Consider the following 72,089-nt stretch of genomic DNA (forward strand, 5'->3'; position numbering starts at 1 on the left):
ACTCTAAATAAGCTCTATTAATTTTGTCTGAATTCAGTTTCCCCCTCCCGCGCCAAGCGCGGAATTTTTGGCGTTTCATCACAATATAGAGTAAGGAAGACGATTCCTCGTACCGTTTTCGAATCTTATTAAAGGTAAAGACCAGTATTGGAAACGCCCCAATTTCAAAAAATGAAATGGAAGCTCTCATTACCAATCATGTGAAAGAATATGTTTTGACTAATACATGATGATAAAAAATTTGCCGGGAAACCGCCTACTAACTCATATATTTGGTAAATTTGTTTCTCTCATGGTCTGTGAGAGATATAGGGTAGTCCCATATACATATTTCTGTGTATAGTGCTTGTAACTTTACGAAGAATGGGTCAAATTTCTTATCATTTTGATGATTCCAGAACCTTGCAGATGCTAGATGATCAACCTTTTCTGATCGATTCCACAACGTTTCTTTCACAATGCAATCGCATGACCATAACTGGTCTTTAGCTATTCATCTGAATTCAGTTTCCCCCTCTCGCGCGAAGCGCGAATGTTTTGACGTTTCCTCAAATTATTAGAGAAAGAACACGATTCGTTGTACCGTTTTCGACCCTAAATAAGCCCTAATCATTTTTTCTGAATTCAGTTTCCCTCTCTCGCGCGAAGCGCGGAATTTTTGGCGTTTCATCACAATATAGAGAAAGAGGACGATTCGTCGTACCGTTCCTGACTCGTCTAAATGAAGTTTTCCCCTTCCGCGCGAAGCGCGAAAGTTTTGACGTTTCCTCAAATTATTAGAGAAAGAACACGATTCGTTGTACCGTTTTCGACTTTTAATAAGCCCTATTTGTCTGAATTCAGTTTCCCACTCTCGCGCGAAGCGCGGTAGCTTTGACGTTTCCTCAAATTATAAGGGAAAGAACACGATTTGTTGCACCGTTTTCGACCTTTAATAAGCCCTATTTGTCTGAATTCAGTTTCCCACTCTCGCGCGAAGCGCGGAAGCTTTGACGTTTCCTTACATTATTAGAGAAAGAAGACGATTTGTTGTACCGTTCTCGACTCGTCTATTAAAATGAAGTTTCCCCTTCCGCGCGAAGCGCGGCATTTTTGGCGTTTCATCACAATATAACGAAAGGAAGACGATTCGTCGTACCGTTGTTGACTCTTAAACCTTGTTTGAATTTAGTTTCCCCGAAAATTTTAAACCTCTTATTTCTTTAGGTGATATTATAGGAAAGTGAAACTTCGAGAAAATACAAGTATTGTAGTTGTAGTCACTCTCGAAGTCGTGACAGCGGATAAGAAGTCAGAGTTCGTAGGGGAAAAAAGCTTGTCGGCCGACCGACAATAATGCATCTCACCGACTTCAAACTTCTGCATTGATATAGTACACGAGAATCGAGCAAGAATACCAATACAGCTGACCCGACACAGCAACATATTTACCCGTGTCTTTCTTGCTCCCTCGACTAGACGACTCCATCCAACAACCCCCTTCTCTCTGTTACTCCCACTCCTCTCTCTCAGACTCTTACCTCCCCTCTCTCTCCTCTCTTTCACCGTTTCTTTTGTTTCCCTTTCACTTTTTTTCTTCTTTTTTTTTCCTTTTCTTTCTTTTCTTTCTTTTCCTTTCTTTCCTCTCCTCCCTCTTTTTCTTTTTTCTCTTTCTTTCTTCTCTTTTTTTCCTATCTTTCCTTTCTTTTTCTTTCTTTCTTTTCTTTTTCTTTTCTTTCCCTTTCCCTCTCTTTTTTCCCCCTCTTTTTTCCCCCCTCTTTTTTTCCCTCTCTTTTTTCCCCTCCCCCTTTTCTCTTTTTCCCGACGGCAGCGCAATTTTACCGACAATATCCTGACAGGTGGGGGGGGGGGGGTGTCGCACCCCCCCCCCCCCCTTTGGCGACGCCTGAAACCTCCATCAGGCATAACATATTAGTAGTGGCCAGAGAATCTCGGATTTGTCAGTGTAGTGTTCAGCTAAGACAAAAATACCTCTAACATGTGTTTTAGAAATTAAAATTGAGAGAGTAACTAAGTGTGCCTTCAAACAAAAATGTCATTTACCAGATTATTTTTTATCATGGCTTGCAAAATTCCAAGTTCTAAAAAATAACAACAGAAAAGAAGGAAAAGAAGGAGAAGACAAAAAAAGAAGAAGAAGAAGAAGAAGAAGAAGAAGAAGAAGAAGAAGAAGAAGAAGAAGAAGAAGAAGAAGAAGAAGAAGAAGAAGAAGAAGAAGAAGAAGAAGAAAAGAAGAAGAAGAAGAAGAAGAAGAAGAAGAAAAGAAGAAGAAGAAGAAGAAGAAGAAGAAGAAGAAGAAGAAAGAAAAAAAAGCGGGAGAGATTTTGATTATTATGGATACTTTATTTTTTATAAGCAACTAGAAAGTGCCGCTCTACAAATTCCAGGATTGTAATGGATTGGAGATGATGTTGATGATGTCATTTCATTTCATATATTTATTTAAACACGGTAACTCTCTCAGCTTAAACGGCTGTTTTTCAGAAAATCTGTGTGAACTTAATACAAATATACAAATTATAATTCAAACAAAAGCCTATAACAAAAAATAACAAAACCGAAACATATACGCAACATAAAAGAATCAAATCAAACAAAGGAGACCCTAATTGGCATGTAAAACTATGAAGATTAAAGAATAAGAAGAAGGAAGAAGAAAAAAAAATCAAACATGTACTTATAATGTAAACAAATACAAATTCACCAAGTTAATCAAAATTAGATAATCAACAGATATTCTTTTTTTGTAATCCGAGATTCTGATTGACTATTATCCCAAAGTTCACACTGTATGGATTTACATATTTCATACTTCATTTCATAATTCATAATTCATAAAACAAATAATACAGTTATGACTCTTTAGACGTTCTTTCACTACTGGGTTTCGAAAGCTGTTTGATGTTTTTCTCGAGTGCTTGTCGGGGGTGTGTCAGAGGCTCGTCGAAAATTCGAGCATGCCATTGGCCAATCGACCATGACTGTCCGTTGCCTACTTCAATGCTAAGTTGTAATATTTATCCAGTCATTTATCCAGTAGACAAGATAATACTGCAGACATTTTCATATATAAAATTTAATTAAAATATTTAATGAACATTCATGAACTATCAAGGTAAACAGGTTTGTGAAAAACTAATTTTGCATTTAGGTACATGGATTTAAAAAAATATACTTGGTTAAGACTACTTATGTTACATGATGTTTACGTACGTATGTAGCGTGAGTCATACTGTTCATGCCTGTTTGCTGTTACCGGTATTCATAAAATACGTGTTTTACGGAGATTTTTACGGAACGTGTACCAGCATGGATCACATCAGTTAACTATTAATTATCACCCGAATTGAACTGTTTTGTAAACTCATCTCTTTCAACCTCTCGAAGCCATAAACAATGCCTTCAAACGCGGTCGAGTTTTTCTTGGGCGGGATCGCAACGTGCGGCGCCGGTCTGTTTACCAACCCGCTGGAAGTGGTCAAAACTCGCATGCAGTTACAGGGTGAACTAAAAGCACGCGGGACATATCAACGCCACTACCGCAACGTTTTCCACGCATTTTACACCATTGCACGTGTTGATGGCCTGCTGGCTCTACAGAAAGGACTTGTTCCTGCTCTTTGGTATCAACTCTTCATGAACGGAGCAAGGTTAGGGACATACCAGTGTCTTGTGAACATGGGACTTACGAAGAACTCGAAGGGAGAACTGAGCTACCCCCGAGCCGTAGCTGCGGGGGCATTTGCTGGATGCTGTGGGGCTTGCGTCGGTAGTCCTTTCTACCTTGTAAGTAATATTTGAGTTTGAGGAGTACACAAAAAATTGCACAAAAAGTACACAAACAAAAGCGATCAATAAAATGAAGGAAGCAGGAGGAATAAAGGGAGATTGGGGCATGGAGATTGGGAAACCACACCCTCCCTTATGCGATAGCCTTGTTCTCTTGCATTTCATCCACCTAGTAGTTGACCCTAGCGTACCGAGAGAATTAGTTGTGACACATGCATACAGTATTGCTTGGAATAAAGTTGACAGTCTCACACTGTGTCACGCGTGACTGCATCAGTGCATGCGTTATCCCATAGACCTTGGTGTGACTTGGTGGTAATGTGTCTACTTTATTTCAAGCAATACTGTACGTGAGTTAGACCGAATTTTCCGTCTCTTTCGTTCGTTAGCCTCTTATTGGTGTAGGGTCGGCCGGCTCTCTCTTTAGAGACGGAAACCGTCTATACACATTCCCTTGATAACGCCACGGCCATTTCAGGTCGTAGCGTTTTGCCCCCAAAATTCCCCAAAATGTCATTTTACCTCATGCATGTTATATTGTAAATTAGGCCTAGGCTATAATAAATCATTTCCACTTACCAACTTGACTGAAATAATCAGTTTAATAGTCCCTTTTTAGGAATTTATGGGTCAAAATCGAAATCCATGTTGAAAGAGATTTTCAAAATGGATTTCGATTTTGACCCATAATTTCCTAAAAAGGGACTATTAAACTGATTATTTCAGTCAAGTTGTTAAGTGGAACCGATGTATTATAGCCTAGGCCTAATTTACATGTGGATATGCACGAGGTAAAATGACATTTTGGGGGATTTTGGGGGCAAAACGCTACGACCTGAAATGGCCGTGGCGTTATCAAGGGAATGTGTATAGACGGTTTCCGTCTCTAAAGAGAGAGCCGACCCTACCCCAATAAGAGGCTAACGAACGAAAGAGACGGAAAATTCGGTCTATACGTGAGTGTGCTCATAGGTTGAATCATGGAGCTCCAAATACAGTAGTTCCTCTCACTAACATTAATAATCTCTATGAGATGAAACCATTTCGAGCTCCATGAAATTATTTACCAGAAGCGACTTCCACTGGTGCAACTATCTCTAATCAACCAGCTATAGCTGGACCCATCGATGGCTGAGAATTGTTTTTACTTGCACCTGCACTTTGTACATAATGCACCAACTGACTGCACTGCACAAGAGCACTTTGCCAGACATTTCAACCTTGACATTATATCCTGACTGATGGATCCTGTCAAGTACCGACTTAGAAGTAGAAGTATGTTACTGAAAGTGTATAATGTGTAATGAATCGTTGTTTTCATTTCTGACAGATAAAAACCCAACTTCAAGCTCGGTCTCACCAGGCCATCGCAGTAGGTCACCAGCACACTCATCACGGCATGACCCACGGGCTCCGCCTTATATACTCCGATGGGGGATTCTTTGGGTTGTGGAGGGGCGTGTCAGCAGCCATTGCCAGGGTTACGGTAGGATCAGCAGCCCAGCTCTCTACGTTCAGTGCAACAAAAGAATTTATCAAAGATAGCAAGGTAAGATGACTTGACAAGCTGAGAGGTTGTTAAATATAAAGCTGAGTTCTGGTCATCTGATAGTCCAGAATCTGGCCTATTTAATTTTCATTTCCACCACACCAACGCTACCTCCCCCTACTTACTTGCTTCCAGCCGAAGATGGCTTGATCATTAAATTAGGAAGCCTGGCGGGGCAGTTGAGCATAATTAAAGAGTTTGTTGATAACGCCATCTTCCATGGCTTGAATCAAGTGTGTAGGGAATATAAAGAGCCGACCTGATTCTTGAATTGTGAAAGAAACTGGGGAAGCAATTGTAAACTATTCATTGAGTAACACAGAAGAAGTGTGTACTGTGATGTTGAGGATCGAAATTATCAAAATGGTAAGATATTGACCCAGTCATGCTAACAATCACATGCACTGTACACAGAAATGTGCATATGGGCCTACACAAATATGTGGATTAAAAGTTTGGTCCAAATATTTCAGCTTTACTCGTTATATTTTGAGTAAGAGAGCATTTGAAGAGCCATAATTTTTCAGGGCGCATTTTTTCTATGGATAGAAATACTCACAAAGTCACACATATTTCACCCTACCCAGAATTCCCCCTTTGTTTTAAGCCTCATTTGCATGTACATGTATGACGCAATAAACCACTTGAATTCACTAATCGCCCCTTAGTCTAGTTATATACAGGTACGTATCAGTTTGTTGTGAGATACAGAAATGTGGAGTGCACAATGCTTTTGCCCTTTTATTTTGCCCTCATGTTTTTAGATTATGCAGGTACATGTATAATGTACTGGTACATATTTTTGTGAATAATGTTTGTCTCTATCTTTTTTTCTCAGGTTTTCCGAGATGAAAGCATCCTCGTACCCATAACTGCCAGTATGATCAGTGGTGTAGCCGTCGTAGTCTTCATGACACCATTCGATGTGATAAGCACTCGTCTGTACAACCAAGGCTTAGATGGGAAAGGGCGTGGTCTTTACTACCGGGGATTCCTGGACTGTTTCTTGAAGGTTCTAATGAAGGAGGGACCACTCGGGTTCTACAAGGGTTGGTCTGCGTCATGGTTTAGACTAGCACCCCACACAGTTCTTAGTCTAGTCTTCTGGGACCAGACGAGAATCTTGTACAAGAATATCCAGGACTCGTTTACTAGCTGATGAACAAGGGGGCTTAGACTAGCACCTCACATGTTCTTAGTCTAGTATTTTGGGCCCAGGCAAGGATCTTGTACAGTGTACAAACATGTCCAGGAATCTTTTACTAGATGACGAACAAGATGGTTTAGTCTAGCCCCTCACAAGTTTTTAGTCTAATATTTTGAGACCAGGCAAGAATATTGTACAAGTATGCAAAGGACTTGTTGGCTGTTCGAGGATAATGTATCAAGAGATCGTAATTGACAAGGTTCAATAAACAATATGAGTATAAACTGTGAGTATATGTCTTGATAGATACATGTAAAGGGAATATTGGTTTGTGCTTTCATTCATTCATCATACTTGCTAGAGTAGATATTTTTGATGTTTATACGGTGCTCTGTTACTTGAATTTGACATTTAAAATTCAATATTTGAAATTGTTGTGACAGAGCTAACAATGGAAGCCTAATATGTTTTTGATATGGATGACAAGCATAGAACTGCAATCACAAATTGGCAACTCTGTGACATATTTCACATGGTCCTCTGCCATTTGATCCGTAGTAAAAAAAATGATCATATTTACTCATAGTTACACACATCCTTTATTTGTTGATTGCACATAATTATATTTGTATACAATCCCTGTATGAAACAACTTTTCTTTCATGAACTAGGAAAAAAATGGAAAATGTATGAAATGTATGCACAGAACAAATGGGAGAGAACATCTAAAGATGTGTCACAGCATTACAGTTTCTTAAATTCATTATATCGTTTTTTGGCAGATTGTAATCAAACTTTCATTGATCTCTTCTCTCATATTTCTGTTTTTCTTCAAAGCAACGACCAAAACAAGTGTGTCGACTACCCATTTAATGTACATGTCATATCTGTGATTATTTGTAATTTATAAAGACCAAAAATCTAAATATGAATTTGACATACTGGAAAGATGAAAATGTATTGTTCAGTACATGTAGTTGTTAGCTAGAAAGAAATCCTGTCCAGGGGCGGATCTAGGGAGGGGGGGGGGTGTTTTGGCGGTTTAAACCCCCCCCCCCCTTTGGGCGGCCAAGTGAAAAAAAAAGAAAAGAAGTAAAACAGTAATACGGCACCATTTTTGGAGAAAAAATAATTGGTCAACCCCCCCCCCCCCCCCCTCCTTGGCAAAAAGCTAGATGTAAGAAGACTTTGAAATTTCTTTCTTGCCAATCAGAATGCTTTTATATTTTGCATTTATATAATATCTTATCATAACTTTACTTTTATCAGGGTATTTCTAAAGATGACAAAACTCCATATGGTAATTGTTTTTAAAACCTTTAACAATACTTGATTCAGGCAGAATGATGTAAGTTTATTAATAACATGATTATGATAACAATAGTAGTATATTCCTGTGTACTGCTCCTGTCTGTCACACTGGACACTCCTGCTTGTAAAGGTACAGTAGAATTTCAAGAAATAAGTTCCTGCCGGGTACCCATTTAACTCATCGGGTCGAGTCTTGCAAATGTAGATTAAATGTTTTGCCAAACCCGAAGGATAATATTGCTGTGGCAGGGACTTTGGGATTTTAGTAATCACTTTACTACTTAATACTCAAGTTGAGGCAGATTTTCTTACATGTATATCTGTAAAATGTCAAGCGTTTATTATGAAATCAATACATTTTCCCAATGATTTCTATTCAATTGATGGAGTTGAGCACAATATCAAATTCCATGAGGAAAGCATGTGCAGATTTGCAATGCATTCTTATAAGCCTTGCAATTTCAGTATTGACTTTTTATTACGTACTGTGAATAATTTAGTATTCATGTTAAATTCCATAATGTAATCTAGTGTATTAACTTATTAGCACTAATATTTAATCAATGTATATTGATGAAAGTGTGAAGGTTTTGATGAATATTTATTATGTTAAGATCAAATTATATTTTATATGTTCTGCCATGATGTACACAGTATTGAAAAAAGCAATATAATACATGTAAATATTGGTAAACAAAATAAATAGTTTTACTGATAATATCAATGTGGTTGTCAAATATAAATTTTGGTGTATATGTATTCTGCAAAGATATGATATTTACAATGGTTTGTTGTTAAATTCCAGGAAGAGGTATTTGAGAAGGGGGTAATGAGAGAAAAGGTGAAGAGGGAAGAATGAGGGGAAGGATGTGGGCAGACGATGGGGGGGGGGGGGGTAGAGAGACAGATAGACAGAGAGAGAGACAGAAAGACACAGAGAGACACATAGAGAGACAGAGAGGCACACATAGAGACACAGAGAGAGACACACAGAGAGACACAGAGAGAGAGAACGAGAGAGGAAGGGAGAGAGTGAGAGAGAGAGAGGGGGGGGGGGGGGGGTTGGAGACAAATAGAGAGAGAAGGAGAGAGAGACAGACAGACAAACAGAGATTGATAGGTTTAGACAGAGCAAAGAAGAGGGATACATGAAGTGGTGGAAGAGATGATATGTGAGAGGGGGAACAGGGAGACCAGAGATAAGAGCGAGTTATCATATCAATGATATTAATCGATAAAATAGACATCATTTACTCGTCTTATTATTTTGTTGCTATCATTGACTTTTAGGTGTCAAGGCCAAAGTGCCCCGCCGATTTCAAAAACTTGGGTTTTTCGACTCTTTTACGCAACCTAGTATGTCTGGAAGGACGATATGCGACTCTCGATTTATTATTTAAATCGTTGGTCTCTAACAAGGATCTGTGTATGTAGACTTAAGCTGCCGAAATGTGAAGGCAAGATCAATGATAGAAGAGAAGCGAGAAATACACGAAAACACAAAATATACACGTAATATATTGTATTAGACTTTGGATGGCCATGTTAAATTATCTTTCTATCACTATAGTCGCAATTAAGCCCATAAACATGCTAAAGAGGAGTTTCATGGAGCGTATACGCTAGGCCTATACGCTCGAACTAGTGAACATAATCTTATGAGTCAGATCAGGTCTTCATAACACTCACAAACATGACAAAGGGGAGATTCGAATGATCCCAGGAGATATCATAAGCTATTATGTGGACTCTGAACTATATAAGAGTATATAGCAGTATTTGTTTGTTGATTTCCCCTATATGGTCGGAGGATTATCTTTGCCGGTATCACACTGTATCAAGGTTTGTGTAGCAAACATTTTACTGGAAATGCCATGATGTTGCTGTGCTCGGCCAATTGACTTAGGTAAGGGGGAAAAAGTCGAATTACATATTTTTTTACACTGTTATAAGTATGATAAAATTGCTATAAGCCTCATCAAACAATCGTTCGCCTAGATCTCTCGCTTGGATTGTGCTCAACTCGTATTTCGGGAATTTTACCTGCTTTGAAATTTTTTCTGACAAGTTTTTGCGTTACACAGGAAGGTATTGTATTGAGTGGAACAGGGAAATATAGCTGATATAGTTTTTACGACTCATTATCATTTTAGTTCTGTATGTTATGACAGCCTGTCATAACATACAAAACTAAAATGATAATGAGTCGTAAAACGGGAACAAAATAATGAATGCGAGTCAAGGCATACTCTTGCGTGATGATCCCTTGCTATAGCCATTTGGGATAAAAAAAATCTTTTTATTCGTTAATATTTCCTTGGCATCAAGAGTGAGCCAGACAAAATTGAGTTATAATCGATTTAAAAAGTAATTTTTTATTTGTCGTAGTTGATGTTCGTCAGTTGGGATGATCATGATAGAAATCTCCTTTGAAAAGAATTGCTCTTCAAATACCCTCTTACTCGTGGAATATGAAACAATAATTGTGTGTAGTCCCTTATACGAAATTAATGTCTGTGTGCAGTGTTTATGATTTTCCGCAAGATTGAGTAAGTTTCTTTTTATCGCATGCACGATTAACATTTCCTAATTACTTCCAGACAGTTTTATTCTTAATGTAATTGCACGACCTCTTCTGCCCGGTATACTCGGCTTTATATCTTTACAACAAACTTCTTTGTGACGTACTACGTGCCGATGTATCCTTCCGTCAACAGGTCTGCCACCTTCATTGAGGCCCTCAGAAGAATGAAGGAAACATTGAATGAAGGACCCGAAGACAGTTCAAGGAGTCGCCTGAAATGCCTATTGATGTGATAGAGTTTGGCCTTGGGGGCGCTGCAGCTGCCTGTGCAGTCCTGTTCACCAACCCACTAGAAGTCGTCAAGACTAGGTTCCAGCTGCAGGGAGAGCTGAAGGCATGGGGCACCTACCAGCGTCACTACAGGAATGTCTTCCATGCCTTCTATACCATCGGTCGCTATGATGGTCTCCTGGCCCTGCAGGCTGGGCTGCCTCCAGCCATCATCTACCAGATACTGCAGAATGGGACACGTCTTGGAACCTACCAGAGTCTAATCGACATGGGACTAACGAAGAACAAAGCTGGGCAGACTAGTTTACCCAAGACGATGCTGGCCGCAGGAATTGCAGGCTACGCTGGAGCTTTCGTCAGCAGCCCCATGTACCTTGTAAGTTTAGACACTCTTAGATCTCCAGCTACCATAAAAATAAGTTGTTATCCTTTCTTGATTATAATTATAGCAGCAATTGTTTTGTGATGAAGTGTATTCAGTTTATTTTCGCCAACGCAGAATCACAACTCCATGAAAAGGGAGGGTTTTACATGTTCATTAGACAACATTGGCCAGAGGAAAAGCTTTAAACAAAATTAGTGAAGTTAAGAAGCAGCCACAAATTTTGTTGCTGACCGTCACGGCAATAAACACCAAGCTCTCTTTTTTTTTATATATTAATGTATACGAGATCCTCAGAGTTTTCTCATCGAACTGCTCCATATTTGTCTCATTATGACCCCTTCTGTCCTCTTTGACAGATCGGAAGGGAATAGAAGGCTCTGTGTTGCCTCTCCCATGTGGAACTATACCTACCTTCCTTTCTTCTGGAAATTGGGTTAATCTTAAAACATTTTAGATCATGCCCGAATCAATGTATAAATGTATACTACAGGCACTTTCGAGTTTACTATAAAAGAAATGTGGCGACATAATATTAAAGTTCATCATCATCAAAACCACCTCCACCGCAAAATAATGTTCTGATCTATGATGATTGCGTTTTCGAAGCACGGCTTCGTGCCAATATTTTTCTTTTACACATATTATGTTATGCTTTTCCGTCCATGAATACAGATAAAGACGCAAATGCAATCCCAGTCCCGTGAAGTCATAGCCGTGGGACATCAACATACGCACTCAGGTTGGCTGCAAGGTTTGAAGAGGATCTACGTAGAGGGCGGGGTGAAAGGTTTATGGCGAGGTGTCAACGCACAAACGATGAGGAACGGGATCGGCTCGGTAGCACAACTTACTGCTTTCTCTCAGACTAAGGATTTCGTCACAAAAACAGAGGTAGGCTAACAAGCCATGACAGCTAGTCAATGTGAGAATAAATCAAGTGTTCGTGATGTACGCATATCGAAAGAAACCTTCGAAATAAACGACGCAAGATGGGTTCCATCATTAAAGGATCCTGTTAGGTGGATTCTTACTTGAAACGTCAATAAAACACACTGTCGCTGTGATTCGTGCAACAAGAGCCCTGCACATAACTTTCCAATTGCTATGTCGATGGATTCTACAGTCGTCTAGCTAATGCATACACCTTTTATATAATTACGTATGTGATGGTTGAGGGTTTCAACGGCTTGACAAAAAGGGGGTGTATTAAAAACCCATAACTAACTTAGGTGAAGGGATTATTTAGGTGTAGTTGTCCGAGAAGTTATTAAAAAAGAATGAGCATATGATCCAGAGGCAAAGATCTGGTTAGTAACCATCAAGGGTTGGCAAACCATTGGTGATTTAAAGGGTAGGGTGTCTTCGAATCCACCGTAACTATGAGCCCAGAGCATAATGCAAGACCATAATCTTATCGAATCAACAATTGTAGGCAGTACTGTTTTCATGAAGCAAACATGATTTTGGGTATCTTATTTAGGAATCGTTCTGTAATGTGCTTAATATCATTCGTGTCTTCGAACATCTTAATATTTTGTTGGTTTTCCCATCACAGGTTTTTCGTCCCGGAAGCCTTTTTATTCCGATCATCGCCAGCATGGTGGCTGGTGCCGCTAACGTCGTCGTCATGACACCCTTAGACGTCATCAGTACCCGGATGTACAACCAAGGCGTAGACGAACGCGGAAAAGGACTTTACTACCGAGGTGTGTGGGACTGTGCTACAAAGATCTGGAGGAAAGAAGGTCTAGTGGGCTTCTACAAGGGCTGGTCCGCCTCGTGGTTTCGCCTGGCACCACAAACTGTCCTCAGTCTTTCGTTCTGGGACCTAGGGCGAAAACTTTACTACCGAAACTTCGACAAAAATCAATCAACATAGAAAATGACTTTACCTATGATCATGACCAGGGGCGTACGCAGGGGGTGTTTTGGGGGTTCAAACCCCCCCCCCCTTTGGTATTTTAATGTATGTAAACCCCCCTAAAAAAAAACTAAACCCCCCCCCCCCCCCCCCCCCCCCCCCCCCCCCCCCCCCCCCCCCCCCCTTTGGCTTTTTTTTTTTTTTTTTTTTTTATTTAAAAAAAAAAAAAAAAAAAAAAAAAAAATTATACCCACGGCTAACCTAAATAAGGTGACCTTACCCCCCCCCCATACGTAAAAAAATGTCAAATTTTGAAATTTTGAGATTTTAAAACCCCCCCCTTGAAAAAATCCTGCGTACGCCCCTGACTATGAAACAAAAGTTTTGTCTAAGTCATAGGAAGAATCTACTTGCAAAAAACTAATTTGTTCGACATGAAGGTGTCTCTTTCTAGACCTCTATTGTTGGAATGCTATGACTGTGAACACGATTTGATGCCCATAAGACAACATAATTTATAAGTATAACATGTACGTGTGTGAGAAGATGATTGGCTGATATAAAACTCTTTCATCAAACCTCCTTGGTATCGTTGTGGTATCTAGTATAATGATGTTTTGATCAAGGAGGGCAGGCGGCACTGGTCTCAGCGGAAGCAACAAAATGAAACAGAAGCCACATTGTCTTCATAAATTAATATGTTATGTTATCTTCGTATAATTATGTTTCCTCTCTCTCTCTCTCTCTCTCAGTGCTATGTCGATACTGTAGAGTGAGTTTAAGAAAGTATCTTCGTTTTGAAGACAAAAAAGTTTGCTGTATTGACTGTAGGCCTATATTGAATATGTATCTTTGGAATTCTAAAACTTCTTCAATCTGGAAGATTGCCGCCATGAGAAGCCACATTGTCTTCATTATTAATATGTTATGTTATCTTCGTATAATTATGTTTCCTCTCTCTCTCTCTCTCTCTCTCTCTCTCTCTCTTTCACTCTCTCTCTAACCCCCCCCCCCTCTCTCTCTTTCTCTCTCGCTCCCTCTCTGTCTCTCTCTCTCTCTCTCTCTATCTCTCAGTGCTATGTCGATACTGTAGAGTGAGTTTAAGAAAATATCTTCGTTTTGGAGACAAAAGAGTTTTCTGTATTGACTGTAGGCCTATATTGAATGTGTATCTTTGGAATACTAAAACTTCTTCAATCTGAAAGATTGCCGCCATGAAATTATGATAAACGTGACAATATCTCAGTTAAAAGGTGAAACGTGTTTTTTCTTTATAACCATCGTAGGCGCGAGCTTCTAATCGAACAATGTGAAAATTATGAAATGCAAAAACGAATTAAAGAAATAAAAGATGCCATAATCGGTTGCACTTGTGCATAAAAGCATGTTTGATCATGATTTAATCGATAATTTATAATGATTGCGAAAAGCAGCAAATGAAAGTTGTTTTATATGAAGATAAAAGAAACATTATCATGACAATCATGTGTGTAATTGCTCAAAAGGAGTATTTCTGTGACACTGGACACATTAATAGATACCACTAACTGTTGTATACAACTTTTAGGTTAGTGAGAGTAGATTTTAAGGAATCTTAACACTGCAGAACAAACTTGAAGGGATAGTTGAGTTCTGTTTTCAGACCGCAAATGCCTTTAAAGTCCATGGTTATTGCTCTTATTCTTATCTTTGACATTTCTAGTGCCCTTTTAGAACCTAAAATTGCTATGAAGGTAATTTTAGACCCCAAAATGTGTGAAATTTAGCCAATACGATCATACCAATTCAGCTCCACTTTTAAAAATACGGTGACTGTTAATTATTTTTTAAATTAAAAATAATAATGTTGATATTACTACATGTACTACTACTACGAACAATAATAAATCATAATACATATTTAAAAAATGATACTAATAACAATAATAAACATTATACAAATAATAATAAAATTAAATTTAGAATTAAACTCTGTACTGTTCATTATGATACATTTCAATGGGCCTCTACCAAGAAATATACATAGCCTATATGGATATATATGAAAATCCATTTCTTTTACCATAAGAGGTTGAATATTGAGAAATAGTTAACAGTACACCTAGGTAACTAAGCATATATTTACAAGAAAAACATTTCTACTTAATTTATTCCTCAATACTAAAAACTAATTTAAAAGACCATAACTTTATACTAACATATATATTTAATAATGAATAAATTTATTCATATGTCATTTTAACAGAAATCCCATCCATTGGTTTAAGAATTACAAAGTCGTGACACAACAGAATGATACATAACAAACATTTACTGTACAAAAATACATTATGTGATTTTAAAAATGTGCGTCCCTGGCATTGAGTAAACTATTATTGATCTCACAGGGTACACATACAATATTTGATTATACATAGAGGATGAGGAAAGATACAAAAGGGAGGTGTATAAATATAAACATCTTTATATATTACAAGAGTGCAACATCTAAAAACATGATGACAATGAAAACATACAGTGTAGTTCAATGTTACCGTTCCTTCTCGATGCAGCCGATGCAGTATATCACTCACTCATATACACACTACCTCTCCTCTCAGAACCAGAAGCAAAGAGCGATCTCACCATATACAGAATAGTAGCAACCAACCACCACCACATCATAGACCTTGTTCAATCAAGCCTCCTTCTACTACCAACCGCATAAAAACAACAATATAGGAACACTGAATGTATATACGCGGAATATACAGTCCAATCTGAGATATGCCCATCAAATTGCCAGCAAGACGGACCAGAGTCCTCTTTATTCAAGAAAACTGGCTTAATACCAAACAGACTACAGACGCTGAATGACATTAGCAGCCAACACTTCGTAACAGCTAAAGCAGCAGATTGCATCAGCTATACCAATGCCATACGAGCAGGACGAGGAAAAGGAGGGGTAGCAACACTACTTCGTAAAACGCTGGTTGCCAGCTACAGTAAAACCGCTGCCACCCTACCAGGATCAACATAGTTAGAATACACCTTTATCAGTCAAAACAGTGCATCCTGGCCCTAAACTGCAACCTACCATCGGGCGTCGACCAAACTGATCTTGTAGAATACCAGGAGAGCCTTGCCATCGTATCCAACATCCTGTCCACCCACATCGACGACGCCATTATCATTTCAGGTGACTTCAATGCTGACACAGTCAACCCTAATAACAAAAGATCCCTTCGAACCTTTCTGGTAGATGCCGACCTAATCAGCATAACAGAGGAACTTGGAAGCCAAGGAAATTTCACCTATATGATCTGGCGATGGTGAAAGACATCGTTTATAGATGGATTTCTATCGCTTAGATCATCAGTCCACCAGTTTGATGATCTTACCATTGGCCCGGACACACCTCTGAACACTTCGGATCACCTGCTGGTAAGAATTGAATGGTCTATATAGTGATACCATGTAACTCACATACAACTCAACAAAAGCATGCAACAACCACAGCACGCCCAGAAACTGCAAAGACTGAAAATGAAATGGACAGAAGCATCCAAAGAACAGGTAGCGGCTCGATATACTGATCCCTTGAAATTGCAGCAAGGCAGATGTTCACTACAATCCACATGAGAGTGCTGGACAACACATCTGTGGATGACTTGCTTTACAAGCTTACCACGGCCATGATTGAGACCTCGATCACTCAACCTCCCACACAGCTATCTTTCCATAGGTAAACATGGAAAACCAGAATGGAGCCCGAAGGTCGATACTCGTACAATGCCGCACTTGAAGTCTGGAAGAGATGGAAAACAGCCGATAAGCCACGCAGTGGTACACTCTTCACAGACTACCTACTATGCAAAAAGGACTTTCGAAGTCATCTCTGGCAATCGTGAGCTCACAACAACAGAAAACTCCTGAACTGTATCGAGAACGCCTGTGAAACGAACCAACCACTTTCCACAAACTTGTCAAGAACCAACGCTCCAAAGATTGCTCGGCGAATGGTACAGAGTCACTAGAGTACGATGGTAGAACATAATATGCCTCAGTGACTTCACGAAAGTCATTGAGGACTGGGAGCTATATTTAACAGACCTTTCCCTACCAGATCATAAAAGAGATGCCTCTAGCAGCATGTTCTCAACACCCATGTATGCCCTCACCATTAACATCTCATGACATCAAAGAAGCTACTACTAAACTGAAAAAGGGCAAAGCCAGTGCTCCAGACAACATCAGCCCAGAGCACCTCAGATACATAGTAAAAACCACCATACACCTGATCTTGCTCATCTACAACTACTACCTCGCAACTGCTCATACTTAGCAGAAGATTAAAAAATGGTTTGAATCTCTCCTTCCACAAAAGAAAAGGAAATTAGGATCCCCGCGATCCTAGGAACTATCGAGGGATGACCCTGACCTTCTCCAAGCTCCTCGAGCTTATCCTTAAACCAAGGCAATGGTATACTAGATGAGTTACGATTCAGGTTCCAGAGAAACCACTCCTGCATGCTGACTTCGTGAACCTTGGAACTCATAATAGAGATCAAGCGGCCTACCTATGTTGCTCTCCTCGATGTAGAGAAGACATACGACAAAGTCTGGCATGATAGCCTGTTCTACAAAGTGGATCAAACCAACATTGACCCTGCATACACAGCCCTCCTCAGATCTCTGTATGAAAACATGGAAAGCCGAATACTGTGGACTGACAAGTGGAACCATACCTATACTCCAGGGTGTTAGACAGGACAGGGTACCCCCCCCCCCGCTGTACCGTGACTTTTTTCTTTCTAGATGGCCTTATCAAGGAGCTGAGAGACAAGAGGCTAGGCGGCCTGTTGCTTAGCCAGCATGCTGATGTGATCAACATTTTTTCTCACATTTCTCTCTTTGGTATAGGTATTAACTTAACAATTAACAAATGAAAAATAATCGCGCAAACATCATGACGAAACGTGTAAAGGGACATTTTTATAATATGCCAACACATTATAATTATAGTGAGAGGATCGACGATATTAACACAAGAAAGTGTGTAATTTTTGTATTCTTCAGAAAATATTTTTTTCAGGATTTCTCATAATTTCACAGGACAGACCGTTATCATGATTATGGGGAACAAGTCGCTATGATGAAATGAATTTGTGGTTTAGTTGCCCATTTTAGTACAGTAGGTCAAAAATTGTTTTATTTTGCCATCAAATTCTAGATGGCCATATACTTGATATTGCCTGTAACATATCCCCTTTTACCTTTGCGCCAAATCTGGTGCTTTTATCCAAAAATGCATTGGGGGGGGGGGGGGGGGGGGGGGGGCACAACATTTTGCCGCCTGACCGCTTCTTCGACCACTAAAAATAAAGACCCAGTGGGCGTGGTCAACCCACCCATAACTTGGTACGAACATTAAAGGTAAAGACCAGTTATGGTCATGCGATTGCATTGTGAAAGAAACGTTGTGGAACCGATCAGAAAAGGTTGATCATCTAGCATCTAGCATCTGCAAGGTTCTGCAATCATCAAAATGATAAGAAATTTGGCCCATTCTTCGTAAAGTTAAAAGCACTATACACAGAAAGATGTATATGGGACTACCCTATATCTCTCACAGACCATGAGAGAAACAAATTTACCAATATATGAATTAGTTGGCGGTTTCCCGGCAAATTTTTTATCATCATGTATTAGTCAAAACATATTCTTTCACATGATTGGTAATGAGAGCTTCCATTTCATTTTTTGAAATTGGGGCGTTTCCAATACTGGTCTTTACCTTTAATTGTTTACCCTATCGTTTTCAGTGGCTTTTTGCATTTTGAGCGGGCTGTAGCACCTCTAAATAGAGCAGCCCAGACGCTGAAGCAGGTGTCTTTAGTACATCGTGCTCCTCAGCTGAATGTACCACTCGACCGTCACACTTCAGCCGCCTGTGTGTAGACATCCCATTGGCAGGTACCAGATTCTCAGTCTCGCTGCCGTTACCTATTGTCTATAGCCACATAGCTTTTTAGAAATCGAGGAATACATGGTGCTTATGCCTTATTGCAGATGAAGAAGAATTGTCTGGCCGTCGCTATCATGACTGTATAAGTGCTGATCATCGCACGACTGAAAGGGGAAATCACTGACCAAACGGAATGGCGTGGCACAGCCGTAATGGTGATGAAGGGGTTTGGGTTCCTTCTCAAGCTAGAGTAGATGTTTAAAAGCCTAGCTGTTACCTAGATGCATGGTCAAAGGGTGTCTTGACACCCATGGTTCAAAGAGAATCAGAAAGAAAACAAGCAGATATAGGTACAGGCATGGACTTAAGTCTTAAAGGGGAAGTCCACCCTGAAATTAAGTTAGTTTTAATAGGAGTAGAAAATGAGAGAAACAAGTCAGTGAAAGTTTGAGCAAATTCCGATTAAAAATAAGGAAGTTAGGATTTTTGAAGTTGTGATCAATCAAACACAAATTGGCAACTCTATGACGTATCATGCGAGCTCAACTTCCATTTGCTCAGTACTAAAAAAATCTAAAATTTTCATTTTCCCTCAAGAAAAATTTCAACCATACATGCACCCTAAATATAATAATTGCAAATATGTTTCTATACTCCCCCTGCAAGGAACAAATATATATTCCGTCATCAATAACGAAGAAAACATGATTTTATGGAATATTATGCACAAAGCAAATGAAGGAGAGCTCGTATAATAAGTCACAGAGTTGCCAATTTGTATTTGATTGATCACAACTTCAATAATTCATAACTTTCTTATTTTCATTCAGAATTTGCTCAAACTTTCACTCACCTGATCTTCTTATTATTCTGCCTCTATCGAAACAAACTTATTTTGGGGGTGGACTTTCCCTTTAATACGTAGTAGGTCCATTATACAAGGAAGTCAGAATCCACCTGCATGCTCCCGTACCGAAGTGTGGGTTTACGACGTTCCCTGTAACACATGGCTCGAGACCCACCTTTCCCAGGGGCGGGGGCCTCTAAACCAACCATACAATGACAAACCTAAGTATGCAGTGGATTCTTCGAAAGTAGACAGGGGAAAAGTTAAAAGAGTTAAATTAGAAAAGAGAATGGCAGCTAGGGAGGCAAAGGAAGCTTATACCCTCACTCTGGTAGAGAACCAGCCCATTTCCAAAATGATAGATGAATTACAATTATTTACATCCTGGCCAACTTGTTCATACATTCCTACGTACGTCAGGTCTGGAGACTGTGTTGAGCAATATATCTGGTTTATATTTCCCCTAGATATTTACACCACAATTTTCTGAAATCGTGCGTGAAACCTAGTAAGATAACTGACAAAAAATAAATTTGAAAGAATTTGAATAATAATCCGTAGTAACCAGAAGATTTCCAATTTTATGGGTATTTAATCTTATTGATACAATTGTATATAACTTTTTTAGATTTTCAAAAATCTATTGTATCTGTATAATTATACTGATGATTGTAACTAGACAACATTTTTATCAGTTGTATTCAATGCCATGTAATTTTAATTTCATTTTTTTTTCTGTAAATACATGTGCTATTCAGCTTATTGCTGCAAACCATGTAGTTTAATAAACCATTTGTTAAATGAATTAGATTGAATGAAGTTAATTTCCAATTCTGTTTCTTCCAGAAAACACTTAAAATATTCTATTTCCTTCGAGAAAAAAAAAATCATCTTTACGATTACCATAACAACATATAATTGCTATTAGATTTTGGGATTAAACTTGCAAATATAGGCGAAGTTCATTGTGCATTTGACGTCATTCCATAGTTCCCTGCCATTCTTTAGTCGTGTCATTCCGCAATCCTCAAGACCCCAATCGTCATTCGGTTCGCCTGGGTACCATGCTGTGTAGCTAACATCCGTTCCATCAGACCAAACAAACGGACCTTCAGGGTCAGGTTGGTATAGTCCTATCCATCGTAGGTTGGTGTTAATACTCTACAAAAGAAGAAGAATACACAATACCTTGTGGATTATTCGATATACGAGCAAATTGATTTGTAGTACGCCTCACCAACATAAAATAGAAATAGAAATTCAAAAATAAATAAACTTTTTCACTCTCAATTTCTTGCCTCTTTAGCAAAGGTTGCATGAATGTAAATATTAAAGCGTATCTAAAGGGGAAAAGGGGAGTTTGCCCACAAAAGAAGAAGAAGAAAAAAGTTGCTTTTCTGTGAAGACTGGGTTTTGTTGCGGGTTAGATTATCATCATTTTTTTTTTTAACTTCTTAAATAATAGACAATTTCCTCAAATATTTCATCTCGGCTACAATTTGACCTCACACATCGATAATGTATAGTACATTTGTAAACTATACTTCGAAAAATTGAGAAAATGGAACTGAGGACATATCGTTTAATGAAGATCCGAAACAGAATAGAACTGAACACGATTCTTTCAATTCAATAAAACATACAAGCGTAGATTATGCAATTATCAAAGAATTAAAAACGAAGCCATGCCTCCTTTTATCTATCACTCGTTTCGCTCGCTCGCAATTACCTAAATTCATCGCATACTATTGCCTACTGCCAATTCGTTATAGCGCAAATTTTTATGTCGGAAAAGAATTAATATACTGTCGACCACACTTTCCCTACAGCACACCAATTAAAGAGCCCGTGACATCGAAATACAAGTGTTTTTCTGTTGGTGTGCAGTCCTGCATACATCTTATTTTTGATATGTAAACTTCTGAATTTGTTTCATAGATTTTTAAATATTTGTTGAAATATTTGTTTTTCAAACTTGCTAAGCTCCACCCCAAAAACCTCCAGATCTCATTCCCCTTGTGACATCATCTGTCAGTCATCAATGAGCTAACTTGAGAAAGTGGTATGTATCTTTGCCGAAGTCGACCACCTGTTACAATACGTGATACAATAACAACATACAAGTTGCTATGTCAGACATGCTGTAGCATCACCAGGAAGACAAAGGCAATGATGATAATGGAATCATGCGATTCTATTATGAACGCGTGCTAAGCTGGGGGAAAATACATACTATTACATTACTATTCTAGAATATTAGTTTAGTCTGACATGTATGACATAGCAACTTATATGTTGCTATTGTTTGTGGTATTGTAACAAGTGGTCAACTTTGGCAAAATTACATGCCACATTTCTCAAGTTAGCTCATTGATGACTGACAGATGATGTCACAAGGGGAATGAGATCTGGAGGTTTTTGGGGTGGAGCTTAGCAAGTTTGAAAAACAAATATTTTAAAATCTATGAAACAAATTCAGAAGTGTACATATCAAAATATGAGATGTATGCAGGACTGCACGCCGACAGGAATACACTTGTATTTCGATGTCATGGGCCCTTTAAGGCTATAATTTTGTTTCCTGCATGTATAAGAATTGTAGGCTTTTTTCTGAAGGACTTTTTCTTCTTCTCGGGGCCTTAATCTCAACAAAGACGGAAATAAAACCTGGATTCCCGGAGCCGAGGTTGAACCATTCAGGTCAATGACGATCCAATTGTGGTAGATGAATCATCATTGCACTGAATCAAAGGTGTAGATACGCCACTTTGTAATGAGTTAAGGAAGAACAAAATCAGGTTTGTACGATTATGAGGCTGCTTCATTAAGATGATTATTATACGTACTTGTACTCTACTGGTACTGACAATGAAGTCCATCTCCTTCTGGCTATGTATGGACACTAAGTCCGATTGACCTGTCACGTTATCGATGTTCCGACAATTCGTCATGGCTTGAGTAAAAGTGACTCTCTTCTCAGAAAAGTAACAATAAAGGCTTCCTTCAAACCATCCCGAAAGTTCTTGACAGCTCGATCCAACTGAGGTGAACAATGTGAAGCAATCGTCCAGAAAAATTAAGTCAACTGTTTACAGAATAATTATTGGTTCCATTTGCAATGTCATGTTTTAGTATTAATTCCTGGAGGCGTACGGACGCACAATGTTACCAAGGTGTGCGTGTGCCCGCGTTTTCTTTGTGTGTGTGTGTGCAGCGTATAACTTCCTTAGCCTGAAATCATAATTTTCCAGTAGGTCTATTTGAATTTTGCAAGTGAGTGAACTGAGCAAGTAAACACTTCAACGTCAAAATAAACCTAATGTTTATAATGAATTGTGTATTCTCGTCTTCACAATATTACCCAAATAAAATAAAGATCCTCTCGTTCCCCGATTATTGTTGTTGATAACAGTAATAAAAATAATAACAATTAAAATAATAAAAATAATAATAATAATAATAATAATAATAATAATAACAATTAGAATAATAATGATAACAATAATAATACTAACAATAATATTAATAATAACAATAATAATAATGATCATAATAATAACAATAATAATAATAATAATAATAATAATGAGAAGAAGTAGAAGAAGAAGAAGAAGAGGAGGAGGAAACAAAAAGAAAGACAGCACTAAAACTTAAATGTTCTTTATTCATACGAAATCATTATTATGGATAACTCATTTGTTAAAAAGGTAGACTACAACTACATAGCAACTTATCATGTCTTCGTGCATCCGAGATAAAAGATTTTCCGAGACCGATGGTCTACGCGCCACCTAAAATCAGTAATATACCACAACTGTGTTTGTTTCGACGACGGTCTCGCGAACCACAAAATAGTATTTAGCTTTAAAAAGGCAAACTAGACCAATTTAGGCCCTTTTTGGGGGGGGGGGAGCCTCTTAGCTTGTGAAGCTTATGTCTCGAGGAAATTTGTTTCTTGGGAGCCTTCAGTCAACAATAATGTATCATCTTTGTTATTCCCCACAAATCTCACCGGTAGTTGAAGTGGCTTGGGATGTCATCGTGATCATCGGGTCGGTCGTGGACTCGGTGGTTGAAGTGGCTTGGGATGTTATCATGATCATCGGGTCTGTCGTGGACTTGGTGGTTGAAGTGGCTTGGGATGTTATCATGATCATCGGGTCTGTCGTGGACTTGGTCATTTTGTCAGCTGTCGGAGCTGGTCCTGCACCTAAAGGAAATGAACAATAATCATATACATTGAGGGAGGAAGATGAAGGTAGATGCCTTAAATTGTCTAAGCTGCAGATGTAATGGATTTGTCTAAAAGGTTATTCACAACTCTAAAACATGTTATTTATATATTACTAATTTGGTCCATTTAATACATATACTGTTTACAACTAAATTAATTATAAAATAACCACGTTTTGTTATTTTTAAAAGTATGTAAACAAAAAAAAAATTGTGCGAAGTTTTGCTTTATGACACACATTGAAGCATCTATTAAAGGTATCCCACAAAGGCCTTAATTCAACCGATCAACCTTTTGTTCTTGTGTATAGAAAGTTACGAAAAAACAAGGGGTTTGAATAATCGTTCTGAACTGTTTATGTATAGTCATGTATTTTTTGATGGATGTGATGGTTATTTTACCTGACTGCTAAGAAAGCATAAATGCTTGTAAGTAAGCAACCAGACGGCCGACGGCTTTAGGTCCTCTCCGAGGGACCTGGTAGTGAGGATTAATGCCTTGCCAAAGGGCACTCGCCGGATTATGAGACCGCTGCTCTACCGACTGAGCTATCGCGCCTGTATACGTAACCAGGGAGGTATCACCTTCCTGACATAACTATATATAAACAGCTCAGTATATGTGTGTTTGCGTGTGTTGTTAAAACACCTGGATGGAGAGTGGCAAATGTAGATTAATAGCATGTCAAATGACTGTGCCACGGTGGTCCTCGGACCGCGAACCATGTGATCCAGAGACCGATGACGTAAACACTGGACCACGACACCTATAATTCATTACCAGTAAAACTGTTTCAAAGTAATTCTGAAATATTTGTCACCGACAGTTAGGACCAGCAAGACATAAACAAGGAACTAGACAAGCACTAAAATTAATACTGAAGAGATTCTTTTTTTTTCCATTGGCCTCACGTTCATCGCAATGGCGCCCTCGAAATCCAGTGAGGCAGTGACACTTGTAGCTTTTCATTGTCTCTTCACACCAGCCGTTTTCGCAGACATCTTTGCAATCTAAAAGAAGAAAACAAAAATTATAAAAATGAATTGTTCGAATTATATTCGCTTTACACGATACTGTTTTCAGAGCATGTGTTTATGTTCATCGCTGGAAGATGTCAAAAAGGGATAGCTGAGTTCTGTTGCAGAGGGCGCTACACAAATTTGTTTGTGTGAGATAATGAAAAACTGACTGTCAAATTTGAAAGAATATACAATTTAAATGACAAAATCATCTTTGTTTGATCAAAATCTGTTCGGTGACGGCTGAAATATCCTTAAAAATATCGATTTCTAATACTTTTGTACCACCACAAATATTAGATAATTTGAACCAGCCGTTGAAAGCCGTTGAAAAAACTAAATAGCGCCTTTTACGTTGTATTTCAGCCAATGTCGATGTTGGCTTTTTTGTCGGCTTTTTCTTGTTGGTTATATTACGCACACTCAGTCGGCCCCATGTATTGTTATTATTAATTAATTAATTAATTAACGGTCACCTAATTTCTTTGAAGGTGGAGCTGAATTAGTATGATAGTATTGGCTAAATTTCACACATTTTGGGGTCTAAAATTACCTTCTTAGCAATTTTAGGTCCTAAAAAGGCATTAGAAATGTCATAGATAAGAATAAGAGCAATAACCATACACTTTGAAGGCATTTGCGATCTGAAAACAACTATCCCTTTAAATACATCTGTCGAACGAGCAAGAAATTATATATGTTTTTGAAATGTTTCCATAAATATAAAAGTTTCCGTAGGAATCGCTATTATACTATCAGTCGATACCGTATGAAATGCATTCATATAAAATGAATTTTCCAGGCTTACATGAAGTCTGTATATCACTTTTGTTCCTGAGGCATTCAAAATTTAATGAATCATTAACAAAAATGAAATTTCACAACTTCTCATTCTGATTGCCTCATTACTATTTATACTCTCAGTGGATGTATGAAGGAAAAGGAAATAGAACGTGGTGAAGTGTGATGTCATTAAAAGTCTATTTTTAGAATTTCTCAATTTTTTCTTCCTTTTCCGAAAGAGCATCAAAAATAATGTCCAAATATCGAAAACCAATTGAATATATTAAGTATTGGCTGAGATATGACCATCTGAATGAATATATTTCCTATAGGAACTCAGTGTTATATGCTCTGGCTCCTAATGGGTAGGAAAATTTCGGAAAATGAAAAAAAAAAATTGAGAAATTCTAAAAATAGATTTTTATGACGTCACAGCTTCGGTACTCTAAAGAAAGTGAGATAACACGAGGTGATATTTTGCTCGAAAATGCTCTACGAAGATTATAATATCGTGTGAATCAGTAACGTTGGGAAAACATGATAAGTTTTAATTAAAATCTGTTGTAAGAGGTGCATTAATGATAAAAACCGGAACATGCATCATCAATCAGCAGTTAAGATTTGTATTGAAGAAAAAAGGACTGGGAAGGGCAAACAAAGCATATTAGATGTAAGAATTTAAAAGAGAAACTCGAAGTTTGCGTTTAAAGCAATTTAACGATGGTGAAAAATATCAACCATGTGTGACTTATTATCAATTGCCTTGGCTACTTTATCAATCAATAATAAAATAGCTTCTATGGTTAAGTGCTTTTATCGAAAACCAAAATGGTGATCTGTCAAAATATTGCATCCAGTAAGGAACTTAATGGTACGAGTATATACATCAGGCACGTACGCAGGAGGGGAGGGGGGGGGGGGGGGTGGGGTTAAACCCTCCCCCTTGAGTTTTTTATGTGTATGTTTTAGGGAACCCCCCCCCCCCCCTTTTTTTTTTTAATTAAAAAAAATAAAAAAATAAAAAATTATGCCGATGGCTGACCTACGGAACAAAATGTCAAATTTTCAAATTTCGAGACCCCCCCCCCAAAAAAAAAATTGTCCTGTTACCCCCCCTCCCCCCCCCCCCCCCCCCCGCCGCTTATTCAGCGGCTGGCTGAGTCGTTGGGAAATTTTTTAGCCCGATTTAAAAAAAAAAAAACCATTGAAAAAATCCTGCGTTCGCCACTGATATACATCATCACGTTTCCTACATGCATTACCATGGCTACTACGCAATCAATTTTATTTTTTTTATCTAAAACAATATTACGTTAAAAATTAGAGATAATCTGAAGTCTCGGCACGAAAGCAATCAATTTTGATTTCATGGTGTATACCAGTGTAAATTTAAAGGCCTCAAATATAAAAATAGAATTAGGTTAATAGGTTAACAGAGTCAAGTGCAATTTTCGAACAAGTATGCCTGATAATTTACGACAAAACTCCGAACAGTTTCTCTTTAATGAAAGTATTGTTTAGGGGTGTTTGCCTAGCGTTTCAAAGGTTGCGTCGCCTGAATGTAGTGCTCGTTTCCTTTTAAACTATAGTCCTTTCCTTCAGAGATCAAAGATTGTATTAATGATAGTAAACAGCAAATGCATTTTTTTTTGTAGACAAAGTAAACGTTGACATTGACATTTTAAGATTACGTAATAGCGGAGTGGCGGAGTGGTTTGAATAACTTAGGCAGGTGAATGTTATTGTACTGAGAGGGAGAGGAATGCTCAGAAAGGCAAAATAGGAGAGGGAAATGGGTAGGGTAGCCATCTTAGCTTAATTTGTCAGACACTAGATCCACTACATAAATTTCAATTGAACATTTTAATAAAGAACAATAGTTTGGTGTTTATTTTTAATGGTATAGAGATTCAAATAGATTATTTCTGTTGGGACGATTTGTCATTAGGTTTTTCCAGAGCATTTGCCTTATAGTTTATCTCTGTTTTTATTTTCAACTTAGGGAATCGGTCCGGGCGCGTCATTTATTTCTGCGGCACAGATTGGGGCTTTTTTTTAAAAGAGGTCTTGATTTAACCCTAACCCTAATCCTAAACTTTCCCATAGGCTAAACACGCACCTAACCCCAATCTGTGCCGCATACAAAAAAAACGCGGCCCGGGCGTGGGACAAAAAGGCAAAGCCCCATGCAGGTTACGGATTAAAGCAGATCAAATTATTATTTTGCAATGCTCTATACACCGTCAGTATATACTTAGGTGTGAATGTTCCCGATTGATAATGAAATTATTCAATGTTAAGAACATTTACATTATTATATGAAATTATTGGGCGGTAAATGTACTCAAATTCAAACCCGAATCTCGCTTTTTTTAAGCTTATGTTAACAATCTGGTGTGAGAACGGAAGTTAGTCTCATGCTTAAGTTTTCTCGCCATTAAAGGTGATCTTAGACGCAGCTGGTTTAACTGAATTGGTCGAATACGGATCATCGATTTTACCTGGAAATCTGCAGACTCTATGACCAGCGGGGATTCCTCTGGTACCAGTCCTTGTAGGAAATCGACCACCTGCAGTTGAAATAGGGATGAGCTTTGGGATAGTCTGTACCATACTGCCACTAGGGTGTAGTTTCTTCTTACACTCATGAAACATGGGTAAGCTGTAATTCAGGCTGAATCCATCCGTACAACATGTCTTTGTTCCATTGCTAGCATCTGATGACACGAGCAAAGCTGAAAGTAAGATTTACATGGAAACAGAAACATGTCATTTAACATGTTTGAATAGAAGCAAAAAAGAGAACTTCCAAATTTCTCGAAGTCCTAAAAAGCAAAAGCACACAAGATAAGTCTTTTGCAAAGTAAGTGTGGGTTCGGTCTCATTTTCTTCTTTGGTGACATTCTGGACCTCTCTTGTAGGTAACATCGGCCATATTTACGCCTACCCATAACCCATATAAGATTATGTACTCTACTGTGTTTGATACATTGAATTACTCAGACTAGTATCTCATTAAATACGAGGCGTTTGTAAGTTCTCCTACATGTATGTTATGCTTGAACGAAAAGATATATTTTTTCATTATTGAAACAATTTAAATTATATTTATCATGTTTACTCTTCTTAAATAAGAGAAGAATTAGAATAATTAATACTCCTAGAATAATTCGTTTATCCTGAATATACCGTAGTACCACCCGAATATAAGGAATCCCAAATTCTACTTAGATGCCTCTCATTAAGATGTTGTACTCAATGTATCATGGTCTTGAGTTCTAATCAAGAAATACATACCGAATGACAAACAGGCTGTCAGGCTAAGCATGAATGTCAAACAAAGCCTCTGATCAAAAGTCTATAAATAAAATAGGAAAAAGAGAGTAAAGTATCATGACCATCACCATCCTAACTATCATCTCCATCATCATCATTAACGTCATCACCTTATCCATAATCAGTATCATTACTATCATCATCATCATTATTATCACCAGTATTATCATCATGATTATCATGATTATCTTCACCATCATCAATCTGTTTATAATCATCATCACCATCATCATCATTATTACAATCCATCCATCGCCATATGCCTTGCATCATTACCATCATCGTCATAACCATCATTATCATCTTATTCATAATTACCATCACCATCGTCATTAGCATCATCATCATCATTCTCATTAGTATTATAAGCATTATCATCATCACCGTCGTCATAACCATCATCGTCATCTTTACAATAATTACCATTATCGTCATTTTCATCAGTATTCGTTTTGAAAGGTAACGATTCCTGAAAGACGATTGAAATGCGCAATCTATGTTTATACATTGAAATGCTGCACATTGTCTGCTGCTCAACTAGATGCAAGGAGAAAAGAGAAACGCAATATCCACAATCTCCACTACAATTATAATCGGATTGTCAAAAAAGTACTTGCCATTTTTGTAAATCATGAAGCTGATGTCAATTGACTGTGTATAGATGTCGGCGAAATTTACAATTTCTTGCTTCAATGAAACTGCTTTATCATAAAAGGCAGATGTTTGCAAATATTGCGCTCCGTACTTATCACCTCTTTCAATTTTGTTGTGAATAAAGAGTTAAGCTTATTAATCCATGCTAAATATTTTGCTAAACAGGGGTGCCACGCGCGCAAAATGTTGACTGTTGTATGGTTGTACGACACACGCCCCTGGTTACAGTTGCTCTGACAACAAGTCAGCGCTGTGCTTTATATTATTGTGCAACATGTGGAGAAGAACCTTACGAATGGAAAATTATTTCTTTAAACTCCTTAACAACAGTAAATATCTCCATTGATTGTTGTGCCTATGTGCGATTGAATCACACTCAAAGGTGCTCAAACAATTTATCAAGGGCATAGTATCAGCAGTAAGGATTTTCTTAAATAATTGGATAATGGCAATTAAAACACGTTTAAGGATTTGTCCTTCTTGCCAGTGTATCACAATCTATTAAATGTTAGCAAAGTTTACAGTAACAATTAAAGGAACCTTTAAAATACGTAGTTTTGCATGTTTTCCTAGTTACCCGAGGCGCTCTCACCCTCATCCTTCTCCCCTTCTCTCTCTCTCTCTCTCTCCCTACCAGTCTCGCATTCTAGCTCTCTCTTACTCTTCTCTCCCTCTCGATTTCTCTCTCGCTCTCTCTCTCGCTCTCTCATTTCTCTTCCATTTCACCCCGTTTTACCATGTGCTATTATTTTTTTTTGTATTATGAAAAACCTTTTTTATTTTCACCTCAGGGATGATTTTCGTGTTCAAATGAAGAAAGCTCTGGATACTTATTACATGTCATTTTTTTTAATAATCATCAGAATAATTACATGTTTGTTTGTATTTGTGTATGTTTAAGGGCCTAGTTATTCAAAACTTTGTTCCTTGTTCATTATGTATTACATAACATCTGTCTTTCCGACATTGCGTTTCTGTCTCCAATTTTCAGTTCTTTTCTATTCTTATTGCTATTGAAGCTATAATTCGTGCAAGCTATCATAATGATACAGTGACGATACAAATCTGTAACTGACTGTATGCATGGGGTCTTCATTTGAGACTATTTTCGAAAAGGGTCGGGCATACGAAGGAGCATTTCCCTATTTTTGCTCAATTTTTTTTTTTTTTTTTTTTTTTTTTTTTTTGGGGGGGGGGGGGGGGGGGGGGGGGGGGGGGGGGCGGTTCTCAAGAATTACATTAATGGCTTGCCAGACACAATACATTATGTACCCCCAGACAATGAAGGTATGACTCAGAGTTGGTTGTATATCAAGACTCTATAGGAAGCTGCTTGTGTTTAATTTCACTGTTATTGATATTGTCTGGAATAGATTATGAAGAAGAATCTGATTTTGTTTTAACTGTCCATGAATAAGATTTGCATACAAACTAATTAATAATTTTAAGTGCAATAAATTTTGTTGAATTTGTTTGAATTGTGTTCGTCTTATTTATATTGAGTAATATTACCGAAGGAGGATAGAAAATAACGAATGATAGGCTATGTAGAGAGAATAAAAAAGTGCAAGAGAGAAAGAGAAAGAGAGAGAAAGACAAAGAAAGAGAGAGCGGGGGAGGGGAGGGGCGAGAGATGAGAGAGGGCAGACAGAAAGAGAAAAGGCGAGAGAGAGAAGCATTGTGTGTGTGTGCGGTATATATAATTAGGGTGAGGTGAACAGTGAGAGAGAGAGAGAGAGAGAGAGAGAGAGAGGGGGGAGAGAGAGAGAGAACGGAGATCCAAGTAATACCGATATATATTTGTATGTTCTTGAGTCAACTTCACATATTTATTATTTTACGCAAAATGAAAATTACGTAGAGCAACGCGTATTATGTTCTTTATTATATAGCTCTGTCACAGCTCCAAACCGAGCACTGTGGTATTTTCCTTGGTTTGTTATCGCTCTTGGTGGGACTGAGGTATCTCTCGTTAGCAGGGCTGTTTTCACGAAGTGACGGTAGTAAAAAAAAATTGCATTCATTTTGCGTGACGATTTTCCTCACTACCGTCACTTCGTGAAAACAAGGACGTTATGTCATATAGGCTTGGTATACAGTTAGCGTTGAACTGGAAGGTGTCCAAAATAAACATTTGGACAGGCCTTTTTTCTCTCTCTGTACCTCCATGATTTTCTGCATGATAGCATTATGCAAAACAAGGTATAAATGGTTGCTGTATTGTAGGTCAATCTCCGTTATTTTTTTCATGAGATTATAAACCTTACGGATTCGAGTCCAAAGTCACGAGATTGTGAACCTGTCCTGCATTATAAAATCTTAGAGACAATACCGTTCCTGAGTGATTATGACACTGGGAAGTACAAAGTCTACGGATGTACCTATTATGTATATTTCGCAGGAACTTTCTGACCTTCTTATAAATAATGCTTTTTAATTGCCACGAAGTTTGCAATCATTAATGCTATAAACACTTCAATTGTATTTGACGTATTTTAAACATTTTGTGTATAATGCCTGTTGCTGTGGTGGAGTTTTGCCTTGGTGGCGCTGCAGCTGCCTGTGCAGTCCTGTTCACTAACCCACTAGAAGTCGTCAAGACTAGGTTCCAGCTGCAGGGAGAGCTGAAGGCATGGGGCACCTACCAGCGTCACTACAGGAATGTCTTCCATGCCTTCTACACCATAGGTCGCTATGACGGTCTCCTGGCCCTGCAGGCTGGGCTGCCTCCAGCACTTGTCTATACGGCGATTCAGAACGGTACGAGACTTGGGACCTACCAGGTTTTAGTAGACATGGGACTAACGAAGAATCTTGCTGGTGAGAACAGTCTTCCTAGGACGATCTGTGCTGCAGGAGCTGGAGGTTATGTAGGAGCTCTGATCAGCAGTCCTCTCTTCCTTGTAAGTATAATCAGCAGTGATAAGCCTAACGGCTAAGATGGCCACTGTTGTGGTGTTTGGTCTAGTGGATGTCCGGACTGTGAACCACAAAAACAAATTCAAATGAAATGAACTTTTATTTTCTTCCATTCAATTAAACAACATATTTGACATTAATTCTGTTCAAACAATGCAATTTATACGTACGAACATCTATTTAAGAACTAGTATTACAAGTAAGAAGGCGCGAATCCCGGTTAGCAAAGCATTTTAAATGGGTACGCCCGAACCGAATACACAAATACATAATAAATAGAAGAAAGGAAGAGAGGGAAGAAAGGGATGGGCAAGGAGGAGAAGATGATAGAGAGCTTGGAGAAAGAGAAAAGAAGAGGACTGCAACATAGTAGCAATGTAGTGTATGGCATGCATAAACAACATAATGACAAGATATAGGGGAAGGGTATAATGTGGAAATAATTTATTTGACTGCATTTTTATAGGATAATACTTGATTTATCACCCCTACTTCTGTATGGGTATAACAGTGGAGTAATGTTATATAGTGTTAGAGGATAAAGATATATATATATATATATATATATATATATATATATATATCTTTTTTTAATATGTTTACGGGGTTCGATGTCCCTGAGATGTTGTGGTCTAAGATATAAGTCTCTGGGCTTTGAACCACAAGGTAAGTTGGATTTGAATTCCTGCACCAGAGCTAGTGTCCTTTGGCAAGAAATTCATCTAAATTTGCCACACTCGACCCAGGTGGAGTAAGTGGGCACGTGGTACGATTATTCTTTGAATGCTCTGAGCGCTATATACGATTACATTATTATGACTATTTACATACCCTTTTCGATATATACGTATACCTAATAATCTCACGATACATGACCATACGAGGGCTGAAATTTAAATGGCATAATTCCATGGCTGTATCATAGAATACTAAATAGACCAAATGAGAGCCCCGCCCCCTATTAATCTATATCCTATGTTTTCCCTTTCTTGTCTTTCTCTTCTCTTTTTACAACTCGATTTGGGAGAAGGGGCACTTCTTTGCGGCCCCATGTCTTCTTCAATAATTATCTATGTCATCAATAGGCATGATAATTATGAGCCGGATACCCCAGACCTCCTCCAACCGGTTGTTGGGACTGCTCCTGCCACTTGTAAACATCCATATGTAATCAGAAACTACTTAAAAATTGAAATATACTAGTGACAATACATGCACCTTCTTCGAACACTGGAATAGACAACGATACGTGTAACCGGAAAAATATAAAAATTTGTAATATGCAGACCTATGGAATATACAACCAATCTCAACACGTAATTAGGCAAAAATCACCATAACCATAAATGACCCCAAATAAAATCAGGACGGGTGCCCAGCCCTAAAACAGTAAAAGTTTGATAATTAAAATTATTAACTCTCCAATTTGATGTAAACGACTAATTACCGTGATAATTAACCGTCAATATTACGGTCCCTTCAATAAAAATACGAAATATCCGACTGTACATAGAATATCTCAAAATTTGTAGATAATCAAGACAACGCAAAACTGATTTTGGTAAATCAAAAGGGTTAGAATGTCTACCCTAAGTTTATCTTTGCGACCTTCTTGGGATGGCACCATCCTGATTCCCTGGAACATTAACATTATCATCTCCGGCTCGCCCTGCTACATCCTCCCCTACTGGATCTATACCTACTTTATCAAAATTAGGAACCAACATATACTCTCCCCTACTGGATCTATACCTACTTTATCAAAATTAGGAACCAACATATACAACATATACTAAAAGGCCCTAGATCTTATTAATTCATAAGTCTTATTTCTACCTTGATGTCCCCATTCATCATGACATCCTACCAACACATTCTTACGTAAACATTGAGGAATTTAAAACTTGGAATATCTCTCCAAATACAGGGTCTAGCACTCTTCTTACTAACAAACCATCTTTCAATGAAAGGCGAGACCAATGAGTCAACCATGATTTAACATTATCAGGTTCTGAAGGATGTTTGAAGTATTCATCACCGGGTGCCCAATTTTGGGACCACCGCTCCCATACAAACTTCAGTTCGGGGTCTTCTTTCTGCATTTGGATTAACTGATCTTTTGTGTAAGATGGAAATATGCCAGAAGAGCTAGGCTCTGCAAACGACTGTTGGTCAGGATTGTCACTATGCACACGTACCAAAGTGGTTCTGCAAAATAATAACTATTTGATTTGTATCTAGTGTTTCAAATAACATCGTAACTCTTTACGTGCCGGCCCCTCCAAATGAGCCTTGATCACACTGACCTTTTGGGTCTCTGAAATTTGTGACTGTTCACAATATAGGTCAACCTCTTCTAACCAATCTTCTAATAACATACCACCCTGCCCTGAAAATCTATCCAACCTAGCGGTTGTCCTACCAGTAGGTGTAATCCGGATACCCTGTAGGGCTTCGGTAAAACCCGTTACCAATCTTTAACTAACTCTTCAGCCATAATTATTATTATATATTGTAAATATTATTAATTAGTCTAATATGAACATTAAGGCAAGGATGCAACCTCGGTTACCATACATAGCATAAAACCACTAAATACTGCTTACCTTAATTTTTGGAAGAGATGTATACTAGGCGAGCCAGAGTGAAACCAGAACCATATTCTTAGTTACCATATGTATATATGAAAAAAACACACCTTCACTACTGTTCTCGTTTACAAGGATTATATAAATTTACCAGTCAATTAATGAATTATGCCGTCAGATAATACACTAAACGTTCTGAGTAATGGTATACATCAAAAGACGTATCTAATTGTATATAATGCCATACGTAACAAGGCATAGAATAATTATCATATATAGATAAAGTGTTCTAAGTTCAAGACATACCAGAGATGTCAATCCGCTGCCTGCATCCGTCACCCTCAGAAATACTCCCTCCTAGTGATGTCTGAACACGCCTTAGATCGCCGTAAATACACAGTCTTGCAGACCCTCTCGATGGCTATGATGTTGTGTCGCGTCGATGTAGTTGACTGCAAGACTTCACGTCTACGGAGATCACAGGACGAACCGTTAGGCTACGCAGAAAACCCGTAGACCAGCTACGAGACCAGCTGAACGTACCTAGTTTCCCGGCACCGCGGCCTTCTAATTCACCGGAACGATGCAAGCATGCAACACTGAAGGCATGTGCCGCCGACCATGAATGAAGTGACGATATCACCTCCCCGCTGACACAAGCAGCGAGCCCCTTCAAGATGACACCCACGCAGCCCTAAAGTACTACCGTTTTCCCAGCATAAAAGAATCACCAGCTACGCTTCCACCGTCGCTTCGTCGCGCTGTAGCTCTGCGGAAATAAGCTCCTGGGCCCCCTCGTCAGGAAACCACCAGCAGAAGAAAATTTCACTCCTCTCAATACTCTTCGATGCTGAGCGGCCGACAAAAAAAAAAGTTAGTTCGAAGCCCAGGGGTTCTTGGACTCCGTCCTCGTGACAACCCCAACAGATCCACATATAACTAGTTGACGGATGTGAGCTAACAAAAATCTCTGCAGCTCTCCGCTGACGTCGCTAATATATCTTGAAGTTCAATGGTAATGGTTGAAGCAGGGAGGTGTTTTGGTTGAAGTGATAAACAAGTGTCTTACCCCATCCGTACTACCAATTGAAGCGATCCACGGCGAGACGGCCCGGTGGCCAAAACCGCCCCGCCTAGTACCGACTCAGAAAATGTTAAAGTATAGCTTTAGTTCTTGAAGTGTAGAAAACGAAGATAAATCAAAGTCACTGAAACAAATTCTTGATTGGAGTTGAAGATTTATTAAAATAAACGAAGAATTGATAAATCACGAAGTTCATGTTTTGGGGCTGGGCAACCCAATCGAAACAAATTAGCAACTCATGTCGATCGTAACGGAAAAGAGGTCCCGCTCTAGAGACGCAACTCGGTTTTTATACCCCCGAACTGACACGCCTCGCGCACCCAAAAATTGAGGCGTGTCACACAGACGCATTGCGTAATATCAATCCACCCATAATTAGTTTCCGTATTAAAAGGTCCTATATTTCTTGGCGAATTTACCCCCAGGATATAAGGCGCTCCGGATGATCCGCATCTCTATTCCTCACATACTTCTTTCACGCACCCACCTGTGTCTCTTACATTCTAATCTTTCAAACAAGAGATGCAAATCACCCGGAGACCCAACAACCCTGGAAATTAATTCAATGAGGGATAAATGTTGCTATGTCCGTCCACACTAGCGAGCCCAAATGCTTCTGGCTATTACACACCTGTAATCTTCACTTCCTCTCTCATACTATTTCGATAGTGTGAACAGACCCGGCAACAAGGAAAAACCCTTCCAATTGTAATACAAATCTATTTCCCAAATTTGCATAATTAAATTTAAGTCAACTGTGGCGACACGCCCAGCGACACCTAATCCAATCGGCCAAGCCGAAAAAGTAGAGCCAAAATTAAGAGCGCAACGTCTCGGAACAGGTGTTAAAAATAGCATACAAGGAATTCACCATGTATGTTTGTAAACATAGTTCTAGCGAAATCTACCAGGAATTTGCCTTGTACATGTACGTCAATGAACCTTTGAGGAAAACGTAAACACGAGAATATCCATATCATTACAGATGAAAGCCTCGATATACAAGTCATCCTTTAGACTGTAACATGCCCATTTTCATTATTACATCAAATCGTTTTCGCCAAAACAGTTCCTTGTGAATAATAGTTTCTCTCGCCTGGATCACAAATTTGTTTCTGTTATAAAATGCATGACTATCGGATTAAATGTCATGTTAATTTCTTTTCAGCCGAATAATTTAAATTTATTTCCACCTTGGTAGATTAAGACTCAACTACAATCCCAGTCGCATGAAGTCATAGCCGTGGGACACCAACATACCCACTCAGGCTGGTTGCAAGGTTTGAAGAGAATCTACGTAGAGGGCGGTATTAAGGGTTTATGGAGAGGGGTTCACGCTCAGACTGTACGCAATGTGATCGGATCAGCTTCCCAACTGACGGCGTTTGTTCTCACAAGAGATTTTCTCACCGAAAAAGAGGTAAGACAGGCAGGCGCGGATCCACGGGGGGGGGGGGGGGGGCGACGGGCCCGCCCCCCCCGAAAAAAAGGAAAGGAAAGGAAAGGAAAGGAAAAGGGAAGAAAGAAGGGCTAAAACACGAGTTAGGAGTGGACCCAGGGCAGTGGCGGATCCAGGGGGGGGGGGGGGGGGCCCGGGGGGCCCGGCCCCCCCCTTGAGAAAAAAATTATGTAAAATCACGTCATTTTTACCTTTTTTGGGGGTTGGGCCCCCTGGCGCTCAAGGGGGGGGGGGGGGTGCAAATTGAAATTTTTTTGAGGATCAAAAAAAAAAAAATGTGCTCACTAACCCCCCCCCCCCCCCCCCCCCCCCCCCCCCCCCCCCCCCCCACTGAGCGAATTTTTGGCCGGCGCGTTTTTCAAATTTTCGGGAGCAAAAAAAAAAAAAAAAAAAAAAAAAAACAATTGTGCTCTGTACCCCCCCCCCCCCCCCCCCCCCACTGAGCAACTTTTCGGCCGGCGCGATTTTCAAATTTTCGGGAGCAAAAAAAAAAAAAAGTTGGGCCCCCTCCCCTAAGAAATCCTGGATCCGCGCCTGACCCAGGGCCCTCACCTATCCGTATATAGGCCAAGCTCCCGCGGTTCAGCTGGACATGCGCCAAGCTTTGGGTTGTTTTCAGGTCAAAACTAGCCCTAATTCGTGTTTTAGGCCTATATATTATGATAGAAACAAAATGCCGATGATCTCTCTACACTAGGGCGTACAAGTTACAACGTTCAAAAGTATTTCAAGACTCGGTTAAAGGTATTACAAAGTTTTGGGAAATTTTGAAAAATGGGTGGATAGTGATTCTTTACAATTTTGATATATTTGGATGCCTCTGGGGATGAATTAAAAGGACTAGAAATTTTAGCCCCTAAAACACTTCTGCTTTCGAGAAAAATTAAATATAAAGATTTACCGGTGCTCCCGGTAAATTTTGAAAATTTTCAAATAGCTCCTACGGCCGTACAATGGTAGTTGCGACCATGAAAATCTCAGAATATGTAGTTGTGGTATATAATTTCCGAACGGGAATAGCTAATCGGTCGATTTTAGTCAAGAAACATTGTTTTACAGCTTAATGAATATTTGACCTTGAGAGGGAGCTATACAACATAAAGTGTTTATTATTTACAATTTCATAACTTAAGAGTCGATTTCGACCGCGACAACGATCAGTGAATATTGTAGGATCGCATATGCTTCCAATATGTTCATTTGAACCAAATTCACGACCCCATACCAAAACTTTGTATTACCTTTAACTTCAGGTCCATCTGTCAAATCATCATACTGTTACACAGTGTACAGGGTCCGCGGTATGGCGGGGCTCGAGCCCCCCCCCCTCTTATTTGAAAAAGTATTTTAAAGAGAAATAGAAAGAAACCAACCAAGGGCAAGGCCCCGGAAAAAAAGCACGAAAAAATAGCAAATGCGAAAAGTAAAAACACGGAGGCATCGTGAAGCATGTCGGCAAAGCTTTCAAATTCGGCAGTTCGCGGATTCATAAAATTAGTTTCGTAAAAGTGGTCGTAAAAGCCTGATTTATTCAGAAAATTACCCATATTTATCGCCAGAATCTGGGTAAAAACACTGCATTCAGTTGAACAGGTGCACAGAAGACGACCTGTCAGTCTAAATTTTTCTTTTTCAATCTGCCCATAATATTTATTATATGTAAATTATACCGAATAAAATAAGTCTCATGCACATCGTTTATTAGTGTCACAGATGGGTTGTTACTGTTACACTATATGGACAGATTGGATAGATGCGTAAATCATTAAAAATTAAAATCAGTATACGATGCGAAAAGGATTCTTCTCCAGCTTCCGGAAACCAACCTGGGATTTGTGTTGTGTCCTGCAGGACGTAATTACTCACCTCTTTTGCATAATGTGTGCGTGAGATTTGGTTCTTTCTTATACGTGCCCCTTTTCATCTCCGATGAGTGCATGCCCTTATTCAAATTTGAGAGGTGCCCCCTTTAACTCTGTAATAAGTGCCCCTTTTCATTTAAGATTAGTGACATTTTTCTTCTGAAAATTGCACTTTTTCCGTTGTCATAAGTGCCTATTTTTATTTCTGGTGAGTGCCCCTTATTAAGTGCGAGGAGTGCCCCATTTTCACCTCTGGTAATTCCCCTTTTTACTTTGACATGTGCTCTTTTTCATTTCAAATAAGTGTCATTTTCCCCTTTGGATATGTGCCCCATTTTCCTTTCCCCATAAAAAGTGCTCCTAATTTAAAGGGATTAAGAGGAAGTTTTCTTTAATTTCACCCAAGTGTAGCTCGCTACGCTCGCTCGTATTTAAAGTTGATATAATTATGGTTCATATTAAAGATCTTTTCAGTCTCTCATGATTAGATTGTGCTTAAAACCCCATCAGGATTTATTTTCTTCTTCTTTATAAGATGTAATTTTTTTCACTGCGATCTCACAAGTCCAAATTTTTTGCTCGCTCACTTCGCTCGCTCGCAAAAATTATTCTTACCATCACAAACCAACTACAAAGTAAATGTGTGATGCTTGAACAGTATGGACCATGTTAAGAGAGGAACAGACATTGAAATCATCCCTGTAATCACATTGTAGGGGTATATACCAATGTCTAAAAAAAACTGTAAATTTTCGCTTTGAGGTTTCCCTGAATAGGTACCCCTTTCTCCCGGAAAGTGCCCTTTATTGTTGATGCCCCCCCCACACCCTTTGAATGACCTCTTTTCCCCCTGGCCTGCTCAAACCTCCGAGCTTCCAGGGGTGCCGCCCCAGGACCCTACGTCAATTTACGCTACGCTCTACCTGTTCATAAATACTTTAGCCCCCCACCTACTTTGAAAAAAACGTTCACCGGGGCCTGATGTGAGGTGTTTAAAGCTGCAGCCCGAATTAAGTTATTGCTGTCTGCCCATCACAACTGCTGCACTAGTCTTGTACTGACTGATTTTGACAATCAGGTGATACCCGAGGTATTAGGAATCTGTACCGTGTCAATTGTGGTTGTCAACATTGTTGCAATTGAAGATCTTGTTTAGAAATGAAATAAAAAGGCCGCTGAATAAGCGGGGGGGGGGGGGGGGGGGGGGGGGGTGGTAAGAGGATATTTTAAAAACAAATTTCCGAAGGGGGGAGTTTTTTTTTCTTCTAAAATACACACATAAAAACAACTAAAGGGGGACCGGTCCCCCTGGATCCGCCTTTGATGGAGGTCACCCCCGGGCCCCGCCCCAACCCGTTCTTTAATGTTCATATAGAAGAGCCAAAATTTTCTTATGATTGGATTATATCCTATTGATATCCCTTATTTTGCAATTTGCTTAACACTTTTCAATATCTGTGTCGTTAGATTTTTGTGCCCAGCAGCCTCTACATCCCAATCACCTCCAGCATGGTGGCGAGCGCCGCCATCGTCGTGTTTGTGACACCTGTGGACGTCATCAGTATCCGAATATACAATCAAGGAGTGGATGCTCGCACAGGGAGAGGGTTGTACTACCGGGGTTTGTGGGATTGTGCTCTCAAGATATGGCGGAGGGAGGGACCAGTGGGCTTCTACAAAGGTTGGTCGGCCTCTTGGTTTCGATTCGCACCGCAGACCATTCTTATTCTGTCATTCTGGAATATAATGCAAAATGGTTACTATCGTCATTTCGGCAAGAAACAGACGTCGTACGTCAGCAATCAAACAAAACCACCCTGAAACTGAAGTTCACGATTCTTTATTACTACAATAGTTTATTGGTTCTCCCATTTCCCAGCACCCCATTTTTTTTAATTTTTTTTTGGGGGGGGGGGGGGGGAGGGGGCGGGGGGGGGGGGTTCTCATGAATTACATTATTTTTTTTCCCCTTTTTTTCTTCTCATGTTTATTCGCCTGTACTTGTACTTGGAACTGGTGGGGGAAAAAAACTAACAAAGTATAACCACCAGCTCCATATTAAACTCTTAAGTTGACCTCATACAATCTTATTACAATGTAGGCAATTTTTTTAAAAATGAATTACATTAATGGCTTGCCAGACATATTAGACATTATGTACCCCCAGACAATGAAGGTAGGCTCAGAGTTGGTTGTATATCAAGACTCTATAGGAAGCTGCTTGTGTTTAATTTCACTGTTATTGAACTTTTATTGAATAGATTATGAAGAAGAATCTGATTTTTTTTTAACTGTCCATGAATAAGATTTGCATACAAACTAATTAATAATTTTAAGTGCAATAAATTTTGTTGAATTTGTTTGAATTTTGTTCGTCTCATTTATATTGAGTAATATTACCGAAGGAGGATAGAAAATAACGAATGATAGGCTATGTAGAGAGAATAAAAAAAAGTGCAAAAGAGAGAGAGAGAGAAAGAGAGAGAGAGAGAGAAAGAGAGAGAGAGAGAGAGAGAGGGGAGGGGCGAGAGATGAGAGAGGGCAGACAGAAAGAGAAAAGGCGCGAGAGAGAGAAGCATTGTGTGTGTGTGCGTGTGTGTGTGGGTGCGTTTAAGCATGAAGATATATTTCATTTCATTTTATTTCATTCGTCATATAAAAAACAGACATGATTATAACATTGATTATAACATTGATATTTACAGATAGGTAAAGAACATACAAATAACATAACGAAAGATAAACATAAAATACAAATATATATACGAATGAGGAACCAGCAAGAAAGAACAATTAAGTCTTGTGTGGGGCTGGTCCCTAGTGACAATTTTAACCTATAACACTTAACACCTTACACCTAACACCTAACAACTAACACCTAACATCTAACACCTGATTGCATATATAAAAACTAATAAAATACTATTCACAAAAACGTAATTGTTTGTATCTTCTTTTAAATGTATTCAGAGTTGGGCTTGATTTAACATTAGGAGGTAACTCATTCCATAAAATTGGTCCTTTAAAGAAAATTGAATTTTTAGAGACAGAAGTTTTGATAAGTGGTATATGAAAATGAGATGATTGTCTAGTTATATATGAATGTATTTCAGAATTTGAAATAAATTTGTTTGATAGACTAGGAGGAATAATACCTTTATGACATAAAAACATAAATATAACAATATTATAGTCATTCAATTCAAATACATTAAAACATTTAAAACGGACAAAAATAGGTTTTGTATGGGCAAGATAATGGGATCCTGAGATAATACGTATTGCCTTCTTTTGTAATTTATATAATCTATTCAAACAATAATCATTTGAATTTTCCCAAACAATATTGCAATAATTTAATTGTGATAAAAACAATGCATTGTATATCATTAATAAGATCTTATAAGGGAATAGTTTTAATTTGTATAAAATACCAACTACCTTCGAGAGTTTATTACAAATTGCATCAATATGAACGTGCCATGACATTTTATAATCAATTTGAATTCCTAAAAATGTCAATGAATTACAACGCTGTACAACATTTCCATTAATCTTTACTTTAATATTATCAGTTCTAATGTTTTTGTTTGTAAAAATTATATAATTAGTTTTCTTTACATTTAAGATTAATTTATTATTATTCAACCATTGAGAAATGTTTTGCAGCTCATCATTAAATCGTTTCACTAATCTATCTACATCGTTATCAGACAAAAATAAACTTGAATCATCGGCATACAATATACATTGTAATATTTGTGAAGCCTGAGTAATATCATTCATGTATATAAGAAATAATAAGGGTCCCAATATCGAGCCTTGAGGCACTCCACATCCTATGGTTTTAAAATCAGATTCAATTGTATTAAAAAGAACATTATTGTTTTCGGTTTGTTAAATAGCTTTCAAACCATTTTAACAAAACACCTCGTATTCCATAATTGAACAATTTATCTAAGAGAATTTTATGATCCAACGTATCAAATGCCTTACTAAGATCGAGAAATATTCCTAACATAATTTGTTTATTATCTAAGGCATTTATAACTTTAAAAACAAAATCAATTAGTGCAGAGGATGTGGAGTGACCAGCTCTAAAATCATATTGACTAACCGATAATAAATTACATTGGTTAAAAAAATATATATCAATCTATTATAAAAACATTTTTCTAAGATTTTTGAAAATACTGGCAAGACTGATATTGGTCGATAATTACTCATTGTATCGAATGATCCATTTTTATATACAGGAATAACTTCTGCTATTTTTAACTTTTCCGGAAAAATACCTTGATTCATAGATTCATTAAAAATACGACACAGCGGATAACATATAATGTGAACAACCCTTTTAACGATGACAATATCAATTTCATCATAACCAGTGCTTGATTTGCTTTTCAGGTCACAAACAATATCTATAATTTCTTTAGTTGTAATAGGCTTAAAAAAGGCAGTTACGTTATTGTTTTCTAGATATTGCATATGATTATTATTTCCAATCAAAGCATTTTGAACATTATATCTCAAAGAAGCACCTAAATTAACGAAATAATTATTAAACTCTTGAGCAATGCATAAATCATCTGTAATACGTTCATTGTTAACTTGAATGTGTTCAATATTTGTATCACGAGTCTTAAATGAATTTCCTATAGCTTTATTTATTAACTTCCATGTGTCTTTCATGTCACATTGCACATTTTGAAACTTGTTTTTAAAATATTCATATTTCACATGTTTAATTTCATGGTTTAACTTATTTCTGTTCATCTTATACACACTTTTTCTATAGTCAGTTGGATTTTGTAAGGATATTTGATACAACTTGTATTTTTTATTGCACATTTTACGTAATTTATTTGTAAACCATGATTTATCTCTTCTTTTCTTTTTAAATTCAATGGAGCGTATAGGAAAACATTTATTATATAGTTGCATAAATTGATACAAAAAATTATTATAACTCACATTTGGATCTTCATTATCTACTCTCTAATTAACATCATTCAAAAGATTAATACATTTTCTAATGTTTATCTCATTAAGATCACGTTTCATAATTGTCTGTGATTTCCTAAGTGTTATCTGAGAGTTCGATATACAAAATACAGGAAAATGATCACTAATATCCGCAAGTATAATTCCTGATAAAACATCATCAATGTTATTTGTAAAGATATTATCAATCAGTGATATTGAATGATCAGTGATGCGAGTTGGGTAATGAATTACTGGATACATCGATTTTGTCATAAATACATCTAAAAATTCATTTGTTTCAGAGCAAGAGTCGACGGTCAATAAATTAATATTATAATCCCCAATAAGATATCCTTTATTTACAATATTTAAAACTGAATTTAATGATTCAAAAAATTCATTTTCATATTCATCCGGAGGTCTATAAATAACACCAATAATAATATTTTTAATTGAATTTTGAATTTCAATAAAAATAGACTCCATACAATTTACATTAATGTCTAAATCTACTCTTTGTTTATAAACTAAATCACCTCTAACATATATACCAACTCCTCCTCGACGTTCTACTCTATTATTACCCATATATTTGAATCCATCTAAATTATATTTAGGATCGCTGTTGCGTAACCATGTTACAGTTATTCCTATTGCACAGAAGGGATTATCAATAACATGCAAACAAGATTCTAAACAAGAGAAGTTTTTTTTTTATACTTCTGCAATTTACATGAAGACATAAAAATTGTTTTTCTAAATATTTATCTACAGTGTGCACATTTAACATTTGGGTGAAATCTTCAGAAGTATAAAATGATTGTTGAAACCTATATGATTCTTGATCATTTATTATAGGAGATAATTTCTCAATGATAGCATTAATATCAATATTGTTTAAAAATTGTTGATAGTTTATAATAAAATACACAAACAAAAGAAAATACAAGTATAATTCAACGACGTAACTACAAATACGTAACAGGGTTTAAAAAAGTGGGAGTGTAAAAATCCACCGAAAACAGTGTATAGATATATTAATTGCAAAATAGATAATTATGAATATTGCTAAAAATGTATATAAAATATAATACCTGGATTCTGAATTCTCTCATTCGGGCAGGAAAGTGAAAAAAAGCTTCTTTACAGAGTGCTAAGGTCCGACAAAGAGGGGATGAGCTTCTTCATGTCTTTTCCGCCAGAGGTTTTTTTACTATGGCAAAGACTCTACCGTCTGTCGTCCAAGAAGCTGTCACATTTTGCTGGTTTAAGCTTAAATTTTGAAGGCAGAATGAGCGATTTGTAACGCTCATCGTAAACGATCATCGTAATCGCAGTTCCACGGTTGTACTGTTTATGCTCACTTCTCTGGCTCCTCCAGGCAATTCTCCCTGGGTGGCCTTAATTGGCCTTGCAGCTAGATTCGCAACCTTGAAATGCGCATGCTTTGTAGACCATGGTCCATGCGTAGACCCACTAGAGGTCAATGCGTTGACCCCATTCAAACGCGTTTACAAATTGTAAACGCATCTTTTTGTGAGTTTACGATCGGTGATCGTGATCGCCGTTTTTCGGTGATTCTACAAAAGTGAGAAAGGACGCAACCGTGTTTTAAACTAAACGCGTAGCAGATGTCTGATTCTGGTCAGAAAAAGTTAAGCATAAACACGCCCTGTCGTATATATATAATTAGGGTGAGGTGAACAGTGAGAGAGAGAGAGAGAGAGAGGAGAGAGAGAGAGAGAGAGAGAACGGAGATACCAGTAATACCGATACATAATTTGTATGTTCTTGAGTCAACCTCACATTTTATTATTTTACGCAAAATCAAAATTACGTAGAGCAACGCTTATGAATGTTCTTTATTATATAGCTCTGTCACACGTCCAAACCGAGCACTGTGGTACTTTCTTTGGTTTGTTATCGTTCTTGGTGGGAATGAGGTATCTCTCGTTAGCAGGGCTAGAGTAATTAGACTTATGTCATAGAGGCTTGATATACAGTTAGCGTTGAACTGGAAGGTGTCCAAAATAAACATTTGGACAGCCCTTTTTTTCTCTCTTTGTACCTCCATGATTTCCTACATAATAGCATTATGAAAAACAAAGTATAAATGGTTGCTGTATTGTAGGTCAATCTCCGTTAATTTTTTCATGAGATCATAAACCTTACGCATTCGAGTCCAAAGTCACGAGATTGTAAACCTGACCTGCATTGTAAAATCTTAGAGATAATACCTTTCCTGAATGGTTATGACACCCAGAGGTGCAAAGTCTACGGATGTACCTACTGTACTATTTATATTTCGCAGGAACTTTCTGACCTTTTTAAGTACGTATAAATAAGTACTTTTTAATTGCCACGAAGTTTGCAATCATTAGATGCTATAAACACTTCAATTGTATTTGACGTATTTTAAACATTTTGTGTATAATGCCTGTAGATGTGATAGAGTTCGGCCTTGGGGGCGCTGCAGCTGCCTGTGCAGTCCTGTTCACTAACCCACTAGAAGTCGTCAAGACTCGGTTCCAGCTGCAGGGAGAGCTGAAGGCATTGGGCACCTACCAGCGTCACTACAGAAATGTCTTCCATGCCTTCTATACCATAGGTCGCTATGACGGTCTCCTAGCCCTGCAGGCTGGGCTGCCTCCAGCCATCATCTACCAGATACTGCAGAATGGGACCCGTCTTGGAACCTACCAGAGTTTAATAGACATGGGACTAACGAAGAACAAAGCTGGGCAGACTAGCTTACCCAAGACGATGTTAGCCGCAGGAGTTGCAGGTTACGCTGGAGCTTTCGTCAGCAGCCCATGTACCTTGTAAGTTCAGAAACTCTTAGATCTTCAGCTACCATACAAATAAGTTTTTATCTTTTATTGATTATAATTATAGCAGCAATTGTTTTGTAATGAAGTGTATTCAGTCTGCATGTTCACTATAGACAATCCTGGCCACGGAGGAAAAGCTTCAACATAAAAAAAAATGAGTGAAGTTAGAATGAAGCAATCTCAAATCTTGCTGCTGACCATCAAGGCAATAATGATCAAGCTCTCTTTCATGTATTAATTTATATGAGATCCTTGGATAAGTTTCCTCATCGAGCTTCGAGTCATGCATCTCTGTCCCCATAATTATGAACCCGTCTGTTCTATGACATATCGGAAGGGAAAGTCTTGCTCTGTGTTGCCCCTCTCATGTGGGACTACCTACCTTCCTTTCTTCTTGAAATTGATAGACTTAAAACATTTTAGATCATTCCCGAATCAATTAGAAATGTATACCTTATTGTAGTAGTCTACAGGCATCTTTCGATTTTACTATAAAAAGAAATGTGGCGAAATAATAAGTTCATCATCATCAACACCACCTCCACCGTAAATGTTCTCATGTATGATGATTGCGTTTCCGAAGCACGGTATCGTGCCAATATTTTTCTTTTACACATATATTGAAGAATATGTTATGCTTTTTCCGTCCATGAATACAGATAAAGACGCAAATGCAACCCCAGTCGCGTGAAGTCATAGCCGTGGGACACCAACATACGCACTCAGGTTGGCGGCAAGGTTTGAAGAGGATATACGTAGAGGGCGGGGCGAAGGGTTTCTGGCGAGGTGTCAACGCACAAACGATGAGGAACGGAATCGGCTCGGTTGCACAACTTACTTCTTTCTCTCGGACTAAGGATTTCGTCACAAAAACAGAGGTAGGCCAACAAACCATGACAGCTAGGCAATGTGAGAATATATCAAGTGTTCTTGAAATATGCATATCGAAAGAAACCTTCGAAATAAACGACGCAAGATCGGTTCCATCATTGAAGGATATCATGTGGGGTCGAATCCTATTTGAAACGTCACTAAAACAGATTGTCGCTGTGTCTCGTGTACAAGAGCCCTACCAAAAATGTTGGGTATGTCAGTTGCATTCTACAGTCGTATAATACAGACTCCGTATACGTATGTGATGGTTGGGGGCTTTGCTCGAGAGAAAAAAAAAAGGGGGGGGGGGGTATTAACCCATAACTAAGGTGACGGGATTATTGCCTATATAGGTGTACGTGCCCGAGAAGCAATTATTCGAAAAGAGGCAAAGATCTGGCTGGTAATCATCAAGGCAAACACTTGCTGATTTAAAGGATAGAATGGCTTTGAATCCTACAATGGGCTCAAAGCATTATGTAAGACCATAACATTGTCGAATCAACCAACTGTATGCAGTACTGTTTTACGAAAAAGCAAACATGATTTTAGTTCATCTTATTTGTGATTCATTCTGTATTGTTCTTAATATCTGTGTCTTCAAACATCTCAAAATCTTGGTTCCCCCATCACAGCTTTTTCGTCCCGGAAGCATTTTTATCCCGATCATCGCCAGCATGGTGGCTGGTGCCGCTAACGTCGTCGTCATGACACCCTTAGACGTCATCAGCACCCGGATGTACAACCAAGGCATAGACGAACGAGGGAAAGGACTCTACTACCGAGGGGTGTGGGACTGTGCTACAAAGATCTGGAGGAAAGAAGGTCTAGTGGGCTTCTATAAGGGTTGGTCCGCCTCTTGGTTTCGCCTGGCACCACAAACTGTTCTCAGTCTGTCGTTCTGGGACCTTGGACGAAAACTTTACTACCGAAACTTCGACAAAAATCAATCAACATAGAAAATGACTTTACCTATGATTATGACTATGAAACAAAAGTTTTTTTCTAAGTCATAGGAAGAATCTACTTGCAAAGAACTAATTAGTTCGACATGAAGGTGTCTCTTTCTGGACCTCTATTGTTGAAATGCTATGTCTGTGAACACAAGTTGATGCCCATAAGACAACATGATTTATAAGTATAACATGTACGTGTGTGAGAAGATGATTGGCTGATATGAAACTCGGGGGTTCCCCCTACTGACCTCATTGGTATCATCATTGTGGTATCTAATGTTTCGATCAAGGAGGCGGCACTGGTCTCAGCGGAATTAACAGAATGAAACAGAAGCCTCATTGTCTTCATAAATTAATATGTTATGTTATCTTCGTATAATCATGTTTCCTCTCTCTCTCTCTCCTCTCTCTTTCTCTCTCTCACTACCTCACTCTCTCTATCTCTCTCTCTCTCTCTCTCTCTCCAAGTGCTATGTCGATACTGTAGAGTGAGTTTAAGAAAGTATCTTCGTTTTGGAGAAAACATTTTCTGTATTGACTGCAGGCCTATATTGAATATGTATCTTTGGAATTCTAAAAATTCTTCAATCTGGAAGATTTCCGCCATGAAATTATGATAAACGTGACAATATCTCAGTTAAAAGGTGGAACGTGTTTTTCTTTATAACCATCGTAGCTGCTAGCTTCTAATCGAACAATGTGAAAACTATGAAATGCAAAAAACGAATTAAAGAAATAAAAGATGCCATAATCGGTTGCACTTGTGCATAAAAGCATGTTTGATCATGATTTAATCGATAATTTATAATGATTGCGAAAAGCAGCAAATGGAAGTTGTTTTATATGAAGATAAAAGAAACATTATCATGACAATCATGTGTGTAATTGCTAAAAAGGAGTATTTCTGTGACACTGGACACATTAATATAAATACCACTAACTGTTGTATCCAACTTAAGAAGATTTTAGGTAAGTGAGAGTAGATTTAAGGAATCTTTACACTGCAGAACAAACTTAAAGGGATAGTTGAGTTCTGTTATCAGACCGCAATTGCCTTCAAAGTCCATGGTTATTGCTCTTATTCTTATCTATGACATTTCTAGTGCCCTTTTACAACCTAAAATTGCTATGAAGGTAATTTTAGACCCCAAAATGTGTGAAATTTAGCCAATACGGCCATACCAATTCAGCTCCACTTTTAAAAATACGGTGACTGTTAATTAATTTTTTAATTAAAAATAACAATACATGGGCCGGCTGATTGTGCGTAATATAACCAACACGCAAATGCCATCAAAAGCCAACATCGGCATTGGCTAAAATACGACGTAAAAGGCGCTATTTCGTTTATAACGGCTTTTTAAAATTATCTAATATTTGTGGTGGTATACAAGTATTAGAAATTGTTATATTTATGGATATTTCAGCCGTCTCTGAACCGATTTTGATCACCCAAAGATGATTTTGTCATTTAAATTGTATGTTCTTTCAAATTTGACACTCATTTTTTCATTATCTCACACACAAAAACAAAAATATGTAGCGCCCTCTGCAACAGAACTCAACTATCCCTTTAAAGATATAGATATTAAAAGGCATCGTGTGCACATTTTTTCTTCTCTAGATACAATATTAAAAAATACCCACAATTAGGGTAGACACACAATATTAATAATGATAATAATGTTGATATTACTACATCTACTACTACTACGAACAATAATAAATCATAATAAATATTTAAAAAATGATACTAATAACAATAATAGACATTATACAAATAATAATACAATCAAATTTAGAATTCAACTCTGTACTGTTCATTATGATACATTTCAATGGGCCTCTACCAAGAAATATACATAGCCTACAATGTATATATATGAAAATCCATTTCTTTTACCATAAGAGGTTGAATATTGAGAACTAGTCGTACACCTAGGGAACTAAGCATATATTTACAAGAAAAATATTTCTATTTATGTTTTTCCTCAATACTAAAAACTAATTTAAAAGACCATAACTTTATACTAACATATATATTTAATAATGAATAAATTTATTCATATGTCATTTTAACAGAAGTCCCATCCAATGGTTTAAGAATGACAAAGTCGTGACACAACAGAATGATACATAACAAACAAGTGTACAAAAATACATTATGTGATTTTAAAAAATTGCGTCCCTGGCATTGAGTAAACTATTATTGATCTCACAGGGTACACATACAATATTTGATTATACATAGAGGATGAGGAAAGATACAAAAGGGAGGTGTATAAATATAAACATCTTTATATATTACAAGAGTGCAACATCTAAAAACATGATGACAATGAAAACATACAGTGTAGATCAACGCTACGGTACCTTCTCGATGCAGCATATCACTCACTCATAAACACACTACATCTTCTCTCAGAACCAGAAGCAAAGAGCAATCTCACCATAAACAGAGCGGTAGCAACCAACCACCACCACATCATAGACCTTGTTCAATCAAGCCTCCTTCTACTACCAACCGCATACAAACAACAAATATTTCATTAGGAACACTGAATGTACGCGGAATACAGTCCAACCTGAGATATACCCATCAAGTTGCCAGCAAGACAGACCAGAATCCTCTTTATTCAAGAACACTGGCTTAGTACCAAACATACTACAGACGCTGAATGACATTAGCAGCCAACACTTCGTAACAGCTAAAGCAGCAGATTGCATCAGCTATACCAATGCCATACGAGCAGGACGAGGAAAAGGAGGGGGTAGCAACACTACTTCGTAAAACGCTGGTTGCCAGCTACAGTAAAACCCCTGCCACTCTACCAGGATCAACATAGTTCGAATACACCTTTATCAGTCAAAACAGTGCGTCCTGGCCATAAACTGCTACCTACCATCGGGCGTCGATCAAACTGATCTTGTAGAATACCAGGAGAGCCTTGCCATCGTATCCAACATCCTATATCCACCCAAACCGACGACGCCTTTATTATTTCAGGCGACTTCAATGCTGACACAGTCAACCCTAATAACAACATATCCCTAGGATCCCTTCGAACCTTTCTGGTAGATGCCGACCTAATCAGCATAACAAAGGAACTTGGAAGCCAAGGAAATTTCACCTATAGATCTGACGATAGTGAAAGACATCGTTTATAGATGGATTCCTATCGCTTAGATCATCAGTCCACCAGTTTGATGATCTTACCATTGGCCCGGACACATCTCTGAACACTTCGGATCACCTGCTGGCAAGAATTGAATGGTCTATATAGTGATACCATGTAACTCACATACAACTCAACAAAAGCATGCAACAACCACAGCACGCCCAGAAACTGCAAAGACTGAAAATGAAATGGACAGAAGCATCCAAAGAAGAGGTAGCGGCTCGATATACTGATCCCTTGAAATTGCAGCAAGGCAGATGTTCACTACAATCCACAAGAGAGTGCTGGACAACACATCTGTGGATGATTTGCTTTACAAGCTTACCACGGCCATGATTGAGACTTCACTCAGCCTCCCACACAGCTATCTTTCCATAGGTAAACATGGAAAACCAGGATGGAGCCCGAAGGTCGATACTCGTACAATGCCGCCCTTGAAATCTGGAAGAGATGGAAAACAGCCGATAAGCCACGCAGTGGTACACTCTTCACAGACTACCTACTATGCAAAAAGGACTTCCGAAGTCAGCTCCGGCAATATTGAGCTCACAACAACAGAAAACTCCTGAACTGTCTCGAGAACGCCTGTGAAACGAACAAATCACTTTCCACAAACTTGTCAAGAACCATCGCTCCAAAGATTGCTCGGCGTATGGTACAAAGTCACTAGTCAGAGTACGATGGTAGAACATAATATGCCTCAATGACTTCACGATCCCCTTGATAATAATCAAGGGGATCGTGAAGTCATTGAGGGCTGGGAGCTATATTTAACAGACCTTTCCCTACCAGATCATAAAAAAGATGCCTCTAGCAGCCTGTTCTCAACACCCATGCATGCCCTCACCATTAACATCTCATGACATCAAAGAAGCTACTACTAAACTGAAGGGAAAAGCCAGTGCTCCAGACAACATCAGCCCAGAGCACCTCAGATACATAGGAAAATCCACCATACACCTGATCTTGCTCATCTACAACTACTACCTCGCAACTGCTCATACTTAGCAGAAGATAAAAAATGGTTTGATTCTCCCCTTCCACAAAGGAAAAGGAAATTAGGATCCCCGCGATCCTAAGAACTATCGAGGGATTACCCTGAGTTCAACCTTGTCCAAGCTCTCTTTGAGCTTATCCTCAAACCAAGGCTAGAGAAGACCCTTCAAGGCAATGGTATAGAAAAAACACTCCTGCATGCTGACTTCGTGAACCCTGGAACTCATCATAGAGATCAAGCGGCCTACCTATGTTGCTCTCCTCGATACAGAGAAGGCATTCGACAAAGTCTGGCATGATGGCCTGTTCTACAAAGTGGACCAAACCAACATTGACCCTGCATACACAGCCCTCCTCAGATCTCTGTATGAAAACATGGAAAGCCGAATACTGTGGACTGACAAGACAAGTAGAGCCATACCTATACTCCAGGGTGTCAGACAGGACAGGGTACTCCCCCCCCCCCCCCCGCTGTACACTTTTTTTTCTAGATGGCCTTATCAAGAGGCTGAGAGAGGCTAGGCGGCCAGTTGCTGAGCCAGCATGCTGGTGTGATCGGCCGATGACGTAGCGCTTGTCAGCTCATCTCCAACAAAGCTTCAAGACATGCTGAATGTCATATTAGTCATGTAAATATGCAGACACTTGGAGATATCGCATCAATCCGAAGAAAAGAAAGATTGTCACCTTCAATAACACAACTCGCAAGACAACGGTTCAACCCACATGCATCCTTGGACAGATGCCAGTCGATTCCGCTACCCAACACTCACATCTGGAAATAATAAAATGCTCCTCCAAATATGATCCAACAGATATTATGATTTCCAGAGGCACAAAAATATTCTACGCCCTCACTGGAGCAGGTGCATACACAGGAGGACTTCCAACACACCACTGTGCACAACTCTGGTAAGTATCATGGCCATCATGAAGCTCATCCAGACAAGGCTTAATAAACTGGAATGATCCCAATGCTAGCTCTTCAAGAAGATCCTTGGGCTCCCCAACAGTGCTGACGATGATGCTGTCTATCTTCTCACAGGCCTCATTCCCCTGAGTATGCGAGTGGACCAAGAAAGTCTCCTCATCATAGGTCAACTCATTAGTCTGCCACACTCAAGATATGAGGTACGCACATTACATCATGCTATCACCAACTTCACCTCCTTGGCGAGGACCTGGGAAAGAACTTTGAGAAGCTATGAGCTCCCCGACCTTCACTTCCCCCTCCCCAAGCCCATCCCCTACATTACCTGGAAATCAATCACTAGGTCTGCAATTGACTCGGCTATGCAGAAGAAAGTTCACGAGGCCATCAAAGCAAAACCATATCTCTCCTTCTTTGAGAATAGCACTAGCTCCCCCATGACCTTTACCCGAGGTCCATATTCTCAAATTGTCTACGTCAAGCCATCATTGTACCCTCACCACGTATTTTTCAGACAAACCTAACCCAATCCCGGCTGTGTAAAATCAAGAAGAGTACGATCCGATTCTGCCAAGTGTGCAAAGAGGAAGCCGAGGATATCACACACTTCATAGCCAAGTGTCCACCACTAGGGAATCATCGCCAGAAGCTGGTCGACAATCTTCACCACAGGAGCGTACAGCAATCGACACTCGCTCTATTCAGACCAGATGACCCCGAGACCTTCACACGGGCAGTCCTACTTCCCAATGCTCTGTGTGCCCTAACCAAAAGAACCTTCTTCTTAATGCATCACTGTCATTTCTATATGATATCCACTCTGCTCGTGCTAATGCAATCTCCATTGCCTGCTATGACATTGAGCCTACTTGCACTATAATATGATTGTGTATTACACGGGAAACAGATCTTAATATGACAAGAATATCAATACAAAAAATGGTTAAAACAAGTAATGTAAGTACATGGATTATGTATGTTTCATTTTTATATACATAATTATGTAGCTTACTAATATGACAATATCATCGAATTCTCTTCCCCCTTACTGATTTTTTTCATGGTTACTATTTTTTTTAAATAGATATTTATTTTTCATTGATGAAATGTATCCTGCCTGGTGACCAAATCTTGTCCGTTGTAAAAAGAAAAGGATTAAAAGAGGCACCGCCCTGACAAACCAGCTCGATTTATACGAAGGTTTATCGGGACAAACATGTCTCTCTTTGGTATAGGTATTAACTTAACAATTAACAAATGGAAGTAATCGCGCAAACATCATGACGAAACGTGTAAAGGGACATTTTTTATAATATGCCAACACATTACAATTATAGTGAGAGGATCGACGATATCAACAGAAAGAAAGTGTGTAATTTGTGTATTCTTCAGAAAATATTTTTTCAGGATTTCTCATAATTTCACAGGACAGACCGTTATCGTGATTATGGGGAACAAGTCGCTATGATGAAATAAATTTGTGGTTTAGTTGCCCATTCTAGTACAGTAGGTCAATTAGATGAATTCTTATTATTAAAATGTAGGCTATTGAGCTAACAAATTATATTGCACGACTGATGCCCATTATAACAAAAATAAGACACACAAATAACAATTGTTTTATTTTGCCATCAAAATTCTAGATGGCCATATACTTGATACTGCCTGCACCATATCCCATTTTACCTGTGCGCCAAATCTGGTGCTTTTATCCAAAAATACATTGGAGGGGGGGGGGGGGGGAGGGGGGGGGCACAACATTTTGCCGCCTAACCGCTTTTTCGACCACTAAAAATGGAGACCCAGTGGGCGTGGTCAACCCACCCATAACTTGGTACGAACATTAATTGTTTACCCTATCGTTTTCAGTGGCTTTTGGCATTTTGAGCGGGCTGTAGCACCTCTAAATAGAGCAGCCCAGACGCTGAAGCAGGTGTCTTTAGTACATCGTGCTCCTCAGCTGAATGTACCACTCGACCGTCACACTTCAGCCGCCTGTGTGTAGACATCCCATTGGCAGCTTCCAGATTCCCAGTCTCGCTGCCGTTACATTTTGTCTATCGCCACGTAGCTTTCAGAAATCGAGGAATATATGGTGCTAATTGCAGATGAAGAAGAATTGTCTCGCCGTCGCTATCATGACTGTATAAGTGCTGATCAGCACGCGACTGAATGGGGAAAATCACTGATCCATTGGAATGCCGGGGCACATCAGTAATGGTGATGAAGGGGTTTGGGTTCCTTCTCAAGCTAGAGTAGATGTTTAAAAACCTAGCTGTTACCTTGATGCATGGTCACAGTTTGACCATGACTTGGTACTTGGTTGAGTAATCCCTTTGGCAGCTCACTCAAGAAGCTATACTGGGATGGTAGGTGAGGCGAGTGACTACAAGGAGTGTCATGAATTGCTGGAATGGTGTGTGGACAAAGCACTTGTCAATTTACAGTAAAATATGCTAAGTCCAGTACAAGTAAAAATCAAGCTAGTAAGCTTATACGATGTGAGAACCAACAGGAGGCTGCATCATTCTGATGGAGGGTAGAGCAGCCTCCTTGAAGTTGGTTATTCCTGTTGCATTGACTGCTGAGCCTGGCAGATGGTTCCAGATCCTTATTGCTCTTGGGTAGTATGAGAACTTGAAGGAGTCGATAGTTGCAACAGGAATTACATACTTCAGGTTGTGGTCGTGTCTTCCGAAGTATGTAGCAGGGATAACAATAGTTGGTGCAGGTATGGAGACAAGTCGGTGATGGATCTTGTAGAGAAGGGTACATTGGTCGAGGATTCGACGTGTGTGAAGCGTGTCCCACCCTAGAGCTGCCACAAGAGCTGATGGTGATGTGGTGTATCTGTAGTCACGGTACACAAAGCGAGCCGCTGTTCTTTGTACTTGCTCTAGCATTTTTGTGACCGTGACGCTGTGTGGGTTCCAAGCCTCCGAGGCATACTCCAATTGGGGGCGCACTAAGGCTGTGTAGGCCCTGGACTTTACATTCCTGGTACAGGGTGAGAGAGTCCTGCGAAGAAGGCCTAGAGTACGGCTTGCTTTATGCCGGATGGATTGGCAGTGCTTGTTCCAACGGAGATCAGCAGCAACCGTTACTCCAAGGTACTTGTACTCTTTCACTCTCGGAATCAGTCCATTTGACAGGTGGTATTCTCGGATGCTGGGAGTACGCTTCCGTGTGATGGTGAGGATAGCGCACTTTTTCACGTTGAAGTCCATCATCCAGTTTGAAGACCACCTGGACAGCTGTTGGAGATCGTCCTTCAGGATTTGATGGTCCTCAGGGCATCGAATCTCACGATAGAGGGTGCTGTCATCTGCGAAGAGACGCATTGTGGACTGGATGTTGTCTTGGATATCGTCGATATACAACAGGAAGAGGGTAGGGCCGATGACGGATCCCTGGGGGACTCCAGATGTTACATCCCTCCATGTTGATTTGGATCCATCAACTACGACTGCCTGTTGTCTATCAGTGAGGAGAGACATTATCCACTGGAGTGAGTCACCACTTATTCCATAGTACTGAAGTTTGGTTGACAGGAGAAGATGTGGTACTCGATCAAATGTCTTCTCGAAGTCCAAGAAGATTATATCAGCTTGGCTACGCTGCTGTAGGATGGAGGACCAGTCGTGGACGGCTGTTGTCAATTGAGTTGTTGTTGACGATCTTTGTCGAAAGCCATGCTGTGCATCAGTGAGGATATTATTCCATGCAACATGCTTCGACACATGGCTCAGGATGATGTGTTCCATGACTTTGCAGCAAACGCAGGTAAGTGAAATCGGTCTGTAGTTGGAGGGGTCACACTTTTCTCCCGACTTGTGTATAGGGGTAACCAGTGATTGTTTCCATTGGGCTGGAACGATGCCACTGTTGTAGCTTTGTTGACTTGACGGGTGTCTTGATACCCATGGTTCAAAGAGAATCAGAAAGAAAACAAGCAAATATAGATACAGACATGGACATAATACGTAGTAGGTCCATTATACAAGGAAGTCAGAATCCACCTGCATGCTCCCGTACCGAAGTGTGGGTTTACGACGTTTCCTGTAACACATGGCTCGAGACCCACCTTTCCCAGGGGCGGGGGCATCTAAATCAACCGTACAGTGACAAAGTATGAAGTGGATTCTTCGAAAGTAGACATGGGAAAAGTTACAAGAGTTAAATTAGAAAAGAGAATGACAGCTAGGGAGGCAAAGGAAGCTTATTCCCTCACTCTGGAGAGAACCAGCCCATTACCTTTAAATAAAATGATAGGTGAACATTAATTTACATCCTGGCCAACTTGTTCATACATTCCTACGTACGTCAGGTCTGGAGACTGTGTTGAGCAATATATCTGGTTTATATTTCCCTCTAGATATTTACACAACAATTTTTTGAAATCGTGCGTGAAACCTAGTAAGATAACTGACAACAAATTAATTTTAATTTTTTTTGAATAATAAGATTTCCAATTTTATGGATATTCAATCTTAATGATAAAATTGTATATAACTTTTTTAGATTTTCAAAAATATATTTTATCTGTATAATTATACTGATGATTGTAACTAGACAACATTTTTATCAGTTGTATTCAATGCCATGTAATTTTTTTCTTCTGTAAATACATGTGCTATTCAGCTTATTGCTGCAAACCATGTAGTTTAATAAACCATTTGTTAATTGAATCAGATTGAATGAAGTTAATTTCCAATTCTGTTTATTCCAGAAAACACCTAAAATATTCTATTTCCTTCGAGAAAAAAAAAATCATCTTTAAGATTACCATAACAACATATAATTGCTATTAGATTTTGGGATTAAACTTGCAAATATAGGTAAAGTGCAATGTGCATTCCCCGTCATTCCATAATTCCCTGCCATTCTTTAGTCGTGTGATTACGCAATCCTCAACACCCCTACTGTCATTCGGTTCGCCTGGGTGCCATGCTGTGTAGATAACATCCGTTCCATCAGACCATACAAATGGACCGTCAGGGTCAGGTTGGTATAGTCCTATCCACCGACTCTCCCCGTAGCAAGGCTGCAAAAGAGAGGCATTTCAGCATCAAACATGGAACTGAAACTGATTTTGGTAGTACGGATTTTATTTAGTAGCAAAATATAGTGCTTACAATAATTTTGCCATGATGATTTCATGTAGGTTAGTACATGTTATAAGGAACAAGGACGCTGTAATAAAGACGGCAGAGAGAGAGAGAGGGAGAGTAAGAGAAAGGTTGTTGGGAATGAGCGAGTAGAAGATAATTGCATCGATTGGTCGTTATCATGTTATCAAAGCAACCGATAAAGAAATAGAGTGAGAGAAAGAGAGAGAGAGAGATAGAGAGAGAGAGAGAGAGAGAGCAAGAGGGAAAGAGAGGAAGGGGGAAAAGTGAACAGATGGTAGACCCTCTCGACCCTTTTTGTTTAACTCTGAAATATTTCTAATTCTATGATATAACAATGGGAGTAAATAATAAGGCCATACTTACCAAGTCCTTACAGATACTCAAAACGAAGTCCATCTCCTTCTGGCTATGGATGGACACTAAGTCCGATTGACCTGTCACGTTATCGATGTTCCGACAATTCGTCATGGCTTGAGTAAAGGTGACTTTCTTCTCAGTAAAGTAACAATAAAGGCTTCCTTCAAACCATCCCGAAAGTTCTTGACAGCTCGAATCAACTGAGGTGAACAATGTGAAACAATCGTCGAGAAAAATTAAGTGAACTGTTCACAGAATAATTATTGTTCCATTTGCAATGTCATGTTTTAGTATTAATTCCTGGAGGCGTACGGACGCACAATGTTACCAAGGTGTGCGTGTGCCCGCGTTTTCTATGTGTGTGTGTGTGTATGTGTGTGTGTGTGCAGCGTATAACTTACCTAGCCTGAAATCATAATTTTCCAGTAGGCCTATTTGATTTTTGCAAGTGAGTGAACTGAGCAAGTAAACACTTCAACGTCAAAATAAACCTAATGTTTATAATGAACTGTGTATTCTCGTCTTCAAAATATTACCCAAATAAAATAAAGATCCTCTCGTTTCCCGATTATTGTTGTTGATAACAGTAATAAAAATAATAACAATTAAAATAATATTAATACTAACAATAATAATAATGATAACAACAATAATGATATTAATAATAATAATAATGAGAAGAAGTAGAAGAAGAAGAAGAAGAAGAGGAGGAGGAGGAAACAAAAAGAAAGACAGCACTAAAACTTAAATGTTCTTTATTCATACGAAATCATTATCATATTGCTCCGATTGTCTCATTTTCGCTCGCTCGATCACTGCAGCCTAAACATAGCTCGTTCGACGTCACTGCCAAACTAGCCAATCAGCTGTCAATGACGTCATATTGAATGCGGCGGCAAATATATTTTGTGAAATTATCGAGAAATTGACTATATCTAATTGCAAACTAGTTTTCTTTTGGATGGAAAAGCAGCCATTGTTATCTTGACATTCATTGAAGTCATCAAAATAGGGTAAGTTACTTCTCAGATGATTCAAGAGGTCCATTTTGTAGATAATTTTTCAATTTCTTAGAATGTTCCACTGTGTTGCAGGGTACCGGGTGTATGCCATTGGGTGTGATGTGTTCGCGCGCTATAAGTACAGGCCACCGCGCCGTCGGGTGTATTCTCGTACTGATGTAGGTGCAAAGCTAGAATGGCTACCACGCCCACTTCATACATGCCAACTGTTCAGATTAAAGAGGAACATTCCTCTTTTTGGGAGAAGATAATTATCATTTTAATGCAGGTGTTCCTCTTCCTGTACAAATTTGTCTGTAGTATTGAATAGGAGAGTTAGGATTGTTCCTCTTTTTTTTTTAAATAGCATAATTTGTACAGATTTCTAATTTTAAATGTTGGCATGTATGCCACTTCCCTCGCTATGCCTTTCTGAAAATTCCTTTCCTTCTCAATACAATAAATTTCACCTGCCTAAGTTATTCAAACCATACCGCCTCGCCACTTCCATTACGTAATCATTAAAAGGATCCGCATATACAACATTTTCCTGCTATACGATGTACTGCAGGAAAATACAAATCTCCCTGGTATACCTTACAGTCCAAACGATAAATATGTGCCTTTAACGAAGCAGGCGACAATCGGCGTAGCAGACGACAATTGATAGTAATTTTGTATGTGAGATTGCTTTGCTAAATATAAATTACTTTGTTAATAAATATCAACTAAAATTTCTTTTACATTTCTTTAAACCATCATTGATATTTAATAATTCATGAGTAAGTAAAAGAAACATACCAAACTATATAATTATATGAAATACTTGGTGGCAATTAGGGGAGTTTGACGTGATGACCGATTGCACCCCTCTGTTAATAACCGAATAGTCCATGGTGTGTCATGAATATTCAGGTTTTTGCTTACCTCGGCTAAATGTTTGCTTTTACTAAATTGAAAAATTACGGTGGGGGGTTGGATGAAATGGACATAATGAAATAGGCAGAAGTGATCTATGATAATTCATGCTTTTTATGTTTCGTGTGCTCGACCTATAATCTTCAAATCGCTTGGCAAACTGAGTCCAAAGTTAGACTTGTTTCACATGTGTATTATAGGCAATGACGAGCTTGCAACCTATTTTGAAAAATTACGGTGGGTGAACTTTCAAAAGTCAATGAGACATGAGGGCTCCAATGAAAGAGCTAGTGATAACATTCGTTGGGGTGGATGTGCTTTTCGTTTAAACAAAAACAAAAAAGAATTTTTAACGATTTAAAAAAAAAACGTCCATAGGCTAACATGTTAGGCTGCTGACTCTGACCATGCTCTGACGATAGGGGGCGTTGTGAAATGAGACTAAAAGGAGCAATATGTATGGATAACTCATTTGTTAAAAAGGTAGACTACAACTTCATAGCAACTTATCATGTCTTCGTGCATCCGCGATAAAAGATTTTCCGAGACCGATGGTTTACGACCTAAAATCAGTAATATACCACAACTTGGTTTGTTTCGACGACGGTCTCGCGAACCTCAAAATAGTATTTAGCTTTCAAAATGCAAACTAGACCGATTTAGGCCCTTTTTTTTGGGGGGGGGGGGGGGGCCTTTTAGCTTGTGAAGCTTCGGTCTCGAGGAAATCTGTTTCTTGGGAGCCTTCAGTCAACAATAATGTATCATCTTTGTTATTCCCCACAAATCTCACCGGTGGTTGAAGTGGCTTGGGATGTCATCGCGATCATCACGTCTGTAATGGATTTGTCTAAAAGGTTATTCACAACTCTAAAACATGTTATTTATATATTACTAATTTGGTCCATTTAATACATATACTGTTAACAACAAAATTAATTATACAATTACCACGTTTTGTTATTTTTTAAAGTATGTGAAAAATTGATTTGTGCTAAGTTTTGTTTTATGACACACATTGAAGCATCTATTAAAGGTATCCCACAAAGGCCTTAATTCAACCGATCAACTTTTTTGTTCTTGAATATAGAAAGTTCTGAACTTTTTATATATAGTTATGTATTTTTTGATGGATGTGATGGTTATGTTACCTGACTGCTAAGAAAGCATAAATGCTTGTAAGTAAGCAACCAGACGGCCGACGGCTTTAGGTCCTCTCCGAGGGACCTGGTAGTGAGGATTAATGCCTTGCCAAAGGGTACTCGCCGGATTATGAGACCACTGCTCTACCGACTGAGCTATCGCGCCTGTATACGTAACCAGGGAGGTATCACCTTCCTGACATAACTATATATAAACAGCTCAGTATATGTGTGTTTGCGTGTGTTGTTAAAACACCTGGATGGAGAGTGGCAAATGTAGAGTAATAGCATGTCAAATGACTGTGCCACGGTGGTCCTCGGACCGCGAACCATGTGATCCAGAGACCGATGACGTAAACACTGGACCACGGCACCTAGAATTCCATTACCAGTAAAACTGTTTCAAAGTAATTCTGAAATATTTGTCACCGACAGTTAGGACCAGCAAGACATAAACAAGGAACTAGACAAGCACTAAAATTAATACTGAAGAGATTTTTTTTTTCATTGGCCTCACGTTCATCGCAATGGCGCCCTCGAAATCCAGTGAGGCAGTGACACTTGTAGCTTTTCATTGTCTCTTCACACCAGCCGTTTTCGCAGACATCTTTGCAATCTAAAAGAAGAAAACAAAAATTATAAAAATGACTTGTTGGAATTATATTCGTTTTACACGATAATGATTTCAGAGCATGTGTTTATGTTCATCGCTCGAAGATGTCAAAAAGGGATAGCTGAGTTCTGTTGCTGTGAGATAATGAAAAACTGACTGTCAAATTTGAAAGAATATACAATTAAAATGACAAATCATCTTTGTTTGATCAAAATCGGTTCAGAGACGGCTGAAATATCCTTAAATATAACGATTTCTAATACTTGTGTACCACCACAAATCAGTAAGGCTTCTCCTTCTCAATGATATGCGTTTTGCATCAATTCAAAGCACTTTTGATTCTTCGTGTGTCTACTTTAAATGTGTGACTTATTATCAATTGCCTTGGCTACTTTATCAATCAATAATAAAATAGCTTGTATGGTTTTGTCGAAAACCAAAATGGTGATCTGTCAAAATATTGCATCCAGTAAAGCAGGGCTCCCACTTAGCCGAGTTGGAGCCTCGAGTTGTGGCGAGCTGGCGCGAACTTATGGCAAGCCGTTTTATCATTAAAACATATTTCTTGATATCAAGAAATCAATTCTTGATATTAAGAAATAAGTTTGCGTTGTAAAGCAAAAGTAATTCTTGATATCAAGAATTGAATTCGTGATAACAAGAATTCGATGTTGTGATATCAAGAAGTGTGTATTATGCTTGCCATAAGATCGCGCCAGCTCGCCACAACTCGAGGCTCCAACTCTGCTAAGTGGGAGCCCTGCTTACATGGCCCTGGGAAGCGGGGGTGCTGGGGTGCTGCAGCACCCCCTGCAAAAAAAAATTGTCTGATATATTTAATGTATATCATTATGCTTCGTGTACGAAATTGTCACACAGCCGACAGCCACAAATTACGCTTTTTTTTCTTTCTTTAAAAAAAATCTTTCTGTCGCAAAATCAGATCAGATGTATCCATCGAAGAGAATCGTTTATTGACTTTTTGTCTTCATCGTATAAATCTTCATGAAGGTTTCACACATTCAATTAAACAGTATTGTTACCAAACAAAAAGGTTAATTGTGAGGAATATAATGAAATAACCGAAGCATGTTTTAGTATTTGTTTGTACAGGTCAGGTGCTACTACCGGTAAGTCATAAATATTACGTTAACTGATACTTCCTCACAAATAGCATTAAATTTTCAGTACATAGTTTTCACTGTTGAAACCTTCAGGACGATTTCTTCGATGAATGCAAAGAGTGGCATAAACAGAATTTCGCCTCGTCACACAAAACTAGACAGAACTCTTCATTTACAAAATCAAATTAATATGATTTAAATTCAAGGAGCAACATCAATAATAATCATTCACGTTTACCAAGATGCCAAATACACATACTTGCTTTATGAGCAAAGCCTTGAGAAAGGCATGTATATATATATTTGTTCTGCTTGTACCATGTTTTAAATTAATACACAGACTGTATTACGTCTTTGATTTTCTCTTGTAAGATCCAACTGAAGGGCATGAAGAGATGTACAGGGGAAAATTATTCCTAGCAGTGGGACCAAAAGTTGATATAATGAACTTACTTACATCTAGATGAATATTTATTCTCTTCTGAGTTTGAATAATCAAAATATTGTGCATCAATCTATGACGTAACATCTTGAACATTTTGTTGAATTATGAATAAATTATGCAGTGTTGTTTGAATGGAAAGATAAACACATACATACTGAAACGTCGCTGAAGTAAAATGTATCTTTCTGAACATTTGAGAATTGAGAACTTGCTGTAATAAAGCTGAAGCTTTGTTAAATCTAGTACTATTTCATAAAGTTCAGATAAGTTTTATTCATTATGTTCCTGTCTTTTAGTGATTGTGAAGTGGTGATCACATTAGGCTAATAGATGTAGAAGAATGAAATTGCTTAAATTGCCCAGGAAACCATGGATAAATGTGATAAGTTTGATATATGCAAATTATGGTTAGACGATATTGGGCGGGAAGGTAAGCTTGCTACAACTTCTGTAAAATATTTAATCTTCACAAAGATCAATCACTCAGACGAACATATTAGCACCAGACGGGAAAATGCACCTTGGCATAATGACTTAAAAAAGGTGAGACGTAGCTGTACTTTACAAGTTTATTACGAGCTCGTAATAAACTTGTAAAGTACAGCTACGTCTCACGTTCCTCGACCTTTTTCTTCACGCCTACATATTCTGGAACACCCGTTGTAATTAATGTCAGAGTTGAGAATTCTCGCACTTTTATATATGTATATATATATATATATATATATATATATATATATATATATATATATATATATATATCAAAGGTGGGTCTACGAGGGGGTTTAGGGGGTTTAACCCCCCCCCCCCTTGGGCTGCCAGGTGAAAATGTGATGTGCAAATAGAAAAACGCAACCAAAAAAAAAAATCGCCTCGCCGCTACGCGGCTCGTGGACGATGCTACGCATGATAGTAGATAACAGGAAAACATCATTTACGGGGGTTCAAAATAGCAAAAAGAATCGCCTCGCCGCATCGCGGTTCGTGGACGATGCTCCGCATGTTCAGTGGCGTAGACAGGTTCGTACAGTACACCTGGGGAGGATGACTCAGGGGCGGATCTAGCTTTTTGCTAAGGGGGAGGGTTGACCAAAATAATGACGATGCGGAGCATCGTCCACGAGCCGCGAAGCGGCGAGCCGATTTTTTTTTTTGGGTTCATAAGTGATGTTTTCCTGGCATCTATTAACACAATGGAGACCATAAAAAGCTGTGCATGATAACGTCTTTTTAAATCAAGTAACAGTTAAATACACAGTTATATCCAGAGTTATCATGTGTTTGGTTAAGTTACCAGATGAGTTGAATATCTTCTCACAATATTTGCACTTGAAAGGGTTTCTCTCCAGCGTGCGTTCTTTTTTCTTTCTTTTTTTTCTTTTTTTCTCCCCTTTTTTCCCCTTTTTGTTTGTTTGTTTGTTTTTTGGGCCGCCCAAGGGGGGGGGGGGTTTAAACCCCCTAACCCCCCCCCCCGTAGATCCGCGCCAGTTTAATCTTGTGACCGTCTGAATTGGCTTTCACCGTTTGAATGCGGCTAATAACAATAAACACAATAATGATGAGGATTATTATTATCATCATCATAATTATTATTATTATTAATATTATAATTGTTATCATTATTATTATTACTATTATTATCATCATTATGACATATTAAGTAAGCAAATATCATTCCCCAAAACCTGGGGGGGGGGGGGAGATGATTGTACATGTACATGCCATCCCCCCCCCCCCCCACCTTGTGAGGTGGGGGGGATGCATCCCCCTCATCCCCCCCCCCCCCCGTTGTCTACGCCCCTGCGCATGTTAGTAGATGCCAGGAAAACATCACTTACGGGGGTTCAAAGTAGACCCCCAAAAAATCGCCTCGCCGCGAAGCGGCTCGTGGACGATGCTCCGCATGATAGTAGATGCCAGGAAAAATTACGGGAGTTCAAAATAGCAAAAAAAAAATCGACTCGCCGCTTTGCGGCTCGTTGACGATGCTCCGCATGTAAGTAGATGCCAGGAAAACATCACTTACGAGGGGTTCAAAATAGCAAAGTAGATGCCAGGAAAACATCACTTACGGGGGTTCAAAGTAGACCCCAAAAAAATCGACTCGCCGCGAAGCGGCTCGTGGATGATGCTTGGCATGATAGTAGGTGCCAGGAAAACATCTTTTACGGGGTTCTAAATAGCAGCAAAAAAAAAAAAAGGCTCGCCTCCGCGGCTCGTGGCTGATGCTCCGCAGGTTGGTAGATACCAGAAAAACATCACTTACAGCAGGGATATGTGATATCCCTGCTTACAGTGGTTCACAATAGCAACCAAAAATCGCCTCGCCGCTTTGCGGCTCGTGGACAATGCTCTGCTCTGCATCGTCATTGGTTTAAACTCCCCTCTTGGTAAAAAAGCTAGATCCGCCCCTGTGTATACGTGTATATATATCTCAGCACCCCCGGTGAAAAAAAAAATCGTTCCCAGGGCCCTGCCTGCTTAAGGAACGTAATGGTACGAGTATATACATCATCACGTTCCCTACCTGCATTACCATGGCAACTACGCAATCAATTTTATTTTTTAATCTAAAACAATATTACGTTCAAAATTATCCATATTTGAGTTGGTTTACGTGACATAACTTGTTTGTTAGAGATAATCTATGTTAGATAAAGTCTCATTTTAAAGTCTCAGCATGAAAGCAATCATTTTTTAATTTAAGGTGTCTACCAGTGTAAATTTGAAGGCCTAAAATATAAAAATAGAATGGTTAACAGAATCAAGTGCACTTTTCGAACAAGTATGCCTGATAATTTACGACAAAACTCCGAACAGTTTCTCTCTTATGAAAGTATTTTTGGGGGGTTGTTGCCTAGTGTTCCAAAGGTTGCGTTGCCTGAATGTAGTGCTGGTTCCCTTTTAAACTATAGTCCTTTCCTTCACCGATCAAAGATTATATTAATGATAGTAAACAGCAAATGCAATTTTTTTTGTAGACAAAGTAAACGTTGACATTGACATTTTAAGATTACGTAATAGCGGAGTGGCGGAGTGGTTTGAATAACTTAGGCAGGTGAATGTTTTGTATTGAGAGGGAGAGGAATGCTCAGAAAGGCATAATAGGAGAGGGTAGCCATCTTAGCTTAATTTGTCAGACACTAGATCCACTACATAAATTTCAATTGAACATTTTAGTAAAGAACAATAGTTTGGTGTTTATTTTTAATGGTATAGAGATTCAAATAGATTATTTCTGTTGGGACGATTTGCCATTAGGTTTTTCCAGAGCATTTGCCTTATATTTTATCTCTGTTTTTATTTTCAACTTAGGGAATCGGTCCGGGCGCGTCATTTTTTTCTGCGGCACAGATTGGGGCTTTTTTTTAAAAAGAGGTCTTGATTTAACCCTAACCCTAACCCTAAACTTTCCTATAGGCTCAACACTCCTAACCCAAATCTGTGCCGCATAACAAAACAACGCGGTCCGGGCGTGGGACAAAAAGGCAAAGCCCTATGCAGGTTACGGATTAAAAGCAGATCAATTTATTATTTTGCAATGCTCTATACACCGTCAGTATATACTTAGGTGTGAATGTTCCCGATTGATATTGAAATTATTCAATGTTAAGAATATTTACATTATATGAAATTATTGGGCGGTTAATGTACTCAAATTCAAACCCGAATCTCGCTTTTTTTTAAGCTTATGTTAACAATCTGGTGTGAGAACGGAAGTTAGTCTCATGCTTAAGTTTTCTCGCCATTAAAGGTGATCTTAGACGCAGCTGGTTTAACTGAATTAGTCGAATACGGATCATCGATTTTACCTGGAAATCTGCAGACTCTATGACCAGCGGGGATTCCTCTGGTACCAGTCCTTGTAGGACATCGACCACCTGCAGTCGAAATAGGGATGAGCTTTGGGATAGTCTGTACCATACTGCCATTAGGGTGTAGTTTCTTCTTACATTCATGAAACATGGGTAAGCTGTAATTCAGGCCTAATCCATCCGTACAACATGTCTTTGTTCCATTGCTAGCATCTGATGACGACACGAGCAAAGCTGAAAGTAAGATTTACAAGGAAACAAAAACATGTAATTTAACATGTTTGAATAGAAGCAAAAAAGAGAACATCCAAATTTTTCGAAGTCCTAAAAAACAAAAGCACCCAAAATAAATCTTTTGCAAAGTAAGTGTGGCTTCGGTTTCATTTTCTTCTTTGGTGACATTATGAACCTCTCTTGTAGGTCCATGGTGACATCCGCCATAAGAGTACCGATGCTGTGACGTCATAAAAATCAATTTTGAGAATTTCTCAATTTTTTCTTCATATTCTGAAAGAACATCAAAAATAATGTCCAAATGTCGAAAACCAATTGAATATGTTAATTATTGGCTGAGAAATGACCATCTGAATAAATATACTCCCCATAGGAACTCAGTGTTATATGCTCTGGCTCCTAATGGTTAGCTGCCAGAGCATATAACACTGAGTTCACATAGGACATATATTCATTCAGATGGTCATATCTCAGCCAATAATTAACATATTCAATTGGTTTTCGACATTTGGACATTATTTTTGATGTTCTTTCGGAATATGAAGACAAAATTGAGAAATTCTAAAAATAGATTTTTGATGACGTCACACTTCACCACTCTTGCCTACCATATAAGAGTATGTACTCTACTGTGTTTGATGCATTGAATTACGCAGACTAATATCAATTAAGTACGAGGCGTTTGTAAGTTCTTCTGCATGTATGTTATGCTTGAACGAAAAGATATATTTTGTCATTATTGAAACAATTTAAATTATATTTATCATGTTTACTCTACTCAAATAAGAGAAGAATTAGAAAAATTAATGCTCCTAGAATAATTCTTTAATCCTGAATATACAGTAGTACCACCCGAATATAAGGATTCCCAAATTCTACTAAGATACCTCTCATAAAGATGTTGTACTCAATGTATCGTAGTTTTGAGTTCTAATCAAGAAATACATACCGAAAGACAAACAGGCTGTCAGGCTAAGCATGAATGTCAAATGAAGCCTCTGATCAAAAGTCTATAAATAAAATGGGAACAAGAGAGTAAAGTATCATGACCATCACCATCCTTATTATCATCTCCATCATCATCATTAACGTCATCTTATTCATAATCAGTATCATTAATATCATCATCATCATCTTCACCATTATTATTATTATTATAATCCATCCATCAGAGCCACCATCGTCATATGCCTTGCATCATCACCATCATCGTCATAACCATCATTATCATTTTATTCATAATCATCATCACCATCGTCATACCCATCATTATCATCTTATTCATAATCATCATCACCAACGTCATTATCATCAGCATTACTTCATCATCATCATCATTATCATCTTATTTATAATCATCATCACCATCGTCATAACCATCATTTTCATCTTATTCATAATCATAATCACCATCGTCATAACCATCATTATCATCTTATTCATAATCATTATCACCATCGTCATTATCATCAGCATTACTTCATCATCATCATCATTCTCATCAGTATTATAAGCATTATCATCGTCACCGTCGTCATAACGATCATCGTCATCTTTACAATAATTATCATTACCATTATCGTCATTTTCATCAGTATTCGTTTTGAAAGGCAACGAGTCCTGAAAGTCGATTGAAATGCACAATCTATGTTTATACATGGAAATGCTACACAGTGTCTGCTGCTCAACCAGATGCAAGGAGAAAAGAGAAACGCAATATCCACTATCTCCACTACAATTACAATCGGATTGTCAAAAAAGTACTTGCCATTTTTGTAAATCATGAAGCTGATGTCAATTGACTGTGTAGATGTTGGCGAAATTTACAATTTCTTGCTTTAATAAAACTGCTTTATCATAAAAGGCAGATGTTTGCAAATATTGCGCATCGTACTTATCACCTCTTTCAATTTTGTTGTGAATAAAGAGTTAAGCTTATTAATCCATGCTAAATATTTTGCTGAACAGGGGTGCCACGCGCGCAAATTGTTGACTGTCGGTTGTATGGTTGTACGACTCACGCCCCTGGTTACAGTTGCTCTGACAACAAGTCAGCGCTGTGCTTTATATTATTGTGCAACATAATGGAAAAGAACCTTACGAATGGAAAATTCTTTCTTTAAAATCCTTAACAACAGTAAATATCTCCATGGATTGTTGTGCCTATGTGCGATTGAATCACACTCAAAGGTGCTCAAACAATTTATCAAGGGCATAGTATCAGCAGTAAGGATTTTCTTAAATAATTGGATAATGGCAATTAAAACACGTTTAAGGATTTGTCCTTCTTGCCAGTGTATCACAATCTATAAAATGTTAGCAGAGTTTACAGTAACAATTAAAGGAACCTTTAAAATACGTAGTTTTGCATGTTTTCCTAGTTACCCGAGGCGCTCTCACCCTCCCTTCACCGTACCCCCCTTCTCTCTCTCCCTCTCTCTCTCCCTCCCCTCTCTCTCTCTACCTCATGCATTCTAGCTCTCTCTCTCTCTCTCTTACTCTCCCCCTCTCTCACTCTCTCACTCTCTCTCTCTCTCTCTCTCTCTCTCTCTCCCTCCCCCTCTCTCTCTCTACCTCATGCATTCTAGCTCTCTCTCTCTCTTACTCTCCCCCTCTCTCACTCTCTCTCTCTCTCTCTCTCTCGCATTCTAGCTCTCTCTTACTCTTCTCTCTCTCTCTATTTCTCTCTCTCTCTCTCTCTCTCTCTCTCTCTCTCTCTCTCGCTCTCTCATTTCTCTTCCATTTCACCCGGTTTTACCATGACTGTGCTATTCTTTTTTTTTGTATTATGAAAACCTTTTTTATTTTCACCTCAGGGATGATTTTCGTGTTCAAATGAAGAAAGCTCTGGAGACTTATTACATGTCAGTTTTTTAATAATCATCAGAATAATTACATGTATGTTTATATTTGTGTATGTCTAAGGGCCTAGTTATTCCAAACTTTGTTCCTTGTTCATTATGTATT

The 72,089-nt window shown here is 38.6% G+C and overlaps 4 protein-coding genes across 4 annotated transcripts; all 4 read left to right on the forward strand.

The window, feature by feature from the left end:
• Nucleotides 1-3,208: 3,208 nt before the first annotated feature.
• LOC577507 (solute carrier family 25 member 35) lies at nucleotides 3,209-7,238 on the forward strand. The gene is made up of 3 exons (XM_777730.5): nucleotides 3,209-3,786; nucleotides 5,120-5,338; nucleotides 6,177-7,238. The coding sequence occupies exons 1-3, from the start codon at nucleotides 3,397-3,399 to the stop codon at nucleotides 6,495-6,497; spliced, it is 930 nt and encodes a 309-aa protein (XP_782823.4). The 5' UTR covers nucleotides 3,209-3,396; the 3' UTR covers nucleotides 6,498-7,238.
• Nucleotides 7,239-8,886: 1,648 nt separating this feature from the next.
• Nucleotides 8,887-12,895, forward strand: LOC584726 (solute carrier family 25 member 35-like). Its single transcript, XM_011663998.2, has 4 exons — nucleotides 8,887-9,702; nucleotides 10,514-10,987; nucleotides 11,669-11,887; nucleotides 12,552-12,895. The coding sequence occupies exons 2-4, from the start codon at nucleotides 10,598-10,600 to the stop codon at nucleotides 12,873-12,875; spliced, it is 933 nt and encodes a 310-aa protein (XP_011662300.2). The 5' UTR covers nucleotides 8,887-9,702; nucleotides 10,514-10,597; the 3' UTR covers nucleotides 12,876-12,895.
• Nucleotides 12,896-32,127: 19,232 nt separating this feature from the next.
• LOC584676 (solute carrier family 25 member 35) lies at nucleotides 32,128-41,472 on the forward strand. The gene is made up of 3 exons (XM_030986518.1): nucleotides 32,128-32,580; nucleotides 37,470-37,688; nucleotides 41,057-41,472. The coding sequence occupies exons 1-3, from the start codon at nucleotides 32,191-32,193 to the stop codon at nucleotides 41,408-41,410; spliced, it is 963 nt and encodes a 320-aa protein (XP_030842378.1). The 5' UTR covers nucleotides 32,128-32,190; the 3' UTR covers nucleotides 41,411-41,472.
• A 5,422-nt stretch (nucleotides 41,473-46,894) lies between these two features.
• On the forward strand, nucleotides 46,895-49,664 carry LOC581910 (solute carrier family 25 member 35-like). The gene is made up of 4 exons (XM_030987632.1): nucleotides 46,895-47,400; nucleotides 47,747-47,777; nucleotides 48,069-48,287; nucleotides 48,918-49,664. Exons 1-4 carry the CDS (start codon nucleotides 47,012-47,014, stop codon nucleotides 49,239-49,241), a joined length of 963 nt encoding a protein of 320 aa, XP_030843492.1. The 5' UTR covers nucleotides 46,895-47,011; the 3' UTR covers nucleotides 49,242-49,664.
• The last annotated feature ends 22,425 nt before the right edge of the window (nucleotides 49,665-72,089 follow it).

This window comes from Strongylocentrotus purpuratus, unplaced genomic scaffold (genome assembly GCF_000002235.5).
Source record: "Strongylocentrotus purpuratus isolate Spur 01 unplaced genomic scaffold, Spur_5.0 spur5_scaffold_16, whole genome shotgun sequence".
Taxonomy (NCBI): domain Eukaryota; kingdom Metazoa; phylum Echinodermata; class Echinoidea; order Camarodonta; family Strongylocentrotidae; genus Strongylocentrotus; species Strongylocentrotus purpuratus.

Excerpts from the sequence above, each read along its gene's own strand:
- LOC577507 (XM_777730.5), top strand. The coding sequence starts at position 3,397 with ATGCCTTCAAACGCGGTCGAGTTTTTCTTGGGCGGGATCGCAACGTGC. Across the intron at positions 3,787-5,119 it reads TCGGTAGTCCTTTCTACCTT|ATAAAAACCCAACTTCAAGC; the intron begins GTAAGTAATATT and ends CATTTCTGACAG. Across the intron at positions 5,339-6,176 it reads AATTTATCAAAGATAGCAAG|GTTTTCCGAGATGAAAGCAT; the intron begins GTAAGATGACTT and ends TTTTTTTCTCAG.
- LOC584726 (XM_011663998.2), top strand. The coding sequence starts at position 10,598 with ATGCCTATTGATGTGATAGAGTTTGGCCTTGGGGGCGCTGCAGCTGCC. Across the intron at positions 10,988-11,668 it reads TCAGCAGCCCCATGTACCTT|ATAAAGACGCAAATGCAATC; the intron begins GTAAGTTTAGAC and ends CCATGAATACAG. Across the intron at positions 11,888-12,551 it reads ATTTCGTCACAAAAACAGAG|GTTTTTCGTCCCGGAAGCCT; the intron begins GTAGGCTAACAA and ends TTCCCATCACAG.
- LOC581910 (XM_030987632.1), top strand. The coding sequence starts at position 47,012 with ATGCCTGTAGATGTGATAGAGTTCGGCCTTGGGGGCGCTGCAGCTGCC. Across the intron at positions 47,401-47,746 it reads GTCAGCAGCCCATGTACCTT|GGAAAGTCTTGCTCTGTGTT; the intron begins GTAAGTTCAGAA and ends ACATATCGGAAG. Across the intron at positions 47,778-48,068 it reads CTCTGTGTTGCCCCTCTCAT|ATAAAGACGCAAATGCAACC; the intron begins GTGGGACTACCT and ends CCATGAATACAG.
- LOC584676 (XM_030986518.1), top strand. The coding sequence starts at position 32,191 with ATGCCTGTTGCTGTGGTGGAGTTTTGCCTTGGTGGCGCTGCAGCTGCC. Across the intron at positions 32,581-37,469 it reads TCAGCAGTCCTCTCTTCCTT|ATTAAGACTCAACTACAATC; the intron begins GTAAGTATAATC and ends CCACCTTGGTAG. Across the intron at positions 37,689-41,056 it reads ATTTTCTCACCGAAAAAGAG|ATTTTTGTGCCCAGCAGCCT; the intron begins GTAAGACAGGCA and ends CTGTGTCGTTAG.